The sequence below is a fragment of the Elaeis guineensis genome, chromosome 11, assembly GCF_000442705.2.
Source record: "Elaeis guineensis isolate ETL-2024a chromosome 11, EG11, whole genome shotgun sequence".
In the NCBI taxonomy this organism is placed as follows: Eukaryota; Viridiplantae; Streptophyta; class Magnoliopsida; order Arecales; family Arecaceae; genus Elaeis; species Elaeis guineensis.
In genome coordinates this window covers 98,295,904-98,367,992 of record NC_026003.2, presented here as the reverse complement: position 1 = coordinate 98,367,992, position 72,089 = coordinate 98,295,904, and the positions used below count along the sequence as shown (strand labels likewise).

The following is a 72,089-nucleotide window of genomic DNA, read 5'->3' as shown; positions in this document are numbered from 1 at the left end:
GTTCTACATCTCTCTCATCGGGTGGTAAGCTCTAACACTTAATTTATATATTTTTATTTATATTATTTTATTATTTGTTAACTAATATCACATTTTTTGTATTAGATGTTTTGTGCTCAGATTCAGAAGATAGGGGGTCACTAGTGATCCCACAGTCACATGCAGTAGCAACCGCTGGCTCTCAGACACAGCACCGTGATCGAGCTCATGGCTGTTAGAAAATCAAAAAGACAAGCATGCATAGATTTCAAAATACTTGAAATAACAGTGAAAATAGATTTAGGTTAAATCCTTTAACCCCACATACTACAAATCTAATCTACATCTATCCGGACCTTGAATCTAAGACAAGCATATAATCTGAAAAATAAAAATTAAATTGAGATCGGATCTTAATACTTTGCGTGGGTTGAAATACACCGCAACTGATGATCTTGGATCTGAAGATTTTTAAGCCGCACACGTGTCCGATCTCCATAAGAATCCATCGAGATCAATCTTGAACATTTCTTCTCATTGTAGATCCTTCTTCTCCAAATAGGATCTCCGTCTTTTGAATCTTTGATCAACCTTTGATCTTTGATCGTAAACTTAATACTTGAATAGTAGCCTTTCTTCTCATTTTTGATGTAGAAGTAATTACTCTTTTCAACTTGGGCATGTGAGAAGATAGGATGCTCAACTCTTGGGCATTGGAAAGAGAGGAAGAAGGGGAGATGGCATAAAGAAGGAGAGGGAGAATTGAAATCTCAAAATTCAATTACATAAAATCCTAGGAGACTATCTCCTTAAATAGATCTTTTCTTGATTTCAAATCATTATCCAATCAGACTAAAAATGTTAGTTTTTATCTCATAAGGTTACTTACCTTTTAATCTGATTTTTTTTCAAGAAAACTAGATCCAATTGGAAAGGCCCTTGCCTCAAATGTCAAGTGGATGTGGCGCCCTCATCTTATAAGGCAAGATAAAGGATGCCACTTGATTTATAAAGTAGGTAGCTGGGGCGCCAAGTCTTTGCGCCCCCTTAGGGTTTTAAGTGCTCAAGAGAGGGGGCATGGCCCCTCTCTCTCGCCTTTCATGCCTAAACAAAAGAGGGGTGGGCCCCTCTTTCTTTCATCCACCCACTCCAAGGGATTGTGCCCCTTGGACTTTCCAAAAGGGGAGGCTTGCGCCTCCTCTCTTCTCTCCAATAATTCCACGCCGCAAAAAAAAAATCAAGGGAGAAGATAAGGAGATTTATTTGCCAACTAATTAGTTTGATCCAATCCTTTTGAGCCTACAAATAGGTGTCCAACTAAACTTAAATCAAAATAGATTTAGATTAGGTTCAAGGCTATAGACTTGATCCAATCCTTATCTAATAAAGAATTGAAGTCCAGAGAAGAATTATGTTTAACCATCTGCTAGCATGGTTCTCTCAAATCCAATAAGATTTCACTAAATCGTAATCTAATTAGAACTTTATAAGCCCAATTGGATAATTCAAGATTAAACCCTTAATGTATGACCCCATAGATTCTATTCTATCTGGTAGTGAGATATATTGTGATCTCCATCACAATATCATCGAAACTCCTTTCGATGGATTGGAATAATTTCAGCTCTATCCTTCAAGGATCATCGATCATCAAGATGATGCCTGATGAGTCCCACAATCCATCAATGATATCTAGCAGTATGTAGTGGCAATCCAGTAGAATGAAAATATGAACCCCTAAGTGCAGTTATCGTATGATTCAATCCTTCTATCATGAGTCCTAACTTGAGGAGGTCATGGAAAACTTGTCAGATCCCATCGTCAGTCATATGTTAGCTTGGCTCGACTCGAATTCACTTGTGAATCTCATGAAAACTCTTTTTCAGTATTCATACTTGCTTTGGCTAAAGATTTTGTGAACTCAGTCTCGCAAATCGCATAGGAGTTCTTCTTTTTTATCAAGATCGATAGATTTCTTCTAAATACATCCTACTTCTAACAGCAAATCTGAATCTACTATAGCCAACATATATAGCAAAAATTTGAATGGCTAGGGATCAAGAAAATATGCAGTCAAACTCAGTAGCCTCATTGCGAATAGCCGATGACACCGTAGGTCAAAGGACCACTCATACTACTACAGCATCGAGATAACCACTGATGAGTGAGTAGACATTCAAGTTGTTTCTCGTGTTAGTCATGATCAATGCAAGTTATTCTCTAACAACCACCCACACTCTCACCCCAGTGTCCCTACATTGCAGATCTGAGACTTATCTGTCCATAAGAGAGATGAACAGTGTACTGATCTTAAATAAATTGATCACTGTCATTCATGATGATCTTTTGATCGGGAGTATTTAGAAACTAGCCACTTATAATATATGTTTCAAATTCTCAATACCTTTGAAAATATACAAAATCATATTTATTAATTTTTAGGATAAATCATGGATACATAAATATGATTGAAATAAAAAAACTCTTTATTTATATAAAAATATTACAAGTACAAAGGTAAGTCCTGAAAATACAAAATGTGTCAGCCAATAATTGGCTTCTAGGGCACTGGAGGTGTCGATTGTGAGACTATGCGGTTATTCTTGAGATAGATCCAAAATGCTTCACTAAGATATTTTTCTCCTTGATTTGATCAAAGAATCTTTATGGATTTTTTGATCTATTTTTCTACTTCATGTCTGAATTCTATGAACTTTTCAAAGGCTTCAAACTTACGATGCATCAAATATATAAAACCATATCGCAAATAATCATCAGTAAAAGTTGTAAAGTAGACATAGCCACCCCTGGCTTGTACATCAAATGGACCACACCTGTCAGTGTATACCAGGGCTAATATCTCAGTGGCCCTTTCTCCTTGTTCCATAAAGGATAGCTTAGTCATTTTTTCTTGAAGACAGGACTCACAAACCGTATAAGACTCGAAAGTCAATGACCTGAGAAGATCATCTTTTTTCAATTTGTTGAGTCTGTCCTCTCCTATATGGCCTAGCCTAAGGTGCCATAGATACTTTTGGCTAATCCTATCTCTAAGTCTCTGAAACCATATGGCGTTCACAGTTTGCTCGTTAATGTTAACACTCGCATCCATATGCAAATAATAAAGATCATCAATCAAGAAAGTATATGCAATAACTTTATTTTCAAAATAAATTATACATATATCTTTATTGAAATAAAAATTATAGTTATCCTATGCCAGTATAGATATGAAAATTAAATTTCTACTAGCTACAGGTACATAATAGCAGTCTTTCAAAATTAAACTAATTTCTAATGGTAATCACAGAGGATAGGTCTCAACTGCAACAGCAGCATCCCTTGCTCCATTATCGATCTAGAGAGTGATCTCACCTTCTCTCAGTCTTCTAACTTCTTCAAGATCCTGCATAGAAATGCACAAATGAGCACTTGAATTAGAATTTAGAACCCAACTAGAAGAAGAAAAAATCATTAGATTAGTTTTAATTATGAGTAAGTCAGATGTACCTTCAGAAGGCCCATCCTTCTTCCTGTTCTTCATAATCGCCAGCTATATCAGATAGTTCCTTCTCCAGTGGCCTTCAATATTGTAATAGAAATATTTTTTCTTGTCGTCAATCTTCTTCGAAACCTACTTCTTGGACTTGACCTCATTCTTTTGCTTCTTCGCAAGCTTCTTCTTTTTCTTGAAAAAAGACTTTTTCTTAAAGGAAGCCCACTCCACAGTCAGAACCATACCCCTTGAATCTTTTAAGGTGCCTTCAGCTATTACCAACATATTCAGTAATTCAGACAAAGTACTATCAATATTATTCATATGATAGTTCATAATGAATTGCCTATATGAATTAGGAAGAGACTGGAGGATCAAATCCACCTGCAATTCTTTGTCCATGTTCATCCCGAGCTTCTAAAGCTCTTCGATGTCCTTGATCATTGTTAAACAATGATCATTGATGGACTGTCCATCATATATTTTCATTCTGAATAGTCTTTAAGAGATCTTAAAGTGAGTTGCATGATTCTGCTCACCATACAACTCTTGCAGATGAGTTAACATCTCCTTAGCAGTCCTCATATCTTCATGCTATCGCTGAAGATCATTGGACACTAAAATATAACACTTCACCTTATTATCCTTATCCACCCACTTTTCAAGTGTGGCTCATTGATCAAAGGATGGATGAGCTGGTAACACACGCGCATCCTGATCTAAGACATGGGTTAATTTTTCAGAATTGAGAATAATTCTTAAATTCTAGAGCCAGTCTTTGTAGTTCATTCCGGTCAACTTATTTGTCTCAAGAATACAAGCTAAAGGATTGAAACTTGACATGGTTATCTATGGAGAGAATAGTTTCTAGTTAAATATTTATACTTATTAAATATTTATTTTAAAAATTTTAAAAAATAAATAATTTTTTTTTATTTTTTTGAATCTTTCACACTCTTCGAATGGAGAAATAAAAATCTATATGCGATCAATTTTTAGTGGATACTACAGTTTCACTGATCCATATGCACCTCACCTCATAGTTATTGATGAGCATAGACCAATGAGCAGATAACATCTTGTCCATTACTTCACTAAGCAAGATGCAGCCATTTTGATCTCTAAGTCCTGTGGCTCACCTAACAGTTATTGGCACATTTCTTAGTTAAGTCAGACTCATCGTTCACCAGCAGATGCAAAGCCATCATTGAGATCCTCACCTAATAGTTATTAGGCCCAACTCTATCTCTATCTCGAGGCATCAAATACCAATAGAGTGATTGTACCTTCTCAATATAATTGAACTACTATAACCAGTCGAGAATGATCAATGCCAAGAAGGCATCCGTATCTCTACAATGATAGAAGACCTTTAGACTTAATATTTAGTAAGGAGATTTAGGTTTAGGTCTCTTTTAAATCAGTAAATATGATATCCGACTAATCAAGTTTAGATCAGCACATCCATATGTCTGACCATCCTAGTTGGTATGGGTAAACTCGAATCAACAAGTAATCTAGTATGAAATAAAATCTTTCAAAATGACCAGATAAGTTAAGATGAGTGGGGGTTCTTCCGTTGCTTTCTTTAGATATCAATAAATTGGTCAGGTCAGACAACAGAACCAAGTAAATAACCACCATCTAGATATTTATCTTAGACACCAAATTGGTCATTAGAATCAATCAGGTTAACCTATTGAAACGGGCCCTAACCACTGAGCCAAATTAGATCTTAAATTAATCAATTCATATCAAAATATGAATCGATGCAATCAATTATAACTAAAATTGACTTTGAGCCCCTTTATCCTAATCCTAACCAATAATTGATTAGGTTCAATCAACTGCTCAAAATCGACAATGGATTCTAGTCTGATCTAATCAATTGACCCTCATTGCAGTTTGATCACTAAACCTAATTTACTCAACCCATACCCACATGCAATAACATAATTTTTAGATTCTAAAAATTTTTTTAGATTATGTTTCATTGCATGCATTAGTGACTTATGATCTTGAAATAATTTCAGATCTAAACCTAATATCATATATCATATATATGAAGTTTTAGATCTAAATTATAAACATATATCACATATATATTAATTTTTAGATCAAAAATTAAATTTATACATATCAAATATATATATAATCAAATCTAAAATAATGATTAAAATACTTTAAAAATACTTTTCAAAAAATCGATTCGTATCAAATTAGGATAATTTTTTCAATATAGGAGGTAAACCCTATCCAGGATAACCTTATACCAGTCTGATGCAAACATTTAATCACTCTAATTTCAGATCTAACATGAATAAAGACATATCATACACATCAATTTTTAGATCTAAAAGATTAATTTAAATATTTTAAAAATAGTTCTCAAAATTGATCAATCTTGTGTTAGGACAATATTTTCAATAGAGGAAGAAAATCTTATATCAGGACAATATTATACCAGCACAAAATCAATATTAAATCATCTAAACTTTTAGATCTAACATGAAAATCAGATTATACATGTCTTAAATAACTGAGCTCTGATACCACTGTTAGAAAATCGGATAGACTAGCATGTGTAGATTTCAAAGTATTTTGAAATAGCAGCGAAGACAGATCTAGGTTAAACCCTTTAACCCCACATACCATAGATCTAATCTATATCTATCCGAGCTCTAGATCTAAGACATGTATATAATTTAAAAATTAAAAATTAAATTAAAATCGGATCTCAATACCTTACGTGGGTTGAAATACACTGTAACCGATGATCTTGGATTGAAGATTCTTGAGCCACACACATGTCTGACCTCAGGTATCCATCGGGATCAATCTTGAACCTTTCTTCTCATTATAGATCCTTCTTCTTTAAGTAGGATCTCAGCTTTTTGAACCTTTGATCAATCTTTGATCTTAGACCGCAAACTCAACACTTGAACAATAGTGTTTCTCCTCGTTCTTGATATAGAAGCAATCATCCTCTTCAACTTGGGTGTATGAGAAGATGGGATGCCCAACTCTTGGGCGTTGGAAAGAGAGGAACAAGGAGAGATGGCATAGAGAAGGGGAGAGAGATTTGAAATCTCAAAATTCAATTACATAAAATCTTAGGAGACTATCTCCTTAAATAGGTTTTTTCTTGATTCCAAATCATTATCCAATCATACTAAAAACGTTAGTCCTTATCTCATAAGGTCATTTATCTTTTAATCTGATTTTCTTTTCAAAAAAATCAGACTCAATTGGAAAGGCTCTTACCTCAAATGTCAAGTGGATGTGGCACCCTTATCTTATAAAGTAAGATGAGGGGCGCCACTTGATTTATACGATAGGTAGTTGGGGCACCAACTCTTGGCGCCCCTTAGGGTTTTAAGTGCTCAAGAGAGGGGGTGTGGCCCCTCTCTCTCCTTCCATGCCGAGTTAGCACCCCCTTAGGGTTTTTAGTGCTCAAGAGAGGGGACGTGGCCCCTCTCTCTCTCTCCTTCCATGCCTAAATAAAAGAGGGGTGGGTCCCACTTTCTTTCATTTGCCCACTCCAAGGGATTGCACCCTTTGGACTTTTCAGAAGGGGAGGCTTGCGCCTCCTCTCTTCTTTCCAATAATTTCACACCACAAAAAAAAATCAAGGGAGAAGATAAGGAGATTTATTTGCCAACTAATTGGTCTGATCCAATCTTTTTGGGCCCACAAATAGATGCCCAACTAAACCCAAATTAAAATGGATTTAGATTAGGTTTAAGGCTGTGGACTTGATCCAATCTTTATCTAATAAAAAATTGAAGTCCAAAAAAAAATTGAATTTAACTATGTGCCAGTATGGTTCTCTTAAACCCAATAGGATTTCACTAAATCTTAATCCAATTAGAACTTCATAAGCCTAATTGGATAATTCAAGATTAAATCTCTTAATGTATGACCCCATAGGTTTCATTCTATCTGGTAGTGAGATATATTATGATCTCCATTACAATATCATTGAAACTCCTTTCGATGGATTGGAATAATTCTAGCTCTACCCTTCGAGGGTCATCGATCATCAAGATGACGTCCGATAAGTCTCACAATCCACCAATGACACCTCGCAGTATGTAGTGACAATCTAATAGAATGAAAGTGTGAATCTTTAGATACAATTATCATATGATTCAATCCTTCTATCATGAGTTCTGACTTGACGGAGATCATGAAAACTCGTCAGATCCCATTATCAGTCATATGCTAGATTGGCTTGACTCGAGTTCACTTGTGAATCCCATGGAAACCCTTTTTCAGTATTCATACTTACTTTGACTAAAGACTTTCTGAACTCAGTTTCACAAATCATATAGGACTTCTTCTTTTCTATCAAGATCGATAGATTCTTTCTAAGTACATCCTACTCTTAAAAGCGAACTTGAATCTACTGTAGCCAATATACACAGGAAGGATCCGAATGGTTAGAGACCAAAGGAACGTGCAGTTAAACTCAGTAGTCTCACTGTGAATAGCCAATGACACTGCATATTAAAAGATCACTCATACCACTGCAGCATAGAGATAACCACTGACGAATAAGTAGACATCCAAGTAATTTTTCATATTGATCATACTCAGTGCAAGTTGTTCTCCAACAACCTCCGCACTTTCACCCTAGTGTCCCTACACTACAGATCTGAGATTCATCTACCCATAAGAGTTGTGAACAATACACCAATCTTAAATGGATTGATCACTATTTTTTGTGACGATCTTTTAATCAGAAGCATTTAGAAACTAACCGTTAATAATGTATGTCTTAAATTTTTAACACCTTTGAGAATATACAAAATCATCTTTGTTAATTTTTAGGACAAATCATGGACACATAAACATGATTAAAATAAAAAACTTTTTATTTATATAAAAATATTATGAGTACAAAGATAAGTCCTAAAAATATAAAATATGTCAGCCAACAATTGGCTTTTAAGGCACTCATCTGACAGTGGCACCTCTGACTCGATAGGAGGATAGAGAGATCATCCATATCCATAGCTGCTTGTAAGTACTACATGCTCAATTAATATGTTTAGAATTTAGTAATTTTAGAGTTAATATTTATTCTTCGAAATCAATTTTGCAGCACATTCAGAGAGCCTTCTACATCTCATGTCGTTATCGGGATCATACGTCGATTGATGTCGAGATCGATGAACAAGTTCTCGAGTTGGCCGTCGGGAGCTCGTCATACAGCCTGAGAGATATTTCTGATAAATCAAAATATTTAATTTTTAATTTTTTGATATGTTGATATTTTATTATATATTAATACATGCTTACTTCTATCTTGCAAAGGTACTATCGATTTGAAACTCCCAAGGATGAGGAGGTTGGCCATTGGATCTTTGAGGTGGTGGCCACACGGAGGTTTTGAGATGGTCTCTCTAGTCTCTGACAGTCTGCCATCTAGCACATCAATTCTTAGTCACCATCAAACTGGAGGTCCTTCATAGATCACTGGATGTGAGCAGACATATGGCAAGCCTTCTGGACCAGTGGAGCAGCGAGGAGTACTCCGATAGGCAGTAGAGGGCTCGATAGAAGTGGACCACCTAGCAAGATCCGATCAGGCACATGGGTAGCTGGTTGGCACACATATTATGGCCAACAGACTGATAAGAAATCTATACCAAAATTTTTCACTAAAACTGTAAAAACTCTTATATGCATGCTTTAATTAATTTAATTTTACTATTTACTTATTGTAGACACGGTAGCTGGGTCGTCCACTAGACCAGCTACAGTTGTGAGAGGCCACACACCAATTTAGAAGGATTGATGACAATTTAGATTCTATGTCGCGACAGATCGTGGTAAGAACTTCAAATTTTATTTACTAATTAAGTTGTTACAGAATCTAATTTTTATATGATAACTAATATATTTCTAAACTATATTGATGCATTATGTGGAGTACGTTGCTGAGAGGTATGGTGATGACCCTCTTCTCAGCCCACCTTGACCTTGAGGGATGGCTCAATGCCCCAAGGGGGGAGTAGGAGTCGGGTTATAGGATTCGGCCACAGCTTCGACCCTCTACTGGCTTGATATCCTTCGGTGTCCTCACAGACCTCAACATCCCGAATCTGGAGTGATGCACATATGGAGGAGGTCATGCAGAAGCTTCTGAGCCAGCGACCTCAGAGCCTTGTGGATGCCATCTGCAATACAGTCATGGAACTTCTTTCGGATCCATAGTTATACGATCAATTGGGCTCGTTGTCCCAACTATCACATTAGGTAATTATATTACTAAATCTTTTACTTGTTTTAAGTTTTTATATTTAGAAGCTTCATATATTTAGGTTTGAATCTGGGAATGAGATTTAGAGGCTAAAAATTCAATCTAACCATCCAATAGATGGGTCAAAGGTGTCTATAGCTTCTTATCATCGAATAAAATGTGTAGGAATAACCTGTTTGAGAATTGAAGGAATGTATCGAAAGATACGCCTCCATATCAAAACTTATTAATATTATTTTATTTTTTCATTATAGGATACTAAGACAACCAGCTCTCATCTACCAGCAGTTGGAGAGGAGTAGGAGGAAGAGGAGGCAGACGATGATGAGGATCGGATCTGATTTTTTTTTTGATGTATTATATTTTTTTGATACTAACTGTAAAAAAATTATATAATTTATATTTTTAATATAATATAATTAATTTTTAATTTTTGATTATCATATTATCTTTGAAGTTTAATTATAACAGATATTAAGAATTATAATTTATTATGATTAATTAAAATAAAATTTTAAAAATATTTTTATTAAATTTTTTTAAAAAATAAAATTAATTATTAATGACGGTATTAGCGACGATAAATATCGTGGCTAATACTTATTAGCAACGATATTAACGACGATATCACCATCTCTAATATTTTTTTAAAAAAATTATTTAAGTTAAAAATTAAAAAAATTAGAGACAGCATTAGCGAGGGCATTATTTGTCGCTAATAACTATTAGCAACGGCATTAGCCATGAAAATGCCATCGCTAATATTTTTTAATTTTTTTTTTAAAATTTAATTCAAAAATTTAAAATAATTAGCGATGGAGTTCTTCTGTTGCTAACGCCATCGCTAATAGTCATAGTTATATTGGTGATGATGATATTTTTCATCGTTAATACAAATTTTAGCGATAAAATTTTTTTAGATTGACCGTTACGATGGAATTAACAATGGCGACATTATTAGCGACAGCTAGTGAACTATTAGCAATGGCAAATGGCCTTTGCTAATAGTCCGGATTCTTGTGGTGGTACCTCCAAATCTTGGTAAATCCAACAATGTTCTCTTGCATGCTCCCACTATCACTGTGTGCCCAAACAGCCCCTTGTGTAAATATCACCACCGTCAATCCTCTTCAGCTGCTATGCACCCTTGGAGACCTTTGGGATGACCACCTCCATAATTGAAGACCTTGGCTTACTCCTCGACATCATCCTAAAATTATAGACTCCCTTCTGCTTGGCAGCTACATCATTTTCTCTAGACTTTTTTAGAGAAACCGCAGCGTTCCTATACTGGCACTCGCTGCATATCCTGACACGGTCTTCTTAAAACACTCCACTCTGAACTCGTGCCAAATCCCTATCCACCTGTGAAGCCACCTCTGTCCGGTGCTCCACCTGAATCTAATATCCACCTAATGCCGCAGAAGCCGACTTTGTACCGGAGTCATCCGAGGCCAATCACTCAACACTGCATTGTTGAGCCTGTCATTGTACCTCGATCACCGTCGCTGCCCCTTCGGATACTCCATACCCCACGGGCACCTCCGAAGCTATCTTGGATACCTCTGCACCCCACGAGCATCTTCAAAATTCAAGAGCTCATCCAACTCTTCTTAATCCAGTGACTGAACCAAAAAAATTCCATCCTAGCACTTTATCCTCTTCTGTCCTTACACCAACCATCGCTTTAGCTTCTCCTAGAGGAACTGCAGCTCCAACCCTGACCTGGGCTCAGACCCACCTATCTCATCCTGAGGCTTGCCACTGCCTCCTCATAGGTATCTGAGTCCTCTCTTGCTGCAACCAACCCGTCTAACACAATCTCTCTAAAGTTTCGATCCACGGTGCCCGCGACCCCACATATCTATGCAATACATCACTACCGCTAGTGCTAGAATTAGACACATATCCTTGCACCCTTAGCTCTAAACCTATGCCAACCATCCTCCACATATGGAGGCACCTCTGGCTAGTGTTCCATCTAAATTGTGACTCCTCTTGATGCCCCTACAGAAGATAAAACCTGATCTGAGGTCAGCTGCCAAGCACTACCCAGCTGAACCTCCTGCTGAACCTCCACCATCACTGCTACCATTTTGGACCTTTCGCACTCCACGGACACCTACGAAACCACCAAAGGACCTTCTCCTCTTTGAACCAGCTATCATCCATCTCCATTATCCCAAGGCTCTGTAAATCTATACTTTGGTTGAACCGTTGAATGCACTCCGACTACTTCTTCACCTTCCAACATCCAAAGGCTGTATAGTCACTTCTTCAGCTCCATCTTGACCATTACCTCTTGGAGAACCTCTTCTCTAGCACACCAAATATGTCAAACACTCCTCATCCACTAAACAGCCCCTGTGCCCATCTTCCCCAGAGAACCCTATCGCTTAACCATCACACCCGCCAACCTTTCTTTTTCCAAGGTCAGATCCAATCGAAGTTGGATCAGAAAATCTACCACCCAAAGCTTCCAATTCAGAAAACTTTCCTTTCCATCAAGCTTTTCAACCTCCACTTTCAACCTACTGCTCTTGGTTGGCCAAACTACAGCAAAAACAAAGATGGATCCAAGATATACCGTGGAATAGGTGTGCAGATTTCAGCAAATAGCCTCCTGTTGATGCCCCCTTCTCCTAATCCCTAGATCGGCCCACAATTAAAACAATAGATACATGGTTAACCCAAGAACATATTATTTTAATGCCAAAAATATGTGGAACTTGGCGTTAAGAAACAACTCCATGAATACAAGGTGTTCAGGATCCTCTGCAGTAGATTTTTGATTTCATCCTGTGTGACTTCTCCTTTGTTTCATGCTCTAATAAGCTCCGATACCAATTGTTAGGACTATCATGCACCTGTGTGGACTTGAGAAGACCTACAATAGAGCCCTCTGCAAGAGTCTATGGTGATCCAGATTCTCTAAGGGCAGCAAATGCCATGTTCAAGATCACTGCACACCAAGAATCCTGCAGCAGTGATCTAGTCCACGTCCCCTCACTTCTAGAGACCTGAGATGCACCTCCAAATCTGATCTTCCACTTCTAACACCCTTGGGACAGGGCTAGGCACATGGTACCTTGGGGCTAGCAGATCTGGAATGAAACCATTGATTTAAGGAGAGTCCTTGTTGGACCAGAACTCCTTGGCAATATTTCAGCCTGCGTGCATCTTCCTTGTGCATCTAATCTCCCACCTTTCTAGATCTCATCTAGGCAAACCATTAAGACAATAAGATCTTCTTTTCATGCCCTCCCTATTGTTTTAATCCCAGCAAAAATTGAGATCCTGGTGAAGAGAAACTCCCAGTCCAATAGGGACTCCTAGCATAGAAATCTGCAGCATGTCGCACGCAACCTTGATTTCTTTTCTCTTGAACATGCCTTCCTAACTTCTCTCCATGAGAAATTGAGAGAAATATCTCCCACCCCCTTCTCCCTCTTCCATAGATGATCTGGCATGGAGATCTTGCTAGGAGAGAGACTCCCAGGCAGATGGGAGTCTCTTTTCTTACTAGCATGCGCTGCCTTGTCCCACACGTATCAAGAGATGTGATGAGGGGGTGTGCCTCCTTTCTCTTTCTAGGAGGCATACTCCCATAGGACTTCTTGGTGGCTGGAAAATCAAAGAGAGAGGAAGAGATGTAGAAGAAAAGGGTTCAATTCATTTCACACAAATTAGGGCTTACAAGTTACATGTATATATATACTAGTATATATGACCTAAACCCTAGTCCAAAAAACTCCTAGGCTAACCCAATACTTGAAAGCACTCAATCCAAATCTGAGTACATGATGTGCTCTTACCCTCATAGATCCAAACCTGGTCTAAACCTGGATTAGCCCCCCTTAAGACCCAAATCCCCTGGGTCTCGAGCCTATGGAGATCGAACCTCCACCATAGGACCATCGATCCTAGCCCTAGGATGCAAACTGATCTTAGAATCCTGGAGCCAAGCCCATGGCTCGTCTCATAATCTCCCTAGGCTTGGGAGCACTACACATGTGCCTATAGAACTTATATAGTAGCACGTCCGAGGCTACTTACAGCATCATAAGGAAGTTGAAGCTCTCCAAGTGGTCATAGGGATCTATTGTGCCATCATACACTCCCATGGATAATGCCTTAAAGCAATGAGCGATTAGTTCCTCCATGATCTACTCTGAGAAAGGAGGATGAGTAGTGAACATAGTCTCTCCTCCCAAGGCAAGTTGGTGCTATCTGAGGATCTTAAAATAACAGTCTACCTCCAGGATCTTTCAATCCAACTCATCGTGCCTACCGATTCTCTTTCAGAGTCGACGGCTTGTAGATCCACTTGCAGATGAATCCTATGAGAAAAAAAAAGTCAAAGAGAAAATGGAGGAGCAGGTTCATGCCCTTACCTCGCTCGTTGCATGAGGGATGAGGCCAATGATAGAGTGAAACTCATTTGGGGCTCCAATGGGTAGATCGGATGGCTCGAGGGACTCCTTCTAGGCTAACAGGGTGAGATTGGCCACTCCATCACAAGCTTTTGGAGGGAGGAGTAGGTTCTTGATGTGTCAGCACCAGGTGATTGCTCGACACAGAAGCAGGTGGGTGAGTTGATTGCTGCAAATGTTGCACTATGGTAGTGAGTGCTTGGATTTGTAGTAGGAGTTGCTGGAACTGTTCGAACCTGATAGTTAGGGTTGTCGATGCCTCCAAGATGCTAAGATCTTGGTGACCCTAATCAGAGACAGTGGGTTCCACTAGTAGTTCTGAAAGAGTGGCGAAAGAGGTTGCTATAGCCTTTCTATTCCTCATATTCGATCAATGGAAGAAAGAAAGCTCAAGACCTCAGAAATAAGTTGGGCCCTTCCTCTAGCACCAATCAGTTGTCGTCGGAAAGGTGATCTGGCTTAGACTGCTAAACTGGAGTCAGGGAGAAGGGATGGAGTGGTCTCTAGAGGGTTGGTCGAGGCCTCTGAGAAATGCATGAGTTGGGGCAGTGTCGACCCTTCGAGAAAGTTCTCACGCCAGAGGGATTCCCGATAGTTAATCCTTCGATGTCAAAGTCAGTCTCCCATAAAGCAAATAGAAGAGGTCTGAGCTTTCAGGATGAGTTTAGTAAGGGGCAATGTCGAGTATGAGGTAGAACGGAGTGCGGAGAGAGAGGTAGAGTATGGAGGTTCGATGGACCCTGAATAGCACACGGGGTGTTTTGATGGATTTTGAGATGCTTGGAGCTTGGTGGGAGAGATGAATCCAATTTGTGTGGAGTCCATCTCCGAGAGATGGCATACAAAATAAGTGTTCACTTATTGGAGGGTCCTGATGAATTTGTGTTGGGCAAGATCCGGTATCACTCATTGCAGTAGCAAGAAAGAAAAAATAAAATAAGAATACAATTAAATACATAGATCAGCCAAAAAGCTCGCCTCCACAGGTATGCAAGCTTCACTATGAGAAAAGAGAAAAATTTACAAGAGGAGTCACACCCTCAACTCTTGTATACCAATCCTTCTCTCTCAACAAGAAGCACTCCCTCACAAAGCTCTCTTTAGGAGTTCCCTCTGAAACGATCACTGACCAGTGTCTGATAATCTACCAAAAGTCACTTGCTTTTGCTCTCTGTCGGCACCTATCTTCAGGATCTGTTGCCTGCTGCCGAACTTTGCTCTCGACTACTACTTCTTTGGGTTCTTTGCCGATCACGCTATCATGGTATGCTCTATGTTGCCACAGTGCCCTTTAAAGGCCTCAATCTAGATCTGTATCAGAAATAGGGTTGAATCAGGACTCCAACAATATCTCTATCGTCCAACCAAGCACCTAGACCATGCTGATCAAGCCTGCTCGCATTGCCAGCCATTTGATCGTGCAGTTACCTCAAAGAACACCTAGAAATGGCCTTCGATCCATGATGGACCGTGAGAATCGATGGGGAAATGATCTGCTGGTCCACATGGCCACCTGTGGACCATCGGCTCATGGTGAGCTGCATGAAATCTACCACGGGCCGTGCACTGGGCCACACCAACATGCTCCCATTGGCCGCACGCCCGCAGCCGGCTCGCACACACCCGCGCATGCCTGGGTTGGCCCACGTGCTAGCTTGGGCCGCACACCCTACGCATGTGTGGGTTGAACCCGCATGCCGGGTTGTAGCCTACTGGACACCAGGCCCTCTTGCAAAACTTTCTCAATGGGGTTTCTCTTCCTGGGCTTTCTTCACGTCATGGTTTCACCTGTGGGCTCCTTATAGGTTGAATTTTGAGATATTTTTCTCAACAATCTTCATCTCGACTCAACATTCGCCTCCATCTAATCTTGAAAGCTTTCTAGATGATCTGCCCCCATACCTTGGGACAAATGCCGGCTAGTCATGGATGGGCAAACATGAAAACTGAGCCAGATCATTCGATTCCATCTCTATCGTAGGCTGTACTCTATCTAATCTGAGATCTTCTCGGAGTAGCCTCCCACGATAATAAAAATTTTATCTTGCAATATCGTCTGTCATCCTTCTGAATCTTTCATCTCATACCTGATCACCTGCACCTAGAGCTCCACCTCGCACTGGACTCTCACTGGCTTCTAAAGCTCCACCTTGCACTGGACTTTCTGCCAAGAGGTAATATCTTCATACTTTCTTTCCCTCAATACAATCCTACTGCCGTGCAAAACCTTTAGGATTCCTCCATCAGCTCTCCACTTGTAGTTGGTCGAATCCAGTCTACTCAGTGAGATCAGATTCTTTCTGAAACTGGGTATATATCAAACCTCACCTAATTTTCTCACTGCCCCATCATGTATCTTCACACTGACAGTCTCAGTGCCCTCGATTGCACAGCTTGATCTATTTGATAAACGAATAATTTCCTCACTGCTCTTCAGGAAGTCAAACAGCTCCTCTCTGTAATATACAGGATGCAAACATGCAGAATCCATAATCCATTGGTGGGAAGAAATAGATACCTCATTTGTCATTAGAAAAACATCATCGCTATCTTCTGTATCGCTACCTACCATCACCACGATAGCCTTCGTCTGATCTTTTTATTATGGCAATCTCTGACACGATGTCCAACTTATCGCATCGATAACATCTGATCTTGCTCAAGTCCCTCTCCACGGACTTGGACCACCCATCTCACGATCTCTTGTCACTTCGTCTTCTACCACCACCACCTCCAATCACCACCAAAGCTGAGTCACCGTCTGAACTCGAAGTCCGATTCTCCCACCTGAAAATCTCACTCTGAAGTAGTGCAGAAGTTATCTCTTCCATCTTGATGGTGTTCTTTTTCACTAAAAGAGTAGTCACTAAAACTCAAAAGAAGGGGGAAGCAATGAAAGTAAGACCAATACTCTGATCTTCTCTTCAACTTTCTTGTCAATGCAGAGAAGGACGGTGAGGATCTTCTGAAAATTGCTAAGATACTCCTGCATGCTTTTGATAGATGTATGTCCTAAAAGTCAGATTGGCTGACACTTGTAATATTTTTTAGGATATATTTTATAATATTGACTTATAATTAATAAATTAGATTTGTTTCCATTCAATTTGTATTGTTAAGTATCTCTGAATCATCTATTGAATTAATGGATATAATGACACATATTCTCAAGAGTTGAGAATTTGAAACATGTGTCATTATAATTAATTCATAAATTACTCTTGATTATAGGATCATCATGAGAACTGTATTTGATCCAGAGAGATTGGTGCACAATCACTCTCTTAGGAGAGATAATCTTGAATCTACGGTGTGAAGACACCATAGCAAGAGTATAAGTGCTTGTTAGGAACAAGGATACTGAGCATAACGAAATACAAGTAGTCACTAAGATATCTACCTACTGGTTAGTGACTAACTCGATACTGTGATAGTGTGACTTGTTCTTTGACCTACAGTACCTCGACTGTTCACAGTGAGATTACTGTAGTTTAACTACACAATAACTCAATTTTCTGACAATATAGAGGTTTGAGATATAATTGACTACAATTGACTCACTGTAGGAATAGGATATACATCAAGATAGGATCTGTCGATCTCGATAGATAAGGAGTAGTCCCATATAGATTATAAGACTGAGTCTTAAAGTCCATGGCCATGGCAGTGTAAAAAATAGAAAGATATTTCTATTAGATTTCACATCGGACTTGAGTTGATTGATTATAACATATAATAAGAATCAAATTTGATGAGTTATCCTTAACCTATGTCTTGTCGGAACTCACGATAGAGAAATCAAATCACATGATAACTGCACTAAAAAATTTATCATTCAATTTGCTAGGTTGCCACCATATACTGTTAGGTGTCACTAGTAGATTGTGGGACCATTTAGAATCATTTTGATGATCAATGATTCCTAATTGACTGAATTGAAAAGAGTTTCAATCTTTAAAAAAGTGTTTCGATGATATTGCTAATCAAAATCATAACATATCTCACTATTAGATAGAATTAGACCTATGGGATTGCACAAACAAGGATATTAGTTTAGGATTGCACAATTGAGCTAAGTGTAGTATGATTGGGTTAGGATCAATTGAGTCCTAGCTTTAGATTTAAGGAAGCCATGCTAGCACATAGTTAAACTCATTTTCTCCAACCTAATTTGGGTTTTCTATTAGATAGGGTTAAACCAAATTGTAGCAAGCTCATTTTGGACACCAAAAGTTGGAGTCCCTGAAGCAAGCATTCCATGTAAGAATTAAGAGATAGGGACGGGGCACCAACTGTTGGCACCCAACATTTTTCATCATGTGTTTTGTTCGCAGATGGAGTGACACCACATATGGATAAGATCCAAGGGGTGGTGCCACTTATGGATAAGGTGAGAGGATAAGAGCTTCATCCCCATTTGAATTTGTAGAGTTCAAATTTGATTAGACAATAAAAGATAAATCTCTATCTGAATTTGAATTTGGATTCAAACTGAAACTGTTCGAATTTGAAACTAAGGAGATTGAATGGGATGACAACCATCTTATCTTATCTCCACACCATCTGATGTTTCTTGATGATTTTGTGTGACAAAATGAGAGAAAATTTGTAGTGAATGGTGCCCTAGCAGAGTCCTTCTGCTTTAAGGCATCTGATCTGATTAGATGCCTATATAATGGGTCCCCTTTTGATGGACAAAATAGATTTTCATGAGATAAAAATTTTCATGCCTCCTCCTCTCCTCTCCATGCCTCCTCCCTCTTCTCTCTCTGATCTCAGACCCTCTTCCATGTCCAAGAGTGTTGGGTGTGCCATCTGATGGGTTCGAAGCATCAAAAGCCATCAGATCTGCATGAAGAAGCGAGAAGACTGTGATTGAAGGCTGATTAGAGCTCCGTCGAAGATCAAATTGAAAGCAAATCAAGGACTTGCTGATCCATCTAGGAGTAGGTGGATTGATTAAGAAGAAAGCATCCTAGTTTGAGTCAGAGTAGATATCTATAGAGATCGGACACGTATGCGGCTCAACAGCGAATCTCGAAAATCTATGGATCATCGGATTGTAGAGTTTGTCTACCCGCATAAGGTGATATGGTTACCATCTAATTTAAAGTAGTTTAAATCTCTAATTTTATATTTTTAATGTTAGATGCATGATCGATCTGGCCATGATTGAGATCTAATCTAGATCTGATCGCACATCGGATCGAGAAAAAATTTTTGAAGTCCGCTGCATCTTAATCTAATCGATCAAGCGTGCAGTCATTCCTTCATCTCTGTCCTCGATCATTCATAGTCAGTAGAACTATCTCTAGAGAAAGAGAGTATTGGTGAGGACTTCGTCATGTACAACTTCTCAAACTTCAACCATATTATCATCAAAAAAGTCTCACCAAGATATAGATCACCACATCATCCGTTAGGTACAAGCAGATCTACTCATTGTCTGCATCTGGAGCTATCTCTAATCCATCACCTCATAGTAGCCAGCATCTCCTCGTATAAGAGAGCATCGATCAACCCTTGCTGGATGAACATATTTTTCACCCTCACTTGCCATAAAGATTGCTCTTTCCATCAAATCAATTGATCTCCACCTTGATTATGCTTGTCATCTTCATCTCCTTTAATCTTGATCACCACTGCCGCAACCTACACTGTGGCACAGTCTAGCTCTGATACCATTTGTTGGACAAGATTTGGTACCACTTGTTGTAGTAGAAGAAAAAAAAAATAAAATAAAAAAATAATCAAATATGTGGATCAGCCAAAAGGCTCGCCTCCACGAGGCATGCAAGCTTCACTATGAGAAAAAAAAATTTACAAAGAAGATCATACCCTCAATCCTCATATACCAATCTTCCTCTCTCAATAAGAAGCACTCTCTCACAAAGCTCTCTCTCTCTCTAGGAGACCTTCCTGAAACAACCATTGTCCGCTGTCTAACAGCCTACCCAAAGCCCCTTGCTTCTGCTCTCTATCGGTGCCTATCTTCAAGGTCTGCTGCTTGCTACCGAATGCTACTTTTGGCTGCTGCTCCTCTGGGTTCTTTGCCGATTGTGCTACCACAGTATGCACTCTATTGCCATAGAGCCCTTTAAAGGCCTCAATTCGGGGCCGTATCGAAAATAAGGTTGAATTAGAACTCCAACAACACCTCTACCATCCGATCAAGCACCTAGACCATGCTGATTAAGCTCGCTCATACCGCCAGCCATTCGATCGTGCAATTACCTCAAAAAACACCCAAAAATGGCCTTTGGTCCAAAGGGGACCGCGAGATTTGGTGGGGAAATGATCTGCTAGTCCATGCGGCCTCCTATGGACCGTCGGCTAATGGTGAGCTATGCAAAATCTGCCACGGGCCACGTGCTTGCAGCCGGGCCATGCATGCCCACGCTGGGCCAAGGCCACATGCTGGGCCGCGCTCGTGCGCACCCATATTGGGCCTGGGCCATGTGCGCCCATGATCGGCTCTCGCGTGCCCACACCACCTGGGCTGGCCGCGCGCTAGCTGTTGGATGTATATCCTAGAAGTCAATCTTGGCTGACATATTTTATATCTCTAGGACATGATTTTATACTTATTAGACAGTTATATTACCATTTATGTTTATATGTCCATGAATCATCCAAGGGATTAACAAGATGATGACACATATTCTCAAAGAGTTGAGAATTTGAAGTATGTGTCATTAATGGTTGATTCCTAAATTGCTCCTGGTTATAGAATCATCATGGGGATGGTGATTGATCTAGATAGATCAGTGCATGGATCGCTTCCTTCGAACAGATGGATCTCAAGTCTGCAGTGTAGAGACACTGGAGCGAGAGTACAGATGGTTGTTAGAGAACAACTAGTACTGAGCGTGACCAACACGAGAAGTCACATGAATGTCTACTCACTCGTTAGTGACTTTCTCGATTCTGTAGTTGCATGGCTAGTCCTTTGACCTGAGATGACACTACGACTCGCAGTGAGGCTGCTGGAGTTTGACTGATACATCAATATGGATCTCAAGGAGCTTTTATAGTGGATGTTGGTGACAGTTGGTCCACTGTAGGAGTGGGGTGTGCATCAAGATGAGATTTATCGATCCTAGCAGAAGGGAGTAGTCCTATGAGATTTAAGAGGCTGAGTCTTTAAGTTTTTGGCCATAGCATTATGATTGATGGAAAAGAGTTTTCATAGAGTCACATATGGACTCGAGCTAATTGAATCTATCATATGATCGATATTGAGGTTTGACGATTCATTCATAACCTGCCATTTGATCGGACTCACGATAGAGGGACTGTATCATGTGCAAACTACACCTAGAGGTTCATATTTTATTTTTTTGGGTTGCCACTATATACTGCTAGGTGTCACTAGTGGATTGTGAGACTCACAAGGATCATCTTGATGATCAATGATTCTTGGTGGGTAGAGTTAAAATTATTCTAATCTATTGAAAAGTATTTCAATGATATTGCGATAGAGATCATAATATATCTCACTATCAGATAGAATAGAACCTATGGGACCACACACAAAAGAGACTTTTGACTGATCAGAATGTTGAATTATGATTATGAATCGTAAAAAAAATTTAATTATCAATTTAATTGATAATTGATCTAATACAAATATTACATTATGTAACTCGTTAAAGAGTTAGTGAGTTATAAGAGGATTAATTAGCAATAGGATTGCTAATTGACTCAATTTGATTGAGCATTGAGGCTTATATCAAGTTTAATTTGATTGAATTTAATTTGACTCATTTTGGATTTGATTTGATCAACCCTATGGGGTTATAGGACAACCCCAAAAGGATTGGATGATTAGTCTAAGTTGAATTAGGATTTGAATTTGATCTAATTTTTAATTAGACTAGGATATATGTATTCTTAATTAGACTAAAAATCTTCATTTCATGGTGCACCAAATCCTAATTGGATTAGGATTAAAATTCAACACCAAGAAAGAATCCAACAGAACTAGGACTCCTCTTCCAAATAGGAGACATCCAATCTAAATTAATTGAGCTCCAAATCAGATTTGGATTTTTATTTATTTGAGTCTAATATGGTTCTAATATGATTAGAACTAATTGATATTTTAATTGGGTTTAAAATAGCCATTAAACAAGAGTCCCATGATCATGAAACTCTTCCCTATCCATGCGCCATATAAGCCTCACGCCAACTATTTGTGTGCACCACCTACCAACCAGGTTTTAACATGATTTCTCCCTTCCTTTAACATGTAAGAAAGAAGGATTTTCTCCCTTGAATTACCATGTAAAATTTTGGTATTGGCGGCATCCAAAAATTGCAAGAGTCCATGAATTCTTGGACTCTATTTCCTAACCAAACTCTAACTCATCTTATGCCTATAAATTCACCACCTCTTGGGATGTTGAAGTGGGGATTAGCATCAGGTTTTGATGCCCAAAACCAGAGAAGAAGGTGTGGAGAAAAATAAGGAGAGAGGGGACGGCATCTTGGTGCAAGACGTGAGGTTTGTTACAACTATCTCTTCTTTCTTGCAACAACCAAGGGTTGGTTGTTTAGACATCTCTATCTCTCCCTCTTGTCCATATTTAGACATAAATGTATCCTCCTCCTTTTGTCTCAAAGTTGGATAAAATTTTTACATCTCTATTATAGAGACTTGGTGCATGAATTTTAGGAAGAAAAGAGAAGAAAAGATTCTTCTCATGATCTCTAGTGTAGAGATCAAGATCCTCCTACATCTTCTTGTTCTCTAAGAGTGTCTTAGAAGAAAAGAAGATTTTCAACCATCAAGATGCGATCTATATAAGGGAGCTAGCACCCCGATGAGATTAAAAAGTTTCTGATCAGATCAAATTTTGTGTGGATACCCGTAGAGGTCGGATGCTTGTATGGCTATAAGGGACCTTCAAAGGACATCCATGATCATCTGTTCGCGTTGAAGATTGATCCATATCCAGGTATATTTTATATTTATTTTTTTTATTTAATTTTTATATCTGAATCTTATATCACATATGATGATTCTGGTTATGGTTTGAAGATATGATCTTATGCATACTTAGATTAAATTAGATTTAATCTAAAAAATTTTAAAATTCTGTTGCGTACTCTTTTTGTAAAACATACATGCATGAAACCATAAAACTCCAACAGTGATATCAGAGCCATATCATATGCATGAGATTTAGAATTAGATTTGAAATCTGTAGAGAAAAATTTTAGATCTGAAAGATTTTGATGTCGTTCTGACATAAGATTGTCCTGGTATAATTTATTATGCTGTATGGTTGTCTTGGAACGATATTAAAATTTTTAATTAGATTGAATTTTTAGATCTAATTTTTAAAGTATATATGTGATATATGTTTTGTTATTTAGATCTGAAAATAGTTTCAAGATCTGTTTTGATTTATATATATGATATATCAAAGTATGTTTAGGGTTGAAATTATTTCAACGACTTGAACTAGTTTAATTATATGGTACATATTTGTATGCATGATCAGAAATTATTTCGAGATCAAAATTTACTTTTCATGCAAAGAATTTAAATCTAAAAAATTTGATTTAAGATCTGAAATTAGTGTTCGTGCATGAAGGATTGGTCATGGATAGATCAAATTAGGTATGTAATTGGATTACATAAAACGGGTTTTGATTTGATCATTATGGGTCTAAATTGATTTAGCAGTTGATCTTGAGTCAAGTGTTGATTAGGGTGAGGCCAATAGAGCCTTAGATTATATAATTATTGTTGATCGAATCGATTGACACCCATATGTAGAATCAATTAACCTATGGATCTAATTCGATTTCGTGGCTCGAGTTTGATTCACCTAAGCTAACCTATTCGGATCAATTGTCCAATTAGTGTCTAAGGTAAATAATTGAAAGGTGGTTATTTAATTGGTTCCATTCGCTTATCTGACCAATTTATTGGTATCTAAGAAAAGCAATAGAGGGACCCCCACCAATCTTCACTTACCTAGCCAATTTGGAAGATTCAGTCTCAAATATGGTTACTTGGTGGTTTGATTTAGTCCATGCCAATTACATCAGTCATGTGATGACTAATTAGATGAGATCTAAACTCAAATCTCTTCACAAAATATTAAGTCCAAGGTCTTCCAACATTGTAGATGTGCGGACGTGCTACCGACGTTGATTGTTCTCAGCTGGTTACAGTGGTTCAGTTGCATCAAAAACACGCAATCATTCTATTAGCAAAGAGTTGTTATGGGATAAAGATGGGGTTGGGCCCAATAACTGTTAGGTGAGAGACCCAATGATGGCTTTGCATCCGCTTGTGAATGATGGGTCTGGCTTAACTAAGGAGTGTGGACAATAACTGTTAGGTGAGCCCACATAACTTAGAGACCAAGTGGCTGCAACATGCTTAGAGAAATATTTAGATAAAAAATTATCCATACATCGGTGTTTATTCGTATTACCAATAACTGTTAGGTGAAGTGCACAGCTTCAGTGGGACCGCAGCACCCACTGAAAATTCAATTATCGCGTCAGAATTTTCGTTTTCCTACCCAGAGAGTGTGGGAGATCTGATAAAATAGTGATAGTCTCTTTTTGCATCTAAAAATTTTTAGAGTAAATCATAAAATAAGTACAAACATCCAATTAGAATCTTTGCTCTCTGCTGTCCATTGTGTAGCTTCCAACTCTCTAGCTTGAGTCCTAGATATCAACCAATTAACTAAAACTGAGTACATAGACTGGCTCACAAATCTAAAAATTATTCTTAATTTTAAAAAATATTATATTCTCTACCAGATTATTCTAATGTTGACAATCCATTCAACCCATAGTCAACGAGCTATACTTGATGAGTAGATGGACAATGACAATTAAGATAAGTACTATGTATGAGCACATGTTCACTGCCTACGACATGTTGATTCATCTACAAGTGTTGTGAGATCATCAGAGTCACACAGTGTATGTGATTCATGATGGACAGTCAATTAATGATCGTTATTCGATAATGATGAAGGATATTAAAGAGCTCAAAAGGCTTGATATGATCATGCACAAGGAATTGCTTGTGGATTTGATCCTGCGATCTCTGATTAGTTTATATAGATAGTTTATGATAAATTGTCATATAAAAGACCATCAAGAGACCTTATCTAAATTGGTCAATATGTTGCTAACAAAGAAACCTTGAAATAGTTCAGAGATAAATACCTGGAGAGCCTAAAAAAATAGAGACGCACCTAGAGTAGGTATATCAAAATTGCTCAATGTTATCCTTATGATTTTCTCTTCTCTCAATTGAGTTATAGACTCTAGTGTAGAGTCTATGGGAAGGTAAAGGGTGGAGGAAGTAACCCTTGAATTGGCTATAGGGCAACAGTTGCTGTTGCAGCCATGGATATCTGTCCTTTGCGATCATCGTTTGGATTAAGTTCTAAGAGACAGTCTCTATCATTTATATGGTAATGCATATGTGAACTTAATTGAGCAATCAATGAATACCATTGAATCGGAGAGATCTAAAATTGGGATAAGCTTAAAGTATATGTGGATCCTTAAGCTAGATCGTATTGGAGAAGAAATGATTAACAAACTAGAGAAATATGGGCTTGGACTCATTGACTATTGAGTCAAATCTAGTTTGTATATCATCTCTTTGAGAAAATATGACCAAACTATTCTTGTGGGACAAGAGAAAAAGTACCATTGAGATACTTATCCTAGTACACATTTGATGTGTATAGCCCATGTAATGTGCTAACGAAAGAGTTGTCTCTACTTTGTATTTGAGATACAAAATCTAAAATTTTTGAAAGGTTCAAAGAATTCAGATGTGAGTAGAGAAGTAAATCGAAAAATTTTTAAATGTACTTCGATCAGATCGAAGATGCAATACCAATAAAAAAAATTTATCGATTATCTCATAAAATGGCATAATTATATATTAGACTGCTTTTAGTACATCTCAGCTCAACGAGATAAAAAGAGTTAAGAGACTATATGAGATATGGTCCGATCCATAATGGACTTCACTGATTTATGTTTCTTTAGGGACATGCTTTATTTCTATGAAATTAGGTTCTCTCTAAACCTGTTCGTACCACACCATATGAGATATGGCATATGGTGAGAACTGAATCTTGATTATTTTAAAATTCAAGGATATCCAGCTTGTGTCTAGGATAGTAGGTGGATATGTTAGAAAATAGATCTATAAAGCTCATTCTAAAAGAGTTTGAGATATTACTTTCTGAAAGTATTGCAATATGATTGTGACCTGACATGCTATCTTCTTAAAAAATTATTTAATTAAGATAAAGCAGTAGGAGGAAAGTTAAGCTCAAAGAGAGTGTCTCTGAAAAGCAATGAGTCTTGGGACCTTAAGAACCTATTCATCATGAGTCAGTAGATGTATATTCCTCTTTCACCTCGTATACTTAGTAGGATCTCCTATCCTCTCGAAAGGTACTTGAGTATGCTTAACAGAGGATGTAAAGAAAGTGATTTTCTCATGGGAGATGGAGAGCATAAAGATGATCCCAAAGCCTACAACGAGACGATGTGAAATATCGACTCCAAAGAAGGATGTGAAATAGCTTTCTGAGAAGAGATCTTTTGAAGATTTTTATATAGAATAGTCTATGGATTTCACTTCTTGTGATAGGAGATCACAAAGTCTATAATAATTTTAGAGTTGGAACAAGTTATTTTGATGATATGATCAAATTATTCGATCAGATATGAAAATTATGGGTTTCAAAAGGGACAGTGGGAGTGTCCAAAACTGACATCAATTAAAATATGGTTGAATATAGATTTCTCCATGAAAGACATAAAGTAGGCATCCTAAAGATCTATAGAGATAGATGTAACTAGATATTTGTGTTTTCACAGATAAAGTACGGAGATTGAATGCTGAAAGAGTTCGGTATTGAAATCTCAAAGAGGGGTCTGCTACCCTCTCGGGTATAGTCGTATGCCATAATGTACTTGAACTGATATAAATAATACCGTGAATATCACGAGTAGATATCAGTTGAATCCAAGCTGTAAGCGCTGGATTACTGTGAAAATGACCTTAAGCTCTTGAGAAGAATTAAGGATATATTCTTAATTTGGAGAAGGATCAAAGCTAAGAGTGGGAGGATACACCAATTTAAATTTTATGACTGATATTGATTGTAGAATGTCTACATTATGAGGTGTGTTCCTATGTCAATATTTTGAAAGTGTTTCAAATAATCGATCAATGAAAATTGAGTACACTGTAGATGTGTAGGATGCATTCTGATTTTAATATTAGTTGCAGAATTGATTGTCATGTCATTAGATGCCGTGACACTATACTGCAAAGACAATGGTATCATAGCTCTTGCTAAGGAGCCTAGGTCTTACCAGATATCCAAGCACATAGAATAGTAGAACACGTGACAACCTCGAATAGAAATACATAGAGGTGCAGAGAGCAAACTTCACATGTGATGTGGATGATCCACTGGTAAGTCACTTAGCCAGCCTAAGACTAAAAGCTTGTCTTGTGAAGATAGGGCTTGGTACATGACAGATTGGCTTTAGTATAAATGAAAGATTATTGGATATATGTCCTAGAAGCTAATCTTGGCTGACACATTTTATATCTCTAGGACATGATTTTATACTTATTGGGCAGTTATATTATCATTCATGTTTATGTATCCATGAATCATCCAAGGGATTAACAAGATGATGACACATATTCTCAAAGAGTTGAGAATTTGAGGCATGTGTCATTAATGGTTGATTCCTAAATTGCTCCTGATCATAAGATCATCATGGGGATAGTAATTAATCCAGATAAATCAGTGTACGAATCGCTTTCTTCAGACAGATGGATCTCGAATCTGCAGTATAGAGACACTGGAGCAAAAGTGCAGGTGGTTGTTAGAGAATAACTAGCACTAAGCGTGACCAACATGAGAAGTCACATGGATGTCTGCTCACTCGTTCATGATTTTTTTGATGTTGCAGTTGCATGAGTAGTCCTTTAACTTGAGATGACACTATTACTCGCAGTGAGGCTGCTGGAGTTTGACTGACACATCAACATGGGTCTCAAGGAGCTCTTGCAGTGGATGTTGACGACAGTTGGTCCACTATAGGAGTGGGATGTTCATCAAGATGGGATCTATCAACCGTAATAGAAGAGAGTAGTCCTATGAGATTTAAGAGGCTGAGTCCTTAAGTCTATGGCCATAGCATTGTAATTGATGGAAAAGAGTTTTCATAGAGTCACATATGGACTCGAGCTGATTGAATCTATCATATAACTGATGTTAAGGTTTGACGATTCATTCATGACCTGCCATCTGGTCGGGACTCGTGATAGAGAGATGTATCATGTGCTAATCGTACCTAAAAATTCATATTTTATTCTGCTGGATTGCCACTACATACTGTTAGATGTCACTAGTGGATTGTGAGACTCATAAGGATCATCTTGATGATTAATGATCCTTGGTGGGCAGAGGTGAAACTGTTTCAATTCATTAAAAAGTGTTTCAATGATATTGTGATAGAGATCATAATATATCTCACTATCAGACAGAATAGAACCTATGGGGTCACACACAAAAGAGGCTTTTGACTGATCAGATGGTTGAATTACGATTATGAATCGTAAAAAAGATTTGATTATCAATTTGATTGATAACTGATCTAATGCAAATATTGTATTATGTAACTCGCTAAAGAGTTAGTGAGTTATAGGAGGATTAATTAATAATAAAATTACTAATTGGTTCAATTTGATTGAGCATTGGGACTTGTATCAAGTCCAATTTGATTGAATTTAATTTGACTCATTTTGGATTTGATTTGATCAACCCTATGGGGTTATAAGATAATCCTAAAAAGATTGGATGATTCATCCCAGTTGAATTAGGATTTGAATTTGATCTAATTTTTAATTAGACTAGGATGTATGTATTCTTAATTGGACTGAAAATCTTTATTTCATGGTGCACCAAATCTTAATTGGATTAGGATTAAAATTCAGCACCAAGAAAGAATCCAACAGGACTAGAACTCCTCCAATTAGGAGACATCCAATCTAAATTAATAAGGCTCCAAATCAGATTTGGACTCCTATTTATTTGAGTCTAATATGGTCCTAAAATGATTAGGACTAATTGGTATTTGAATTGGGTTTAAAACAGCCATTAAACAAGAGTTCCATGATCTTGAAACTCTTCCCTATCCATGCGCCATATAAGCCTCACGCCAACTATTTTGTGCACCACCTACCAACCAGCTTTTAACGTAATTTTTCCCTTCCTTTAACGTGTAAGAAAGAAGAATTTTCTCCCTTGAATTATCGTGTAAAATCTGGGTATGGGCGGCATCCAAAAATTGCAAGAGTCCATGAATTCTTGGACTCTATTTTCTAACCAAACTCTAACTCATCTTATGCCTATAAATTCACCACCTCTTGGGATGTTGAAGTGGGGATTAGCAACAGGTTTTGATGCCCAAAATTAGAGAAGAAGGCATGGAGAAAAATAAGGAGAGAGGGGATGGCATCTTGGTGCAAGGTGTGAGGTTTGTTACAACTATCTCTTCTTTCTTGCAACAACCAAGGGTTGGTTGTTTAGACATCTCTATCTCTCTCTTTTATCCATGTTTAGACATGAATGCCTCCTCCTCCTTTTATCTAAAAGTTGGATAAAATTATTACATCTCTATTGTAGAGACTTGGTGTATGGATTTTAGGAAGAAAAGAGAAGAAAGGATTCTTCTCATGATCTCTAGTGTAGAGATCAAGATCCTCTTATATCTTCTTGTTCTCTAAGAGTATCTTAGGAGAAAAAAAAAATTCAACCAAGATGCGATCTCTGCAAGGGAGCTAGCACTCTGGTGAGATCAAAAGGCTTCTGACCAGATCAGAGTCTCGTGTGGATACCCATAGAGGTCGGATGCTTGTGCGGCTACAAGGAACCTTCGAAGGACATCCTTGATCATCTATTCGCATTAAAGATTGACTATATTCAGGTATGTTTTATATTTATTTTTTTCTATTTGATTTCTGTATCTGAATTTTATCTCACATATGATGATTCTGATTATGGTTTGAAGATATGATCTTATGCATGCTTAGATTAAATTAGATTTAATACAAAAAATTTTAAAATTTCGCTGCGTATTCTTTTTGTAAAACATGCATGCATCAAACCATAAAACTTCAATAGTGGTATCAGAGTCATATCATATGCATAAGATTTAGATTTAGATTTAAAATCTGTAGAGAAAAATTTCAGATCTGAAAGATTTTGATATCGTTCTGACATAAGGTTGCCTTGACATAATTTGTTATACTATATGGTTGTCCTAGAACGATGTTAAAATTTTCAATTAGATTGAACATTTAGATCTGATTTTTAAAGCATATATGTGATATATATTTTGTTATTTAGATCTGAAAAGAATTTCGAGATCTATTTTGATTTATATATATGATATATGAAAGTTTGTTTAGGGCTGAAATTATTTCAATGATCTGAACTAGTTTATGTATATGATACATATTTGTATGCATAATCTAAAATTATTTCAAAATAAAAATATACTCTTCATGCAAAAAATTTAGATCTGAAAATTTGATTTAAGATCTGAAATTAGTGATTGTGCATGAGGGATTGATTATAGGTAAATCAAATTAGGTCATGTAATTGGATTACATAAAAAGGGTTTCTGATTTGATCATATTGGATCTAAATCAATTTAGCAGTTAATCTCGAGTCAAGTATTGATTAGGGTGAGATCAATAGAACCTTAGATCATACAATTATTGTTGATCGAATCGATTGACATCCATATGTAGAATCAATTAATCTAAGGACCTAATTCGGCTCTGTGGTTCGAGTCTGATTCACCTAAGCTAACCTATTCGGATCAATTATCCAACTGGTGTCTAAGGCAAGTGATTGAAAGGTGGTTATTTAATTGATTTCGTTCGTTACCTGATCAATTTATTGGTATCTAAGAAAAGCAATGGAGGGAACCCCCATCAATCTCCACTTACCTGGCCAATTTGAAGATTCAGTCTCAAATATGGTTGCTTGGTGGTTTGATTTAGCCCATGCCAATTACATCAATCATGTGATGACTGATTAGATGAGATCTAAATCCAAATCTCTCCACAAAATATTAAGTCTAAGGTCTTCCACCGTTGTAAATATGCGGACGTGCTACCGGCGTTGATTGTTCTCGACTGGTTATAGTGGTTCAGTTACATCGAGAACACGCAATCACTCTATTAGCAAAGAGTTGCTGTGGGGTAAAGATGGGGTTGGACCCAATAACTGTTAGGTGAGGGATCTAATGATGATTTTGTACCTGCTTGTGAATGGTGGATCAGACTTAATTAAGAAGTGTGGGCAATAACTATTAGGTGAGCCCACATGACTTAGAGATCAAGTGGCTGTAATATGCTTAGAGAAGCATCTGAGCAAAAAGTTATCCATACATCGGTATTTATTCGTGTTACCAATAACTGTTAGGTGAGATGCACAGCATCAGTGGGACTGCAGCACTCACTAGAAATCTAATTGTCACATCAGAATTTTATTTCTCCACCCGAAGAGTGTGGAAGATCTGATAAAATAGTTGGAGTCTCTTTTTGCATTTAAAAATTTTTAGTACAAATAAAAATAAGTACAAACATCCAATTAGAATCTTTGCTCTCTGCTATTCATTGTGTCAGCTTCCAACCTCTAGCTTGAGTCCTAGATATCAACCGATTAACTGAAACTGAGTACATAGACTGGCTCACAAATCTAAAAATTATTCTTAATTTTAAAAAATTAAGCTATGTTCTCTATCAGATTATTCTAATGTTAACAATCATCTAACCCATAATCAATGAGCTATACTTGATGAGTGGATGGACAATGATAATTAAGATAAGTGCTATGCATGAGCACATGTTCACTGCCTACGACATGTTGATTCATTTACAAGTATTGTGAGATCATCAGAGTCATACAGCATATGTGATGCGTGATGAGCAGTCAGTTAATGATCGTTATTTGATAATGATAAGGACATTAAGGAGCTCAAAAGGCTCGATATGATCATACACAAGGAATTGCTTGTGGATTTGATCCTGCGATCCCTGATTAGTTTATATGGATAGTTTATGGTAAATTACCATATAAAAACCATTAAGGCATCTTATCTAAATTGGTCAATATGTTGCTAACAAAGAAACCTTGAAAAGTTTAGAGATAAATACCTGGAGAGCCTAAAAAATAAAGATGCACTTAGAGTAAGTATGTCAAAATTGTCAATGTTATCCTTACAATTTTTTTTTCTTCCAGTTGAGTTATAGACTCTAGTGTAGAGTCGATGGGAAGGTAGAGGGCAGAGGAACTAACCCTTGAATTCGATATAAGGCAACAGTTGCTACTGCAGCCATGGGTATCTGTCCTTTGTGATCATCGTTTGGATTAAGTTCTAAGAGACAGTCTCTATCATTTGCATGGTGATGCATATGTAAACTTAATTGAGCAATCAGTGAATGCCATTAGATCTGAGAGATCCAAAATTAGATAAGCTTAAAGTATATGTGGACCTTTAAGCTAGATCGTATTGGAGAAGAAATGATTAACAAACTAAAGAAATATGAGCTTGGGCTCATTGACTGTTGAGTCAAATCTAGTTTGTGTATCATCTCTTTGAGGAAATATGATCAAGCTACTCTTTAGGACAAGAGATAAAGGACCACTGAGATACTTATCTAGTACATATTTGATGTGTGTAGCCATGTAATGTGCTAACAAGGAGCTGTCTTACTTTGTATATGAGATACAAAATCTAAATTTTTGAAAAGTTCAAAGAATTCAGATATGAGAAGAGAAGCAAATCAAAAAATTTTAAAGATACTTCGATCAGATCGAAGATGTAATACCAATAAAAAAAATTTATCGGTTATCTCATAAAATGCATAATTTCATATTGGACTGCTCTTAGTATATCTCAACTCAACGAGATAAGAAGAGTTAAGGGACTATATGAGATATGGTCTGGTTCATAATGGACTTCACTGATTTATGTTTCTTTAGGGACATACTTTATTTCTATGAAATTAGATTCTCTCTAAACTTGTTCTTACCACATCGTATGAGATATGGCATATGGTGAGAACTGAATCTTGATTATTTTGATATTCAAGGATGTCCAGTCTGTATCTAAGACAGCAGATAGATATATTAGAGAATAGATCTATAAAGCTCATCCTAAAAGAGTTTGGGATATTACTTTCTGAAAAGATTGCAATATTATTGTGACCCGACATGCTATCTTCTTGGAAAATTGTTTAACCAAGATAAAGTAGTGGGAGGAAAGTTAAGCTCAAAGAGAGTATCTCTGAAAAGCAATGAGCCTTGGGACCTTAAGAACCTATTCATCATGAGCCAATAGACGTATATTCTTTTCCACCTCGTACACTTGGTAGGATCTTCTATCCTCTCGAAAGGTACTTGGGTATGCTTAACAGAGGATGTAGAAAAAGTTATTTTCTAATGAGAGATGGGGAGCATAGAGATGATCCCAAAGCCTACAATGAGGCGATGTGAGACATCGACTCTAAGGAAGGATGTGAAATAGCTTTCTTGAGAAGAGATCTTTTGAAGATTTTTATATAGAATAACTTATGGATTTCACTTCTTATGATAGGAGATCACAAAGTCTATAATAATCTTGGAGTTGGAACAAGTCATTTTGATGATATGATCAAATTGTTTAATCAGATATGAGAAATTATGAATTTCAAAAAAGACAGTAGGAGTGTCCAAAACTGACATCGATTAAAATATGATTGAATATAGATTTCTCCATGAAAGACATAAAGCAGGCATCTTAAAAATCTATAGAGATAGATGCAACTAGATGCTTGTTTTTTACAGATAAAGTACAGAGACTGGATGCTGAAAGAGTTCAGCATAGAAATCTCAGAAAGCTACTGGAGTTTGACTGACACATCAACATGGGTCTCAAGGAGCCCTTGTAGTGGATGTCGGTGATAGTTGGTCCACTGTAGGAATGGGGTGTGCATCAAATGGGATCTATCAATCCTAGCAGAAAAGAGTAGTCTATAAAATTTAAGAGGCTGAGTCCTTAAGTCTATGGCCATAGCATTGTGATTGATGGAAAAGAGTTTTCATAAAGTCATATATGGACTCGAGCTGATTGAATCTATCATATGATCGATGTTGAGATTTGACGATTCATCCATAACCTACCATCTGGTCGAGACTCACGATAGAGAGATTGTATCATATACTAACTGCACCTAGAGGTTCATATTTTATTCTGCTGGATTGCCACTACATACTGCTAGGTGTCACTGGTGGATTGTGAAACTCACAAGGATCATCTTGATGATCAATGATTCTTGATGGACAGAGTTGGAATTATTGCAATCCATTGAAAAGTGTTTCAATGATATTGTGATAGAGATCACAATATATTTCACTATCATACATAATAGAACCTATGAGGTCACACACAAAAGGGGCTTTTGACTGGTCAGATTGTTGAATTACGATTATGAAATCGTAAAAAGGATTTGATTATCAATTTGATTGATAATTGATCTAATGTAAATATTGTATTATATAACTCGCTAAAGAGTTAGTGAGTTATAGGAGGATTAATTAACAATAGGATTGCTAATTGACTCAATTTGATTGAGCATTGGGACTTGTATCAAGTCCAATTTGATTGGATTTAATTTGACTCATTTTGGATTTGATTTGATCAACCCTATGGGGTTATAGGATAACCCCAAAAAGATTGGATGATTAGTCCCAGTTGAATTAGGATTTGGATTTGATCCAATTTTTAATTAGACTAGGATGCATGTATTCTTAATTGGACTAGAAATCTTCATTTCATGATGTACCAAATCCTAATTTGATTAGGATTAAAATTCAGCACCAAGAAAGAATCCAACAGGACTAGGACTTCTCCTCCAATTAGGAGACATCCAATCTAAATTAATTGGGCTCCAAATCAGATTTGAATTTCTATTTATTTGAGTCTAATATGGTCCTAATATGATTAGGACTAATTGATATTTTAATTGGATTTAAAATAGCCATTAAACAAGAGTTCCATGATCACGAAACTCTTCCCTATCCATGCGCCATATAAGCCTCACGCCAACTATTTTTTTGTGCGCGACCTACCAACCAGGTTTTAACATGATTTCTCCCTTCCTTTAATGTGTAAGAAAGAAGGATTTTCTCTCTTGAATTATCGTGTAAAATCTGGGTATGGGCGGCATCCAAAAATTGCAAGAGTTCATGAATTCTTGGACTCTATTTCCTAACCAAACTCTAACTCATGTTATGCCTATAAATTCCCCACCTCTTAGGATGTTGAAGTGGGGATTAGCATCAGGTTTTGATGCCCAAAATCAGAGAAGAAGGCATGAAGAAAAATAAGGAGAGAGGGGACGGCATCTTGGTACAAGGTGTGAGGTTTGTTACAACTATCTCTTCTTTCTTGCAAAACCAAGGGTTGGTTGTTTAGACATCTTTATCTCTCCCTCTTGTCCATATTTAGACATGAATGTCTCCTCCTCTCTTTGTCCAAAAGTTAGACAAAGTTATTACATCTCTATTGTAGAGTTTTGGTGTATGAATTTTAAGAAGAAAAGAAAAGAAAGGGTTCTTCTCATAATCTCTAGTGTAGAGATCAAAATCCTCCTACATCTTCTTGTTCTCTAAGAATGTCTTAGGAGAAAAGAAAATTTTAAACATCAATATGCGATCTCTGCAAGGGAGCTAGTATCCCGATGAGATCAAAAGACTTCTGATCAGATCAGAATCTCGTGTGGATACCCGTAGAGGCCGGATACTTATGCGGCTATAAGGGACCTTCGAAGGATATCCATGATCATCTGTTCACGTTGAAGATTGATCAATGTCCAGGTATGTTTTATATTTATTTTTCTCTATTTGATTTCTGTATCTGAATCTTATCTCATATTGATGATTCTGGTTATGGTTTGAAGATATGATCTTATGCATATTTAAATTAAATTAGATTTAATCTGAAAAATTTTAAAATTCTACTGCATACTCCTTTTGTAAAACATACATGCATGAAACCATAAAACTCCAACACTAGCCTGGGCCACACGCCCTACGCATGCCTGGGCCGAGCCCGCATGCTGCGCCATAGCCTGCCGCACACCAAGCCTCCTGCGAGCCTTTCTCAATGGGGTTTCTCTTCCTGGGCTTTCTTCACGCTATGGTTTCACCTGTGGGCTCCCTGTGGATCGAATTTCAAGATATTTTTCTTAATAATTTAAAATTTATAGATGAAGGTGAGAGCCTGTCTTCTAGAGAGTGCACACCATTTCTTTCTCCTAAGGGCCATAAGGGTGCACCTAAATTGTAGGGAATAACAGCTTGCACATCCTAAGATTGCATTTGATGCATCACCAAGCAATCTTGGAAGGTAATCTAGATTGTCTTCAAGATTGAATGCTACCATTAAATTGTCAGTAATGTTGATTATTGTGTTTGGTATATGTAAGTAATATTATAGTAAAATTATTGAAAATCTTAATTGACATGTTTGGTATGACAATTAGATTACCAATAATATAAATCAAATTTCTAATATACCCCATTAACCTTATAATAATAATAATAATAATAATAATAATAATAATAATAATAATATATTATATTAGATTATTATATATAATGATATTTTTATAATTATTATAATATAATATAATATATTTTAATATAGTATATTATATTATGATATTATAATAAACATTATAATATATATATTATATTATTTTAATAATATGGTAATATAATATATTATACTATATTATTATATAATAATATTATATTATTTATTATGTTATATTAATAAAATATTTATTATAATATATTATAATATTAATATATTAATATATTATAATATATTATAATATAATCTTATAATAATATAATTAATATATTGTTATATAGAATAATATTTATGTAATATATATTAGAATATATTTATATAATATGTAATATTATATGATAATATAATAATAAATTATTATAATATAATATAATATACTATATTATTATTATAATAATATTATATTATATACTATATTATATTAATATAAGATATTAATATAATATAACATATATTATTATAATATATTATAATATATAGTAATGTAATATTAATAATATTTATATAATTAATATAATATAATATATTTTAATATAGTATATTATAATATTAAATTATGATAATTATATTATATTATATTATTTTAAAATTATAATAAGGTAATATATTATACTATATTATTATATATAATAATATTATATGATATATTATGATATATTAATAAAAGATATTATTATAATATATTATAATATAATAATATAACAATATAATTAATATATTGTTATATAGAATAATATTTATATAATATATATTACAATATATTAATATAATACATAATATTATATGATAATATAATAATAAATTATTATAAGATAATATAATATACTATTTTGTTATATATAATAATATTATATTATATACTATGTTATATTAATATAATATGACATATATTATTGTAATATATTATAATAATAATATAATAATATATAGTAATATAATAATATTATATAATATAACAATATAATATAATATAATTTATTGTTATATATAATAGGATTTATATAATATATATTATAATATATTATTATATGCTATATTATTGTAATATAATATAGTTACTATAAAAATATAATAATAATATAATAATAGCATATTATATTATAATATATTATATCATCTTATTATATATAATAAGGGGAGAGTGAGAACCATCGGGGGAGGGGGTGGAGGGATAGATTTTGTGTAATTTTTTTTTTAACAATAATTTTATTCAAAAATTATTTTGCAACATTATCAAACAAGTGGTAATCTGGATTGCCATCTAAGGTAATCTAGATTGTCAAGACAATCTAAATTGTCATCCAAAAACATACTAAACACAGTAATCTAATGAATCCATTTTAATTGTCAGCAATCTGGATAGATTGTCGGCTACCAAACGCAACCTAAGTTCGTTAGAATTACATGGTAAAGAGCGGAGTTGGGAATTTATCGCCTAGCGAATGGAAGGCTTTGGAATTTCTTCGGCGTGGTCACGGGAGTTCACATGGTAGTCGCTTGTTGGTTGTTCTAGCACCTCTCAACTGGACATGTGGAGGGCCGTCATTGGGATGCTAGCATCACGATGGATAGTAATCTAAATTTATCAATATGTAAAGATTTGGATCGGCAAATGCAAATCAAAATACTTGAAATTGACAGTTTTTCTAGCTAATTACTCCACCGGTTGGTTCCTTCCAAGTGGATGTATCACAGGCATGCTGGAGGAGTAGATAAATAATACCCCATATCGAATGCACCATATGAGCGTATATCATACTAATCATCTTATCTTCTTTCTGCGATTTCCATCTATCGTAGGCTCATCTCGAGCGATTGGCCAGAGAAAAGAGACAAATTGACCGGTATGGTGCACTAATATGTCCCAGGAAGTGACCATCAAATGCTGGCAAAAAAAAAAAAAAAAAATCCATTAATCTCGGGACAAGCTGGATTTTCTTATCTTCGCCTATGAACCACGTGCCTCTCATCAGCAATTCTCCCTCATCGTTGCATTAACGACGACATTAAAAAAGAAATAATCCATCTCAACGATAGCATTAACTAATTACAAACTTAATTTCGCGAAAACCTAACCTCCAAAATAAAAATCAAGAGAGTGGGGAGGGTGGGGTGTGTGTGGAGTTAAAAAGAGAAGTTCGAACTGCACAAAACGATTAATGATTAGATGCCACGTTACGATACCCGTGAGTCCAGTCACGTGCAGTGCGGCACGACGAAGGCCGGCTCGTTTCCGGGTACCGGCTCGTAGTAGAACGGTGCCGCCGGATGCTGCCACGCCATCCACCGGCGGGTCCCTTCCTCCGCGTCCTTCTTCTCACCGTTAGGTGACCGGACCTCCTCTGGGGGCGGCGCCGCCTCGGCCTCAGTCCGGTCCCTGATCCGGGGGATCGTCGAGATGTCCAGCGGCGAGAGGAGCGGGATCGCCACCTTCCACTCCGCGACGTTCGCCGGCGCGGGCTCCACCTGGATCGAGCTCGGTGCGTGCATCTGGAGCCGGCTCCTCTGCCGGCACAACTTACCGCTCGCCCTCCTTGGCGCCTCTGTCGACATATAGATTCGCCGGGGAATAAGAATAGCTTTATTCGGGATTTATAGGCTTGGAATAAGAATAGAGAGGAATGAAATATAAAGGAGGAGGGGAGCGGAGGAGGGGTCCTTTTATAGGTCTAGCGAGAGAAGGGGAGGGGAGGATTGGAGGAGGAGAGGAGAAGGTAACAGAAGGAAGGAGGAATAAGTGTGGAAAGCATTGGCCGAGTGGAGGTCCCCATCTTCCTTTGTCTTTTTCTCTGCCACATCCTCCTCCTTTGTCGTTTATCAAAGGAAAAAGAAAATGTTGAAGAATTTTATGGGCACGCATCTGAAAACTCTCCCCTCGAAAATAAACATCACGTGCTTGACAATCTCCACACATTCGCATTCCAATTTCTATTTTACAAGTAGGCTGCGTACAAAGATCGGAGTGAAATAAGGATTGGACTTCTCCTGCTAATGAAGTTCTTTAATTTCATAGCTGAAAAAATATATAAATAAAAAAAAAATAAAATTACACATCCAAATGAGACCCTTTATGAATAAAGACCGTCTACATCCTCATTCTTCCTCATCAAGCTTTTTTATTCATCCTCTTTCTCATTAAGCTATTTTTTTCATCTATAAAGTCTTCGTTTTGAGTCTTTTTCTCATCTTTCAGATTTCATGCACCAACTTTTATATCTGTGAGATTTTCCTCGAGTTTCTTAATGATATATATTATAAATTTCACTGATACACAGTACATGATTAAATGATATATACTATATGGCTTACTAATATATACTATAAACTTTCTTGATACAGATCCAACAACGATCAAATACATATTTACAACTAAATCGATATATAATATTTCGAATATGATGTTCACCAATACATTATATATGGCTAGTTGATACATATCTAGCAACATATTCATCTAACATCCGAATATACACCTCTAGATAAAGTGTAATATATAGTTTCTATAGTATAGTGCTCACCAATACACAGTACATGATCAAATGACACATACTACATATCTTATTGATACACATTATAAGTTTTTCTGATTTACTCCCAGCAGCGGCCCAATAACATATACAGGTAAATTGATATATAGTTTACAGAATTTAGTATTCATCAATATACAATATATAAATGGTTGATACACAAATGACAAAACATTCATCCGACGTCCCAATACATACCTTTAGATAAATTGATATACAGTTTGTAAAATATAGTACTCACAAATAAGTCATTTAATATATATCATTTATAGTATGTATTAGTAAGAGGCTCGAAGAAGATCTCATAGATAGAAGAGATGATACGTGAAATTTGGATAGGAGAAAGAGACTCGGAAGGAAAACCTTACGGATGGAACAAATGGCTTGATGAGGAAGAGGATGGATAGAAAAAATTAATAAGAAAAAAGAGGATATAGACATTCTTTCCTCATGAAGGGTCTCTCTTGGATGTGTAACTTTATTTTCTTTTTTTTTTTTTTTTTTTTAGTTATGAAATTAATGGATTTCATTAGTAAAAAAAAAATTTTATTTCTATTTGACTTCTAATTTTCTCTTTGAGATATGAGAAAAAAGAAATGAGGCAAGAAAATAGACTTGTCATGTATGATGGTCTATAGTGCCCACCCCATATGATTTATGTCCGAGTCATAGGATAGTATTTTATGGTGATAGAAATTATACCATGATTTTATACCTTACTGCACTGTTTGCACCAGCATGATCGTGCACCATACCAATTATCGCGTCCCCTCTCTCCTGCACGAGATTGTTGGGATGTCTTTGGTGCATAGTTAAGTCCATCGGGTTATGGCCAGGGGGCAGGATGGACTACATGTTGAAGTCGTTTTTAGTGTAATATTTGTGAGGTTCAGTTTTCAACTAACCATCAATTTAATAGTAGGTGATTGACGTAGGTGATATGTTATTTATATTGTTCAATCATTCACTCTGTATGGGCAATGGTGGATGAATAATTGAACTCATGAATTGTTTGAGAATTATTATGCATGATAAAAAAAGAAGAGAGAAAAAAAAAAAAAAAAAAAAAAGGAAAATGAGGAAGAAAAGAAAGATAGGTAAAAAGAGCAATTCAATATTTTATATTCTCAAATCTCAGTAATACAAATAATGTCTCAATTAATATAGCAATAAATTTATATAGACAATCTAAAATCCTAATAAGAATCCACATAAAAATAAAATATCAAAATTTTTATAAAATTTTAATGTTAAAGTCTATAAAATCTCAGAGTCCACAAAAAAAAAATTTATAGTTCCCAGATAAAACAAAATTTTCTAATTTTCATGTTTACGCCTTCTGTCAAACTAATATATTGAAATAAAGGGGATTTAAACTAGAGGAGGATCTTCAATTGTCATGCATCAAACATGCCATTTGCCAGACCATGCGATGGAACTAGTTGCAATCAAGAGTTCTTAATGGATTCCATTGCAGTTTCTTTCCATTCCAATGGGACATTTACTGGAAAGAATGTGAAGAAAGTCCAATAGGAGGCAGCAATGCTTGCTAACACACACATATTAATGCAATAATTTTGGTAAGTTGGCAATATATTGCATCACCAGATTTTGCCAATATATTAGATTTTGTGCATCTTGAAACATCAAGGCTGGCACATGTGCTGCTGCAGTGCGACTGCTAAAGGATGCTTAGCTAAAACCAGGTGTTGTTGCATTGCATGGAAGTGAGATCAAGTTAGAGTACTTCCCAAGGGACCGTTGGGAAAAGTACCCAAAGAATTATTAACTAAAACTGATATTGTTCTCAGTATCAGTTCTGAAGCTCAATGATTGAACTAGAACAATTGACTGGATTTATTTGTGATAAAAAGTGATTATAATTACCATGCTGCCAATGAGTGTATTGTGAAGCAGCTCGGAAAGTATCAAAGCAATCGCGTGGGAGAGCATGAAGTTGAGATATCTCAAGGTATAAGGGGAAAAGAGGGAACATGATCAAAGAAATGTTATAGAAAATTCTCAAGTCAATGAAGTGGTAAAGGTCAACTTAATATTGGATATGCAATGAAAAACAATATTTTTTGGCAAAAAACAGCTCAATTTAGATTTTTTTTTTTTTGGGGATCATTATATCTCAGCTGCACTGACTATTTACTGAAAATGTGTCTAGTTATACACAATATTGTTTTATACTTGAATCCATTGACAATATGCATTTATTAAGATAGGTGCATACATTTAGGTGAAGGTAAGTGCATCAAGGTCCAACAAATTCAAAAGTGATTTTTTTTTTTTTTGTTTGTTTGTTTGTCACAACAAATGTTGCTTTTCTTTTGAAGTCATAAAGTTACCCCACTTTCTTTATCTGGTAATATCAACAAGAGCATAATCCAGTAATGCCAATCAGTAGACCAAAATCCAGTTGGTAATCCATCTTCTAATCTTTTAATTTGAAAAACCTGTTCCATCGTCGCTTTCACGACCTTCATACAGACTCATGTTTTTATTAAATTAACCTCAGTTCGTTTTTATTGTAATAGAAGGAAGCAATAATAGAAGTGCATAAATGCAATTATTAAGTCATGCAAATGATAAACGTATAAAACCATTCTTTGACTAGACTGACTTGGAGCTGAATACTAAAATTATTTCCATAGAGATAAACTGTCCTTCTATGAGAGCTCTATCATGAGCTGCTTATAGACCTCTAACTATGAACCATTCCATGCCCTGGAAGAAGGCGGCATCTTGTTTACCTTTTTGTATTACATGAAGAATCCTTCAAACAGTCCGTTGGAACATTGTCTGTTTCAATTGGCTGATACGATCGTTAGTTCAGTTAAGCTAAGTCTAAAATGTTTAATTCATTAATTGTTTCCCAATTCTGTAATCAATTTCAAGACAATAAACATAGTTGTTATATATTGCAGACTTCTTTTTACTCCGTCACCAGTGAAAAATTATATACTCTGTTACGACACTATCAATCACAATCACCCATTGATATATAGGTTTTATTCATACGTAAGTTTTCATCTTTTAGGTTAATCCCCATGGAGAAACTGTGCTCAGAGATAATAATTTTAATAGATCCATCGGAATATCTGGTTTGATTTGAATAAAATAGATTTTATCTAATTTAATTAAAATTTGAGATATAATATATAAATTTTAAAAAAATAATTAAAATAAATACAGATCAAATATAAATAATAATATATTTAATTTGGAACAAGTGATCCATTGCCATTCGTAGATGTGCTCTCTCTCGGCAAATTACCGTCGGTGTTCCACCACAAACTGACGGCTCCGTCTTGCCATTAAAAATACTGACGTGGGCGTTCCCATGTGGCGACGCGTGTCTTTGGACGCCGGAGATTCCACGGAAGAGGGTTGTCGAGTTTGGAGCCCTTGCGTCGCGGTTCGCCATCATCCCACCCCAGATGTTGACCACGTGGAAGCGCTTAAATCGCGCCCTGGTGCCGGCCGCTGTCGTTTGACCGGTTGTAGCCAAAATAACGGCATTAAGTTAGGCCCCGCTGTCGGCCGCCGTCGCTTCGACGAGGTGGCAAAAAAATAAAAGGCGCCGGTTCGTCCGCATGCGACGGTATTCAACAGAGCCCAGAGCCTTGGGAGAAGCCGGTGAAGGCTGCAAAGAATTACCGGAAGGATAGGAATTCTAGCTACTTTCTTTTGTCATGCACCGCGTTCTTGTACAATTTGGATGGGATCAGTGTCCCAAAAGGAGCCACTAGTTTACATATTGGTACTTGAAATTGAAGACCACCACATTTTTTTTGGTACATATGACCGAGCAATTTGTTTTGAGAAAGATTCTGATGTTATGATCCATCTACATATACCAGTTTCAGCAGATTGCAGATGTCTCTGGGCATATGAGCCAAAGTTGTTGGTTTCTAATGGTCTGCAGGTAACGACGAATGGCGCATTGGATTTTAGTGCCGCATGCAGTTAAGATTGTCTTCGAGACTTGTCGGACCAAGAAGCATCATCAGGCACGAGATAAAGATATGATTGATTTTTTCCATATTGTTTGGGAAAACTGGGCATTTCATACTAATTTGTGGACCTTACGTAACAAGAACATAATAGAGACTTTGGATTTAATTTGATGGTCAGATCTCCTACACTTTGATTTATGTAAGCATTAAATCTAATTCTTGTGTGGCTGTTCATGCATGAGACTCTAGACTGTCCATCTTCCTACTACTCTATGTATTCTCATGTTCAATGATATGCCTTATATATTTCAATCTTTATTCTAAAAGGAGAAAATTAGAGGAGTGCATCGTTCAAAGTTGAGCATTTGTCAATTTTAGTAACGAGTGTATTGAAGAATTTAGTTGTATGATGAAAACATTTTAGAACCTGCTTATATGATACCTATACTATCTAATATGTCATGATATCAACCAACCTCATTCTTTTAGCCATTAATAAAATTTATAATAGATAGTTCTGTTTAAGATGAGAGAGGTGTCGAGGAAGGATGTAGCACCTCATAATTTTTTGCTGTCGGTTTACTATGAAGCATAAATTGAAAGAAGAATAAATAGATGAAGAAGGATGGACAAGAGAGAATGGATGAATCTTCTATCCATCCTTTTATGTATGGTGAAATATGAAAGACTTAATAGAAATAATTTCTTTCTCTATTTGATATAAGAAGAATAAAAGAATGGATGATATTTATATGACATTTCTACTAAATTATTCTTTGATAAAAAATATTATTATTATCAATTTGTAATACTTATTTATATTAAAGAATGAGGACAATATATAAACTTATAAGCTTTATAATTTATAATTATATAAAATATAAATAAATATTTAATTTAATTTAATTAATAATTTTATATGAATTAATTTATTTATATACATTAATTATATAAATAACTATTAATTTATAATTTAATTTAAATAATTATTTATTTTATACAAATAGTTAGCCAAAAATAGTAAATAAAAATAAAAATAAAAAATAATTCTAATTATTTATTTATAAATACTGAAATTATGTACTAAAATTAAGGTAATTAGTAATAAAATGTGATAGTATGAGATTAATAATATAGATAGAATAAATATATATATATATATATATATATATATATATAAAGTGAATGAAAAAATAAAAAAAAATTATAATTTTATCAAAAAATAACAATGGATAAGTTTGTTAATATAAAAACTCGCCCACCAAATGTTCAACCCATCTTTTCTTGCATCCTCCCATTTTAGGATGTAAATTAGAATAGATAAACATTCCCTTCTTTTTATCCATCTTTTCTAAAATTTTTTAAACCAAACAAAGGACGAAGATTCATCCTTTCAATCTTATCTATCCTCTTTTTTATGATAATGTTCTAGGTATGACAGACATTTCACCATGATTTTAGTTACATCAAGAAAAAAAAAAGGTTTTGGGAGCTGAACAGTTTCCCAATTTGGAGAAAAACCACTTTTTAACCTGAAAAGCTGTTCTCACTACCAAAGAAAGGATTTTTTTTTTTTTTTTTTGGGTAGTTCTAACTGAAAAGCTGTTCTCACTGTTAACCCAGGGAGAATCAACAACCTCAATGGTGAGAAAGACGAAGTCATTTTTGGAATTAAATCAACCTTTAAAATCAGATCTAAGAAATAGATATCAATGGACACATGGAATTGCATTGAGCCACTTTGTAATGCATCGACTTGCACGTGTGCACAATGCGCGCTCACACAAACGCGCAATAACAATGCAATTTAAGTGTTCTGTGTTATAATCCACTGGAGCAAATATGAATATACCTCATCTGTTTATTCGTTTATACAGGACAACCTAATCACCATAAATGGCAATAAGAAGCACTCCGACCAAACGTTTTGAATACATTCTGAAATATGATGACTAGGTATATAACCAACAATATTTCTTTTTTTTTTTCCTTTGTATCACTAGTACATTTATAGCAATGCAAATGTAACAGATGGGTAGTCTCAGCATTTTAAGAAAAACACATGAGAAGGTAACAGAATATACCATCTGCAGTCAATCATGAATGAGCTAAACCTTTTTGTCTTCAACAGGAAAAAAAAAAAAAAGAAAGAAAGAGAGTCAAAAATCCATCAATTCTGGAAGAAAAAGATGGCCATAAAGCCAGTTCCTAGGGCTCCACATGGTCTCTGATAAACTGCTTTACCTGAGAGACCTCACCAGTCAAACCAGATGCTTCTGCTATTGTCACCTTGTTTCGGCATTGAGAAAAAGTGAATGCCTCTCCAGGCACACCGAGGGTATATTCATTGGCAATATCAGCGCTAGATATGACATTTCTTGATGTACGGAGCTTGTCTCTGCAAGATATTGAAGCCAAAATCATTAACACTATGGAATCATAGTAGAGGGATATTCTTGCTCTATATGTTCCAAGAGATGAACAGGAATATGAAGAGGATGTGGTAGCTGTGTTAGAGGCATGACTATTCAGCAAGAGAACTGCTAACTAGGCAAAAAGCGTAAGCATGTGAGATGGATATTGATATAATTATAGCAGAGGATAGTCTTACTACTGAAAAAAAGCAGAAGATCAGACAGACTGCATCATCGCTATAAAAAGAAGGGAACCCCTTCATGATGAGTGACCATATCAATTTTTTCATCAGCTGTGTGGTCATGCTCTCCAGCATTTAGCAAGCACTGATTTTTGTATATTATGCCTGTCAAATTAGTTCACAACTTTTCACCAAAAAAAAAAAAAAACTCACATCTTCTCACGTTTGCATAACACAACATTCTGTCTGTATATAGCTTTGCAAGCCTGAAGGCTAAATGGGAAGAGTCAGTAAGCCAGTGCTTCTGTATCTGATAACCTAATAGTATGAAAAAATCTATTAGGGCCCCTCATTCAAGGTCCAATCTCGCCTGATCAGCAGAGAGGGTCATCACTTAATGAACTAAGAGTAGCACAATGCTTTATGCTTGATAGACAGTTGTGATTACTTTGCTTACTTATTTTCCTCTCAATAACTCTCCATAGAGCATGTTATTGGGGGAAGAAGCAACTCTGGGGAAAATGGATAGTTTATGCAAGGATTCCAATAGAAGAAAGGATGATAAATGACCATGGAACATTTACTAGAGGCAATGAATAGAGTGGGTGCATGGAAGGCAAATATAATTTTTGAAATAAGAAGAAGAAAGGTTATTTACTGATTTTCAAGGATGGGTCAAACATTTTAAGAAATTGATAAAGAGCTCTAGCGAAGATAGCAGTTATTAACATAAAAATTTTGTGAAATGTTATCATGGGAAGGTCCAGCCAAACATCATAAGCTAGTCAAAATGGAAGCAAGAGGATGAACAATCTTAATATCCAAATTCTGATCAAAGAGATGGCCTCACAAGCCCTTGAAGAAATCCTCACCACCCCTTTATCTTTCTCTTTTGTCATTCCAAGCAATTCAGTCAAATCCTTCTCTTCCTCCTCATCTTCTACTTCTTGAAGCTCACGTTTTTTCAGTTTTCATTAATAGCAACATGTAAAAGGTCCTGCCTTAAACTAATTGTCAAAACACAATAATGTTTCACATATGCTGAATATTTTTCCATATTGGTAGCCTGGGTAAGCTATCCTGGGAATAAACCGATATACAGCGGAAGTTGAGGGAACATGCAATGGTAGGAAGAGAGGAGTTTTAATTTATCACGGATGTCCCCAGATCGTGCAAGCCCCAAAATAGAGGATACATGTTCCTCTGAAATGGTGATTTACAGTGTTCCCAAAGTTGAGGGAAGATGCAGTGGTTGGAAGAGAGGAGTTTTAATTTATCACGGATGTTCCCAGATCGTGCAAGCCCCAAAATAGAGGATGCCACATTCCTCTGAAATGGTGATTTACAGTGTTCCCATGCATGACTTAAAAGTTTCCCGTTTCATTAAAAATCTCCCTCCCAATTGCATATTTGCTTCTCAAACTCTCAACTTTTTATCTATATATGGTTTATTCCATGGAAAATTAGTGAAGAATCCAACCAGGCCCCCTAAGGTTTTAGGTGTTTAGCAGACAATGTTATATAACATAATATAGGACAGCACAGATACTATGGTTCAGCTAGGAAAGGTTTGAGAAAAAAAACATGCATTATAAAATAATGCAGTACTTTGTAAACTTCTGCGAAGAACTTATAGCATTGACCAAAAAGTTGGGATAATGCTTGTTGTTTGTGGTTTGCATTGCACGGTGATACACATGCATTCCGAGGCACTTGTTAACATCCTCATTAATGATAAGGAGATCCATAAAGTAAAGCCAAAATCTACATTAAAATATTGCTGCAATCTATACAACTATTTTTCGAAGAATGCAGGAGGAAGATCTAAACCTCACTCCACTGATTATTGTGGTTTCATAAGACATCAGTGAGATACCATTCGGAAGAGCTAGAATTCTAGCATTGTGTCAGGATCTACGGGCTAAGGGTAGGGCTGGAACTGGGCTCGGGCCGGCCGGAAGCCCATCGGGACGAGTTGATTTCGGATCAGGCTTTGGGCCAGACTCAAAACAGTTCAGGTTGGGCTTGGGCCTAAATTTAGAGCCCATTTATCTTTTTGGACAAGATCGGGTATACCTTTAGCCCGGCCCGGGTCCAGTCCGAAGTTCAACCCATTATTTTCGACCCGAACCCAGCCCGAATTCCAGCCCGAGTTAGCCCAAGCCCAATTCCATGCCACTGCCACCCTTCTTAATATTTGAGTTAGCCAGAGCCAATTCAGCTGAATAGGATTATAGGAATAGCCCCTGGCCTTTCATCTTCACTCTTCTCAAATTTTCATTCGATGCCCTAGCCCCTGGCCATGGATCGTGATCCTTGTCCGTCCACCGGCCATCGCCATCTTTGTCTTCTCCCATCGCCGACGAGGGTGCCTTGTTCGTCAGACTTTCGGGCGACCTTCATCGTCTTCCGACTTCCGTCTTCTACTAAAAAATAAAGACCGACGGCGACGCTCAGACGGAGAGATCCCTCATCTTTCGTCTTTCGGTTTTTTTCCATCACCGACTCCAATATTCTGTGTTCCCCCATCTGCCATCATCGACGCGGCCACATCGGTCTTCCATCTTCCCTCATTGGCCATCACCGATGCCAGTCTTCCCATCTTCACCCATCACCATCGTCGTTCGCCGTTTCAAGTTTGGCCACTACATAATCTCCCTCCCTCAATGCCTTACATCTTGATTCTTGAACAAATTAAGACTCTGAATCCCTCCTATTGAATCTCCAGTTCAGTGCATATCAAATGTAGTTTATTCACTTCATCTATTTTCTGTATGTCTATTCTATGGAATAGATATATTACTCTCACGAGTGCAATGGATATCCTCCCTCTGGAATAAAATATTAATGTAGTATCTCTTTGTACCTATGCATGTGGTGCACAAAATATCATCTTAAGCACAGGAGAACATCCAGGATGCTAATAGTGGCTGCAGATAATCTTTTCAATATATGTTACTTCTTTAGCAGTGGAAGAACACATACCCGTATTACTTTGTTCCCATGGCACTTTAAGAGAACAACCTACTTATTGGAAAGACTAATTTTTATCCGAGAAATTGCAATTGATCTGGGCCGGTCCGATTAGGTTCGGGCCGGCCCGATTAGGCCCTGGTTGGGCTCGGGCCTCATATTTTAAAAAATTTTCGAGCCGGGCTTAATCAGGCCAGGCTTATCGGGTCAGCCCAGCGCGAAATCCATAAAAAAATTGCGGGCCGTGCTATGGCCTGTTCCAGCCCTAGCCAAAGGACAGTCTTAGGTAGACAGTTTTTATTGGACGTAGGCCTCCCAAAAACTAACGAAGGCATACAAAAGTTTCTTCGGGTCGGACAGAGATTAGCCCTCGAGTGCAAAAGGCAGGAGAGAGTCTGACTGTAAGACCCACCCATCAAGTAGGGATGAAAGTCGGCCTTAGTGATCCCATGGTGCCGAGTGGAAGGGCCGTCGCTTAACGGATAAAAGTTCCTTTAGGGATAACAGGCTGATCTTCCCCAACATGCATTAAAATGCTCATTGAAGAAATCGAGAAGTTTATTATACATCAAAACCTGGTGCTACCATTCATCTGGGCCAAAAGAATGTCCTACTTATTGCCATCTTGAGCTGGCTGGAGCTCAGCTCATAATAAGCACAAATCAAGGTCATTTTATAGGATGAAAATTCATTTCAAGCTAAGAGAAAAATAAATCCAGCTAGATCAGATCCAAAATACGTTTAGTAATAATATATCAAATAGATCGAATGCTTTATATTTGTCGGCATATTTGATTATTTTTATCTGAATATGCATTTTAAGATTAAAGATTTGATTAGCGGGCTTTTTGAACTTATCAATCAGTTAAGCATTAAGCTTAAACCAGGCCTCAATTCAATTTTGAACCAAAATTGACCCAAGCCTGAACTGATTTCAGCTTGGTTTAAGATTATCAAGCTGATTGAAACAGGTTCATGTTCAGCTAGGTTCAACCTAGTATCTAGAAGCTCAAAAATAATTTCAATCCAAGCTTGACCAAACCCAGGCTCAATCAAGCTCAGCCCCATTATGCCTTGACTATCATGCATCTCATCTTTTCTTTAGCTTGTGTTACAGTCATCCATTAAAGTTTAAAAGTTATGGTGGGCGTGCACAAAGGAATCGACGTCCAGAAATATAAAAAGAAAAACAACTTTTCTTTTACATCTTAGCAAACACCACAAACTTAGTGAGAAACCCCTACAAAAATTATTGATATTGATAAAGGTGCTAGCAGTTTAACCACAAAAGCTTTTCTCGAACATAACGCACTTTGTAAAGTTAATATGTTAAAGGACAGCTTTCAAACTGAGGAAAGTTTAGGATCTTACATTTCCTTCTCTAATTGTTTCCTGATGAATTCCTTTGAGTGTGCTGTCACTTTATCTGTCTTGTTGCACACTATCAAAATGGGCATTTTCCGCTTCACTATACTTGCCTTAGTCAGAATATCATACAGATACCTTCAACACAAAAATAATAACATATGAGGAAGTAAATATTTAGTTAATAGAGTGAACAATCCAATGACAAGTAGTGCTTAAACTAGTGCAATGGCCACCAGCATATAAAGATTGAATGCAAACCACCAAAGAACCCTCCTGTCGCCAGCTAGAACTATAGCACATCTTAAGCAGGAAATGACTAGTCAACATGAATTTAAGATGCATATAGCTATCTGCTTAAATAAAATCAAAGCAAATAGAACTTAACCAATAGAAAGTTAGTAAAACTTACTCAGCTGCTGCTCGACAGTTTGGTAAGAAATCTAGAGAATCCACAACAAAAATGAGACCAGCTGCATGAGGCAAGAATTCATCAAGTTTGGGTCTAAGCCGTGAATGCCCAGGAACATCAATCAAATGGACAGGTTTCAGTTTGCCCTTCTGCACACAGGAGATGGAAGTGTGATCAGCATTATACTGTACCAGCACCAGCATAGCAGTCTCTCTTCATTTTTCACTAAAACAATATAGAGCAGCAATATTCTTAGGTTATGGCTTTATTTACGTATCTAGGTGCTTATATAATTAGTTAGATTGCTACCTTTTCCAATTCAGAATGCAGCACAAATGTTCCCTCATTTGGGTCCATTGATGCAATGGTTCCTTGATGTGGAGAACCATCACGAAGCTAGCATATAAAGAACAACAAAGAAAATGGTAGTCAGAATGTAAATTGAAGAATAAAATGATAGGTTTCGTTAAACCAAAGATTCGAAGATGATAAATAAAATTATATAATTATATAAATGTCAGCAAGAAAAAACATGCAATCATATTTCATTCCCCTAATAATGAAATTATAAGTATATAACTCAGTTTTACATCTACAACTGAAGTACTGATGCATATTTTCTTCAAATCATATTATATGCATCATTTTCAAGCTTTAATAATGTGGCTGTGGAGAAATACAACAAAAGTATGGAATGACATTGGTTTTATACCAATTCCAGTAAAAAAATGGGACATTACTCAATCTTGATCTTGCTCCAATAACTGCCCTATAATTATTTCTCAAGCATTTTTAATCTATAATCTAAAACCAAAAATTCAAAACTAATGATCCCAAAGGTATTAAAAATTGAAAAAACAGCATTTTGAGGATAAAATCTATGTTTGAATGCAGGCTCATATTTTTAGGTTCTCTAATTAATAAATAACACTGAATTCCTTCCCTTGTGAAGCCAAGCGGGGACTGATGTCTGGTTACAACTCCGATGAAGATAAGGATCACGCTGATGGTACACATGATATGGGGCTGATAAAGTGGGAATGGTAGAGTTTAGGGCTGGAAATGGGCATAAGCCAACACAGGCCTGTTAGTCCATGCTAGCTTTAACCAAGTCTTCAGGCGTAATTTTTTTTCAGTTTTGGGTCGGATCTGGGCTTTAAATTGAGGCCCAACTGATTTTTGAGCCAGGCTCAACCTTGACCAAGGCTGAACTGAAAGTTATCAAATATATTATATATTGAGCTAATTATTTTTACAACATAACTATTCATCAATCAAAAATCTTCTGGATGGCCAGATCAATTTACTTTTTAGTTAATCCAAAACCAAAACCTAACTCTCATTCCAAATCTCCAATCATACAAGCGCCTCTGGCCCCTTTGAGCCTTTGTTCCTCCTGTAGGTCCCTGCAATGATGAGGAGACCTAATGTTGGCTACTCATGTCCTAGAGCATCCCCAACTCACTACCACAATCCACCTGTTCGATTATTGCTCCTCTTGTATGATGCCCTCCTTCCCATCATCTTCAAAAGCCAAGGGCGGCATCAACTCCTCTCTTCCTCCTATAGACTTCATTCATGGTGGTAGTCCTCAGCCTCCTTTTATGTTTCACAGATGTCAACACTCTTCCCCTCTACCTATGTCACCAAAAGGACCGTTCATTGTCATCGCCACCCCTACATGCCCCAAGTGTACACCCTCAGAACTCCACCCAATGCCAAGGCTTCTAGCTAAACCTAAAACTGTTCATTGTTCAAGTACCGCCAAACATCTAAACCCATCCAAACATGCCCACGTAGGCCAAGCTCGAGTGCAAGCATGAGCTTGATCCTTTCAAGAATCTTTAGGCTTACGCTCACCACAAAGTCCAAATAAAATTCTATGTTCCAAATGATGCTAGAGAGTCTCGTGCACTTAACGACAACATGGGTCGTGGATCCTAACTGCACGGGTAGTGGATCCTGGCTGCATGGGTCGCGGATCGCGGCCACATGGGTCGCAGATCCCGACTGCACGGGTCGTGGATCCCATACGCATGGGTCTCAAGACATTACTAGTTTTTAATAACTAATTATTTCCTATTTCAGTTAGGAAAGTTTGATATTAGTCAATTCTAGGAAGATTTGATTTCTTGTGAACTTTCTTTTTTAGAACTTTTGATGTTATTGAAAAATTTAATAGTTAAGATTCTTAGAGTTAGAATAGGATTTGCAATCCCACATTGAAAAGTTGAAGAAAAAAGTCCCTGTATACTAGTTATAAATACCCATATTGGGGTTGGTATAGTAATCAATACTGAAGACCCTTGAGTAATGGAAATTCTCTTGTGGGAATTATTCTCCTCTTGTTTTCTCTCTATTCTCTCCTCCCTTGTGGTGGGTGTCTAGGGTTTACAAGTGGGTATTGTAAGAGATGTATCTTTGGAGAGGCCAGCCCAGACGATGCTTTTGGCCTTGGAAGAGAGTGATCTACCCCTACTCCTCTTTCAACTACCATCTTCCTTATGTCATACGTCTCATAATGGGGTTTCTACCTTGCCATAATCAGTTGTGTTAACATATCCTTCCTCCTTCGAGTTTTCAGCCGAAGTTCAATACCTCCCCATTGTCACCAGACTTGGCCCAAAGTTGGCCTAGCCCAAGCTTGGCCCATGTCCAGTCAATCCAAAGTTAATGGCAATAGTTATATTAATATTGGTTGTATTGTCAAGATTAATTACTCATATAATCACCAAGGTCTTACAGATTATTTAGAATACAATTGTCATTATGATAGTGGGGAAAGGGTCTCAAAGGCTATCAAGTACATGTAGATGATATATTGCCCTCCATTCAAGGCCAATCCATATCAGTCATCTATTTTACAAATTCATTGCATTGTATCTTGAGCCCACAAACATGTCTACAAAACATATGGGCACAAGCATGCATGTAATTCAAAATATAAGCATTGGCATTATCATATTTAAAGGTGGTGTCGACAGCCAAGATATGTAATCTGTGGCCTTAATGTCAATTCTTTAATAATTAATAGACTTATAATTTGAGCTACACATTATTGATTATTTAATATGTAATAAGACCATGCTTGCTTCTAGATTCTGCAATATGATTTCTCAATTTTTAGACAATCAAAATGGGTCGCATTGCTTATAAGTTGATAATATTTCTTGTGAATTTCCTCTTGGTTTGTCCAAAAAACAACAAAACCTATCAATTCTGGTTAAAATGTTTCAGTTTCTACCTTGCTAAAGGATAGCGATCCATATTCTCACAAATGCACTTTCTCTTGGTTAACCTTGCACATCCATTTCCTTCTATCCAACTCACAATTTTCAATGGTTACCATAGCATCTAGTACTTAAACTCATGCTATTTAGCTATGACGCTTACCCATGATATTTAGTTATGAACCTCCCCTTCAAACTAAATTTTCTGCTACCCTTGTTGGCTCAATCCATTAGGTGAGGTTTGGCATACCAATCAATATGACACATATCCACCGATATGTACCTCTCACCAATACAAGGGGTTATTGCTTGAACAAGACCCAACCTGAGTGGTTTAAGGTGGACAAAATTGCTTCATCCAAGATCAAGCCCAAATTGACCCTAAACCAAGTGATTTCATCCCTTGCAGCTCAAGATAACTAAAATAGACTCTTTTGCAATATTCACCACCATGTGATAATGGAATGAAGTGAAGGAGAAGGGAAAACTATTGACAGACATTGGCCTGTGAGATCAAAGCTTGGCGTTTGATTTTTGGGGCTAGAAAATTATCCTAGCTATGTAAATCTTCTCTCTCCTCTCATTTTATCCTTATGTCTTCAAAACCTGAGTGGAATTTTGCATTTAACTGAAGAAAGACATGAGGGATTTTGTCAAATGAGGATTGGATGTTGTTTGATCATGTGATTTATACCTCACAGCATGAATCCAGAATCAAAATCAATGATTTTTCAGATTCAAAGTTAAACCCCAAAATCCACACACCAAAAAAAAAAAAAAAAGTAAATCCAAAAATAACCCAAAAATGTCACACTCGACTGTATCCACACATATCTGTCAATATCCTTCAATTGAATGATCTTCAAAATGACACATTGTACCCACCCCTAGTTAATATGCCCTTGTACCTTGAAATTTTGAAACTTACTTTTATGTATTCAAAATAATGAACAATGTTTAGTGCTGAACTTTATGGGAAAATCCATCATCAAACAATCCTAAGAGTTGGCATGAACCTACAGAGCACCAGACAAGCAAATTAGCAAACTAACATTCCTTTCTTCTTCTACTCATTGTTTATCAACTTTTACCAAGTCCCAAGATATAGGTCCACATTAAGCCACTAAATTGATCCTTGACTTCAATTTGTTAATCCTTGTTCCTTTCTTTTTTATAAGCTGTAGTACATCTTTTTTCATGTATGTAATCATCTTAAGATGCTCAGCATAATGCATGAAATTATGGAATTCAGTACCAATAATCACTTTCAATTGCAAAAGAAGGTTATATGCATAAATGTTTTATCATTGGCTTACGTTCATCCAATTTGTTCATAATTTTTTTCTTTAATCTCCCCTCCCTGTTCTCACCACCTGCAAAAGGGAACCAGAAGATACAAACCAGTACCTGGAAAAACAGAGTAGTTTTCCCACTACCACTTAGTCCGGCAAGCACTATGGTAGTAGACTTGGAGGGCTTCAATAAACGGACTGTGAGATTAAAGCAAAAAATATGAGATCAGTGCTGAATATCACCAATTACTGCAAGAAAGAATTAGATACTCTAACAGGTTTTTTCACGCTTCACCTCCCTCAAACCATCAGAAAACTTAGGCCTCTTCTTTATCAAGATTCAAGACCTATTTGCAACAAATCTTAAGAAGCATTACTTGCAATGTGTACCTCTACTTTTTAATATTTTCTTCATCAATTAAACATTGATATTCTATTATTTATGTTGACCGTACTCTCTCTCTCTCTCTCTCTCTCTCTCTCTCTCTCTCTCGCATGCGCGCATGCGTAGAAACTTCATGGGTCAAAGTTTGCCACTTTGCTTGCTTTGCAGTCTTATCAGTCATCCCTAATCTTTAGTCTCAAATTTATTACAGACCATTGGAAGTCGAGGCTAACGAAATTGGAGATTATAGATTATAAAGGTGTTGCAGTTGAAATTTAGGCAGGATTCAGTCAGGCTTGAGCTAAGTTAGCCAAGTACAAACTGCAGAAAGCTACATTTAATAGTATTTGATAGAAACCAGGCCAAGGTTGAAATTTGAAACATCTCATTAATCTGAAACATCTTAGTGTTCAAATAAACCCTACGGATTGGTATCCAGAAGCTAGCAAGTATGAGCTAGGAGAAAGTTGTCCTCTTTCAAATAAAGTAGGCCCGCCCAAACTTTTCAAACAAGTGGTTGCGGGCTAATAAAAAAATATTTCAATGACTCGTTATTGAAACCCAACTGTTGTTAAATCCCAATATTGATTTGTAAGTCCTTTTACCGAACGCCTTTTGCCGCATAAAGAACATGTGAAGAACGGTTAAGCTTGAGATGCACTGCTACATCCTTAAGCTGTTTATCTTGACGCTTAAAATACAGATAAAATCATAGTTTTAATCACCTACCTCACTTTGTTTACCCAAAGACTGTATGCCAATATACCCACGTTTTCTTTTTCCTTTTTTTGCAACAAGTTGTCGAATTTCGGGGGAAAAAAGCTAAAGACGATCGAATTGGCGAGTTTAGGATGACACTTACGGATGCCAAAGAAAGCAAGAGTCACGATGAGAACAGCAAGAGCAGCATAGAGCTGCTCCACTGGCTGCTGACGAACCCATTGTTCAATCTGATGCATCCACTGCTCCATTGCTTACCTTACCTGCAGGATATTAACAGTGAACAAGAACATTACGGATTGAACGAGAACAACAGGAGAAACTCAACGATGAGTCGGATACCTTTTTTTCTTTTGATTTCTTTTAAATTTACTTCATTCTCCAAGGGGATCTGTCCGAGAGGGGAAGAGAGGAGACAGGGGTTTGGGCAGAGGCTGTACCTGAAGGAAAGGCGACGGTCGAGAGGATGGGGAGCCCTAGATACGAGACGACAGGGAGAAGGGCAAACCGTCGACGCGGGAGGGGCGAGACTACCTGGAATTTATAGCTTTTTTTCCTTTTTCTTTTTCGTTTTCGCTAGAAACAACCCGGTAGCCTGTAAAGAAAAGCGAGGAAGGGTAAGAGATTCTTGTTTATCTCCGGGATCAAAAGATCAAAAAGGTTTCTGGCATCAAGAAGGAAAGGAGCTTAATATAACCATGGGTCGAAATGGATCGAATAATCCATCCATATTGAGGATAGAAATTTCAGCATTCACTTAATATCCTCATCCATATTCATTAAAAAAAAAATACATATAAATATAGATGAGTAACTATTTAATTTATATCTAAATATCTAATTCTATTTATAATTCTATTTAATTTTATATAATATTTATAAATTTAAAAAAATAAATAATCACATCAATATATTATTAACTTGATTTATTATCTACTAAATAATATCTTTAATTTTATGTTCATAAAGTTTAACTATCCAATTTATATTCATATTCATATTTTCAGTATTCGATTTGTATCTATATCTACATAAAATAAATATGGATATGAATTTTCACATCCAACTAACATCTATATTTGTATCTATATTTGTTAAATTAAATAAATATGGATATAGATATGCTGATATCCAATCCACATCTGATTCGTTTCTAGTCCTAATAATAACCATTCGACTCCTCCATGATAACTCAAAAGAGCCTATATCATAGTAAAAGTGGTAGGTCAAAAAAAACCCATTCATATGTCAGTCGATCTATCGTACCTTCTCTAGCTTGAAGCATTTTGGATAGGATGGCATTAAACATTTTACCCAACGGCTTAAGCTAAAATGCAAAATATATCCATTTAATAAACATGCCTAACAAGATGAGGCTACTTTTCAATTTTTAATTTTTTTATATTATTTATTTATTGATTTATGTTTGTTGTATTTTTAAATTTAATTGTTATTCATATATCAATCTTTGAAATAATAGACATACAGGTTATTGATAATATTTAATTATTTATATTTAATATTTTTTAAAATATTTTTAGTATTACACTATTTTTGTCATTAAAATACTAAAATTTAAAGATACAAAAAAAAAATAAAAGCAAGCAAAGATAAAAAGAAATATAGTGACAGTAAAGAGAAAGAGGGATAGAGGTAAATTTGAATAATTTTTCAATTCATATAGAAGTAAAAATGGTATACATTATTATTGGACATCTAGTTCTCTCCCAAAATACAAATCATATTAGAGTAACAATCCCTAACCATCCATTCCTCCTATACAAACATCCTTCCCGCTTATTTTCAAAGGAAAGCATCAAAAATGATAATTATAAAATAACAAACTATATATCATGGAGAAAGATCCTAAAGAAATTAAACAATAATACAAATTTGACCACTAGTTGAACATTCCATCCGTGCACCATCTCACTTGCAAGCCAGGAGCTAGGCTCCATAGAGGCACTTGTTGTAGAAGTAGAAGTATCAGTCAAGTTGGTTGGTCATCAGTCCTATCAAGATCTTCCTATAGAGCTAGTTGTAGCTCACATTGAACTGCACCATTAGATCCATCAGGTGGTTGACCTAGGTCAGGAACCTTCTATGGATCTTATTGTGGCTTAAGTCCAAAGTTGTGAGGTTATTCGAGAAGATCATGTGGCGGAGATCAAAGATCTGCATGTTCCTTAAGAGATTGATGATAAGCCAAGGGATGAAGTTGTCGCATCGATGGAGGAAGAAGCCAGATCGGATCAGCTAGCATCAGAGAAATATGGAAAGGAAAAAGTTCCATTCATCAACTGGGAGGAGATTAGGATTTCAGAAGCACTGCAGGAAGAATACTTACAGCACATGAGAGTCGACCAATACATCAGCTTAGGTATTCGGTGGGCGTGGTTTGTGGGTTAGCACTTGGCTGTTGCTGATTCTCACTATCAAAAGGATCAAAATTATAGAGCCTTCTGATCCAAGGAGAGGTTTTTGTCAAATGTAATATGGCATAAAGTGAAAACAAATGACAGCTCTTGAGCGATCAGTTAGTAGCATAATATATGACTGAGATATCAAACCTCAGAGAGTAAATATGTGGTGATTGACGTTAGAGGCTCTACCACTCTTACTGAACTGCCCAAGAGTGAGTGTACATCATTAATGAGTTGATTCATCGATATGTTGATGATGCTCCAGTCTGGATTGCTAAAGGACACCAAGAGGGAACCAAAAAAGGAGTTGTGGAATAGGTTAAGCTCGAGGTATGGAATGATGTAGAAGGAGCCAAAGGAGTCGAGAATGGAGCTTGTGAGTTGGTCATGATCAAGGCAGAGATATTGAAAGTCAGGTGGGTTGGAGAGGGTGGCCGAGATTGAGCAAGTGAGTCGGTTGGAAAAGAGATCAAGGAGGATGAGATTGGAGAGCTGGCCAACCAAGGAAGGGGGGGATTGTTGCTATTGGTGCCCAATGTGGCATCTAAATCGATAACTCTGAGGTAGCTGAATGTCAGCACCGAACTGATCAAAAGAAGATGGCTGAACCTACAAGTCAAATCCCTTGCTAGAATTAGTTCTAATGGGAACACTCCGATGCTCAAGTCAGTCATCAAAGAACAACGAAAAAGAAGAAGAGAGAGGAGCTTAAGAGCAGACCTAGGGATCCCCGTTGTCCCTTATTTATAGATGGGGGCGGCTAGCCATCTTTATAAAGGAGGTAGGAGTTGTTAAGAAAATTATGCTACTTTTGCCATATCTAGTCAGAGTGAGCTGTCACTTGATGGTTTTGGGATGTATCCCAAATGTGAGCTGAATATGGTAACAATATGATGTGTAATGGCTGCTAGAAATCTCGATCTAGTACTTCAACTCAGCATGCATCGAGGCAAATAGATCGATTGCTAATCAATGCATGGTGAAGATTGGTCATACCCAAGGTCAATTTATATTCTGGATTAGATGCCCTCTACTCTCGAGTCTGAGCTAAAATGTAGCTTGCATGAAGAGAGTAAAAAGTTGACCAAAGTATCTATTAGATTGGGTCGGACCTATTTTGCTCATTTATTATAGGGACATGGTGGGGCTCAATTGCACAAAATGAACTATTGTCTAGCTCAACATGCTGTCAGTAAATTGACACTAGATCTAGACTGCTTCTATTTTCTATAAATAGGGGTATGCCCGCTTTTGCTCTTACTTTTTTCTTTATGCTGAGACTAGCAATTTTCGACTAGGATACGGCTAGAGTTGTCAAAATGGACCGGCCTAGCCGAGCCCGGCCCAGCCCACAAGGGCCTAAAATTTGATAGGCTGGGCTGGGTTGGGCTTAGCCAAAAAATGGGACAGCATATAGCTGGCCCAACCCAACTCTTTAAGGACCGTGGGCTGGGCCAAGCTTGCCCACTAAAATCTGAAAGAAAATATAACCTGATAAAAAAAATTAACATACACTATATGCTAACAAATCTGCATATCCTTAATTGAAACATCATCAATTCAAATATCTAAAATTTAAAAATTCAACCCAAATATTAATAAAGTATAAATACAAAGTTTCAAATATCATAAATTCAATAATTCATCACACTAAACCATGTAATATTCAATGTCCACAATAAATCGTATTTCATTATCTTTATTTGCCTCTTCCTCAAGCTACATAATATTTGAATCTGCTTTTGACACATATGTCTCAAGGTTATGCTCTTCATCTAAAATTAACAAAAATAAAAGAATTAGACAATCAATCTCATTAGAAATCAATCATTAGTCAAGATAGTAAAATAAATCCAAAGAATATAAAAAAAAGAATTATCATTTAGAACAAAGCCATGCAACCAATTTCATTGCAAGTAAGAGTTTGGACCTTTTTAGGAAGGAGAGAACTTCTATACTTGTTCAGAACACGACCTTTAATACTAAAAATAAATTCAAATCTACTATAGTAATTGAAATGTTTAGCACATCACGTGTCATAACTAAAAGATCAAAATATTATGTAGCATCCCTCCAATACTTGAGTATATCCAAATCACTAAAGTGGTCATAATCAAGTGTTCGCTCTTCCAAATAAAAATCCAATTCAGATTTGCCAGCATTAGATTTAGTTACACTCCCATATTTCTTGAACTCCAAAAGAATTTTAAATACATTCACAATAAAAAAATAAGATATTAAATAACATATAGTTGAAAAGAAAGTAAAATTTCAAAATAATAAATTTTAAAGAATATTCAAAACTTACACTAAAAATTTTTGTATCCTTGGTTTTAGCTCCTCCACTTGTCCTAGGCAAAATATTGGATTGAGAAGCATTTACACTTACATTTGATGATGCGTTGGACTATTTGTATATTGTTTATAGAGCTTGTATAATTTTATCTTCATAAATTTTTTTTTCTCTTCAGCAATAGAAGGATCAATCTTTGAGTAACAAAATTCTAAAAATTCAAGCTTCATATATGGATCAAGAATAGCTCCAAATGCAAGTACTATACTATACTCCTTTCAATATTTGTCAAATTTTTCTTTCATTCTTTGAGCCATGTCCTTGATAACCTCATCTTCACAATATAAATTATCATTCAACATATATTCAATTTTTCAAACTTACAAAAAATATAAGTTGGAAGTCGGGTAAGATGAGCCAAAAATCTTATTAGTAGTCTTATAAAATGGTTTCAAAAATTCATATATTTTCTATCCTCTCCTCCATTCATCATCTGTTGGATAAAATTTAAAATTTCTATCAACCAACTGGAAACTAGCAAAAGCCTTTTCATATTTAAGTATACTATTAAGAATCAAATATGTTGAATTCCATCTGGCTAATACATCTAATCTTAAACCAATCCCTATACCAAAATCCACTTGCCTAACATATTCTTGAAATTTTTTCATCCTTCTATCTAATCCCCTCACATATTTGATATTCTCTCTAATTTTATACGGGCATTCACTAGCTACCTTCAAGTCTTCTTGAACAATAAATTCAGTATGTGAGCAGAATAATGTACATGAATAAATTCTCCATCACACAATAAGTTATTTTGCAAATGAAGACAATCTTTCAAATTATCTACCATGTTGTCATTGGATGAAGCATTATCTAAGGTAATAGAAAAATCTTTTTTCTCCATGCCCCATTCTTTCAAACAATCCAATATAGTTGAAGCCAATTCAACTCTAGTGTGGAGAGGTTTCATACGAGCATAATTAAAAAATTTACTATTTAATTTTTAATTTTTATCAACAAAATGAGCAATTAAATAAATATAATTCTCAATAGTACATGCTGTCCATACATCAAAGTCAAACATACTCTATTAGAAACCTTAGCAATGGCTTGTTTAAGCTCTCTTTCTCTCTTAAATGAATTTTTTGAATATCAGCTACAATAGTGTTTCTAAAATTCATCACTATATTTGGATTCACATACTTTGCCCAAGCTCTAATCTTATCATATTCAACAAAATTATAAGACAAGTCACGCTTAATGATAGCTTCTGTAAGTATTTCGCAAGAAACCATTTGATCTATTTTTTTAGATCTTATTTTTTCTATTTGATCAATGATCATTTCCCCCATATTATGATATTCAACCATTTTACAACTTTGCAAATGACGATACAAATGTGAAGTTCATAATTTGAACCATCAAATTTAGGACCAACTTTATACTCATGCTTACAACCATTACATGCTGCTCTTTCTATTCCACCTTTTGCTTTACCAATTTTTATAAAAAATTTCCAAACATCTGAGGTTTCTATTTTTTGCTTCTTATTTATTGATCTAGAAACATTAGATTTAATTTCAGTTTCAATTGGAATTTCTGACTCATCATCCAGATTAATACACTTATCCATGGATTGAGACTCCATGGTTTTTCAAAAATCCAACATTAACATCATAAATCACAGTGAATGCATGCCAAAGTACATATTACAAAGATGATACTAGTACAAAATATCAAGATACAATGCTACCAGTAGAGAGCCAGAGATAGAGAAAGATAAAGTCATATATAAATTAGAAGACAGTTTATGTCGAGAGAGAATAAGAGAGAGAGAGATTGAGAGCTCAAACTGAGAGTACGATTTATCAATGATACAGGAGGAGTTTGGTTGAGAGATTAAGAGAGAGAGCCCGAGAGAGAGAGAGAGCTCAGACCAGACGATCCAGACTAGATCGAGAACGTGAGAGAGAGAGAGATTTCAGATGAAATTTGGGTGAGATAAAAGAAAGAGATGAGACAAAGGTGCCCAGCACAGCGAGACAGTTTTCTACCATAGTCTTGTTGAGATACTCTCTCATCAAAATAAAAAGAATGCCCAACAAAAAGGGGAGGAAGAATGACTTTTCTATTCGTTTGAAGGCAGAAAGTGCATCCAAGACCAAGACCTCATAAGGTTTAGGGAAGATCTATCACAAAAAGTTTTCCATCATTTTATCCTCTATCCAAGAAAGCTACTGTAAAACAAAAAAGAAAAAAGATACCTTCTAGCACTTTATTTTTCATTGAATCAACTCCCTACTGGGAGATTTTAGAGAGTGGTCTCATGGCTTTTAATATCTCGTCACGACGATGATAGTGGTCTTATGGCCAAATTCGAAGAACGAGCACATGCTGCCTATCGCTTGGAGGTGAGGCATTGATGGTGGTGCCGTGGAGGCATAGACCGTGGAGGCTAATAAGGACTGTAGGTAGAGGGTGCACAGCTGATGGTGGTGTGGCTCAGTATGCGTAGGCATGGAGAATGAAAAATTTGCCCTATAGCTACTTCTCTTCAGAATTCAGATGATTTTTTTTAAAAAAATTAATTTTTTATTGGTCCAACCGAGCTAGCCTGGCCCAACCCACCTCAGTCCTTATGCTGAAGTGTGGTGGGCCAAAAAGCCCAAGTGTTATTTGGGCTAGTAACATGTGAAGGAACCAGATCTAGGATTTCAGGGTTAGATCTTGAAACTTTTTCAAGATCAAGCAGCGAAAGACTAAAATAAATCAACATTTATTTTATAAAATCAGAGAATCTCTAGATCTAAGATCCTATTATATGATTATTATATGGTATTAAATCAAAAATTAAAATATAAAGAGCAAGAACTACATGTTGATCACATCAATATGTTTCTATACTACATCTAATGTATGTAAAATATAATAGATCAGATCTATTACCTTGCAAGTTAGATATTCTAACTTTGTTGATCCGAGCTTGAGGATGATGTTGCGATCTGCACACGCATCCGGTCTCTAGGAGTTGTCCACACGAGCCCACGAATCACGATCAGAAGTCCTGATCCAGAAAATTAGCACAGCATGCTAGTACTATGCTGATCCTTCTTCGATGATCGATCAGATGCCTCCTTCTTCTTGATTTGGACTCTTCAAAAGATGAAAAATAGAAGGAGTTTTAGATATGAGACACTCTCAGAAAACTAACAAATGGAGAAAGGAAAGAGGTGAACTCAGCAACCCTAGAAGAAGACCCTCTTCTTCTTCTCTTTGCTCTAACCCAAATACTTAGTTTTGTGTCTATTATATCTCCACACCCTAATACTCTTTCTCTCAGAAAACTCACAGATGGAGGAAGGAAAGAGGTGAACTCAGCAACCCTAGAAGAAGACCCTCTTTTTCTTCTCTTTGCTCTAACCCAGACACTTAGTTTTGTGTCTATTATATCTCCACGCCCTAATACTCTTTCTCCCTAATTTTCACACGTCCCAAAGGTATCTCAATGCTCTATAATCCATAAAAATTTTAAAAAAAAATTATCTTAAATCAAGAGATATCAAGAATCCTTGTCTAGGTCAAATACCTAGTCAAAAAAAATCCAAACAGGGCATGACAAGGGATGCCCAACTCTTGGGCGCCCCCTCCTCCTTCTTTTACCATGGACCACCAGCAAGAGCACACAATATGTGCCATAAAACCCACAAAAATCTTAAAAAAAATCTAAATAAAATCAGTGCTATAAGGAAAGAGCTTTGGTTTCTTAAAATTCTATCTCATAGAATTTGAAATCTAAACTAATTCCTACTTTGACTTGGTCCACAACCACATTCCATGTAAGAGAGAAAGAGTGGAAAGCTTTGGGCATGCGTGAAGGCCTGGGTGAAAAGATTTTATCGTACAAAATAAGAGAGAGTGGGCGTGGGGGGCTAAAGTGGCGCAAGGTGGAATCCTAGTCTTACTAGGGTTCAATCTATGACTTGTTCAAATTTAGTTTCTCAAACCAAAATCAAATCAACCCAATTCAAATAAGTCTTAACCCAATTAAGAATCTAATTTAATCAGATTAAATTAGATTTAAATCTGATTTAATTTTTTAATCAAATTAAAAATTAGGTTGACCCAAGTCCTAATTAAATTAGGACTAGTTTTTTCTTGCACTTGGCTTATCCAATAAACCAATTGAACTTGATCCAATCAAATCCAAACCAAATCTAATTAAATCATATTCAATTAAACTTAATCTCAGCATATTGGCTTAATCAAATTAAGTCAATTAGCAATCAAATTGCTAATCGATCCTCCTACAATACTTGCACTAGGTTAAATGTCAATCATATTGATCGTTTAACCCTAGAACGATTCTTAATCATTGATCAACCATCCGATCGGATCATGAACTCTAATGTGTGTGACCTCATAGGTCTGAACCTAAATTGATAGTATAAAAATAAATTTTTGTACCAATCAAAGTGACCATCTAGCAATGGTACCCGACGGTCGGATAGATCGAATGTGTAGAACAACATCCTTAGAACCCATGCGGATATAGTTTCCATATAATTCATCCCCTTGACCAAAATGCTCATAGGACACCTCAGAGTTTAACTATCAACTCTGATCAGGTTGTCCACATTGTATTTCAAAATATCAAATCCATCTGATGGATTATCCTGGCCAAGGTTTTGCTAAATTGAAATACAGCGACTCATTCTTCTCCAACTCTTGGAGTGGTCAATCCCATCTCGATCACACTCTGACTTTGCAAGTACTTGACTGTGCCCAGAAGCCTTCCGTCACTGAATTAGAAATTTAGTTAGTTCAGTACCAAAGCACAGTGAGTTGCTTGCAAGTCACTGAGGCGATCTCAGGTCTAAGGGACACTTATACCTATATCCCATCAGAGACATTCTCGACAGCAGAATGCTCTGAAATTAGTCACGTTCAATGATGATGTACCCTTATATCTCATCTGTATGCCATACCAGTATCTCTACACTCTTTGGTTAAGAGGACAACCAACCCATATAGCCTACAGTGACCTATGCTCGATAGAAGCTGTCATCCTTATTAACAGCCTATCATTTGGTCATAAATAGTTTTAAGAACTAATCGATAAATCCTCTCTTTATCGAACTTAAATAGTCCTAAGGACTTCATCACAACAATGGAGTTCATTAGAAGATGAAAACTTATGATGAAAATATCAAAAATATATTTTATTTATTAATAAATCAATTACAATACAAGGTTGCTCAATCGTCAACAGGCTGACGATTGACTTTTGAGATATATTTTTCAACAACTCCCACTTGTCCTAAAGCCACTCGGCACAATATCTAATACCCATCTTCGACTTGTGATTGTCAAACTCCTTCATCGTCAGGGCTTTAGTGAAGGGGTCGGCCAGGTTCTCCTTTCCGTCGATCTTCTGAAGGTCGACGTCACCTCAATCCACGATCTTCCAGACCAGGTGGAAGCGGCACAAAATATGCTTCGTCTGCTGGTGTGCTTTGGATTCCTTCGTCTGAGCAATGGCACCAGTGCTGTCGCAGTAGAGCAGGATTGGACCATCGAGGGAGGGTGCTACTCTGAGCTCGGTGATGAATTTTTTCAGCCACACAACTTTCTTTGCGGCATCCGATGCTGCGATGTACTCTGCTTCACAAACAGAGTCTGCCACAGTATGCTGCTTGGAACTCTTCCAGCAGATGGCTCCACCATTCAGAGTAAAGATATAATCCGACACGCTTCTGCTGTCATCATGGTCAGATTGAAAGCTGGAGTCTGTGAACCCCACAAATTTCAAATCTGACTCGCCATAAATTAACCATTGATCTTTAGTATTTCTCAAATACTTAAGGATGGCTTTAATCACTTTTCAGTGATTTTTTCTAGGATCAGATTGGTATCTACTCACTACTCCTAGTGAGTATGCCACATCTGGCCTTGTACATGTCATGGTGTACATGATAGATCCCACAGTCGAAGCATATGGGACTCTACTCATACGCTCTCTCTCTTCAGGAGTTGTTGGACAATCCTTCTTAGAGAGAGAAATTTCATGGCCTATCGGTAGATAGCCCTTCTTGAAATTCTCCATGCTGAACCTCTTCAGCACAGTATCTATGTACGTGGACTGGGATAACCCAAGCATCCTTTTATATCTATCCCTATAGATCTTCATCCCTAGGATGTAAGATGCTTCACCCAAGTCCTTCATGGAGAATGCGATGACAACCAAACTTTTATTCCTTGTAGTGCGGGGATGCCATTCCCAATTAAGAGAGTATCATCCACGTACAAGACAAGGAATACCACAACTAGATTATTTGCCCATTTATAGATGCAGGACTCTTCTCCGTTCTTAATGAAGCCATACTTTTTGATCACCTTATCAAAATGTATGTTCCAACTCCGAGAAGCTTGCTTCAATCCATAAATGGATCTCTGAAGCTTGCACACCTTGGACTCATCTGTGGATGTAAACCTCTCAGGTTGTATCATATACATCTCTTTGGTCAGCTCTCCATTCAGGAAAGCTGTCTTTACATCTATCTGCCAGATCTCATAATCCAGATGGGCAGCTATTATAAGCATTATCCGAATGAATTTGAGTATTACCACAGGGAAGAATATCTCGTTATAGTCAATACCATAATATTGACGATACCCCTGGGCAACCAGATAGGCTTTATAGGTCTCCACCTTTCCGTCTGTGCCCCTTTTCCTTTTGAAGATTCATTTACACCCAAAGGATTTCACCCCTTCAGGTGGGTCAACCAATGTCCATACATCGTTGACCTTCATGGACTCCATTTCGGATTTCATGGCTTCAAGCTATTTTTCAGAATCAGATCTCTGCATTGCATCCATATAGGTGATCGGATCCTCATCGTTCTCATCGAGTTCAATGGGATCACCGTCTCGGACCATGAAATCGTAGTATCGTCCGACTGACACGGTACTCTACCGGATCGCCTTAATGGTGCAGGTACATTGGGCTCCGAATCTGATCTAATCAAATCCGACTCAGGTTCAGCTATTGATGTTGGTACTTCTACCTGTTGAACTTTATCAAGTTCAACCTTAGAGGCAACAGTTCCTTCACCAAGAAACTTCTTTTCTAAAAATATTGCCTTAAGACTGACGAACATCTTTTATTCATCAGCATGGTAGAAAAAATATCCTTTGATCTCTTTGGGGTACCTCATGAATGTGCGTTTGTCAGACCTAGATCCAAGTTTATCTGTAACTAACCATTTGACATAGGCCAAGCACCCCCAGACCCTAAGGTGTGAAAGTGCTGGCTTACGTTTTATCCATATCTTATATGGAGTCTTAATTACAGACTTACTTGGAACCCTATTTAATAGATAATAGGCCGATTCGAGTGCATATCCTCAGAAGGATATCGACAAGCTGGCAAAATCCATCATAGATCGAACAATGTCTAACAGAGTCCGATTTCTCCTTTCAAACACACCATTATGCTGTGGTTTTCTGGAGGAGTCCATTGGGAGAGAATCTCATTCTCTTCGAGATATGTGAAAAACTCATCAAACAGGTATTTTCTTCCTTGGTCAGATCTAAAAGTTTTAATACTTTTTTCAGTTTATTTTTCTACTTCACTTCGAAATCGTTTGAATATTTCAAATGAATCCGACTTATGTTTCATCAGATAGACATATCAATATCTGGATAGATCATCCATGAAAGTGATGAAGTAGAAATATCCACCTCTAGCATTTGTGCTCATGGGCCCGCATACATCAGTATGTATTAGGCCCAAGAACTCAGTAGCTCTCTCACCTTTTTCAGCAAAAGGTGATTTGATCATTTTACCAAGAAGACAGGACTCACAGGTTGGAAGTGATTCACAATCACTGACTTCGAGGATTCTCTCTTGAGTCAACATGTTTATCCTATTCTTGTTTATATGACCTAGCCTACAGTGCCATAAGTAGATATCTGATACACTATCTAATCTAAAATACTTGCCAGTAGAATAGACTACGTTAACAAGTTATGATAACATATACACACCATTGTTCAAATATCCACAAAAAATAGTAACACCATTCATAATGATATTACAAACTTATTTCTTTATTAAAATTTCATAATCATTTTTGGTCAGAAAGCCTACAGAAATAATATTTAAAAAAAACTAGGACAGAAATGACAATCATTAAGAATAACGGTATGAGACTCAAATACAAGTTTCAAGATTCTTAATGCTAGAACTGGAACTGATCTTCCATCTCCAATGTTAAAGAACCTCTCATCTTGCTCGAATCTCCTACTGACCTGCAACCCCTGCAATGAATTACAAATATGGTAAGGGCTACCGGTATCCAATACCTAGTCAGTTATATTATAAATAGAGAAATTATAAGGAGTTATCATATAAATACCTTGCCCAACAATAGCTTGCTTCTTTCTTTGCCTGTTCGGGTCCCAGGAGACAATGTTCTGAGGACAGTTCCTCTTCCAATGCCCCCGCTTCTTGCAAAAGAAGCATTCAGCTTGACTCTTATCGAGCTTGATCTTTCTGATCTGGCCCTACACTGATGTCCCAGCCTGAACTTGCATTTTCTTCACTTTCTTCTTCTTGTTCTTCTTCCCTTTCTCAAAGGATCGAGAACCAGAAGATGAACCTCCCACTAAGTTCACGACTCCTTGTAGAGTTGGTGATCCTTCTCAAAGTTCTGAAGCAACCCTAGTAACCCATGGTAGTTTACTTCAGGCTTTGTCATTCTATAATGAGTGAGGAATGAGAGATAAGACTTGGACAGCGAGTTTAGTATTGCATCTTTCCCAAGCTGCTCATGCAAGAGAAAGTCGAGCTTGCTCAAATGCTCCATCAGTTCGATCATGTACATACATGATTAGCGACGGAGGCACCATCCTGTATTTTGGCGTTGAAGATGGCACAACTAGTCTGGTGCCTCTCCACGTCATCGAGTGTGCCAAAGACATCCTCCAATACTTGAAGTATGTCCTTTGGCTAAGCCATCTCAAATCTGCGATTGAACTTGTTGCTCATGGCAGCCAGCACGATGCAGTGCACCGTGATCCGATCACTGAGCCACTTCTGATAAGTGTCTCTGACTGTTCCACGTGCATTGGCAGCTAGCTCCTTAGGTGCAGGATTTGTTATCACATATAGGATCCGTTCACGATCCAGGACTATCTTCAACTTTCGGTACCAGCTACCGAAATTGGATCCCACCAACTTATCATTGTCCAACAATGATCGGAGCGATAGAAAAGTGGCCATATCTGCATAAAAAAAAAATCATAACCTAATTAGTAATTGATTCATTAAACCTAAAGATTTAGACTTTAATCAAAATATTTCTCTCACTATTTTATTCGAATTGGTAGCATCTACCTCCAATTCGAGAAATTACCCTAATTCCTTAGTGGGTACTAGAATCCACTTAGATTGCACACAAGTCCAACTTTGGTTGGCCAATCCATGTACATCTAAGGGTAGGTTCATAACCAATTATTTCTCTAAATAATTTTTAGTAATTTTAATTTTGCCCCAGTCCCTAATCAGTAGGCTTTGGCCTCCACTGAAAAGGTCTGGTTAGGTCCAACCATTAACATGACCATACTTGGCCCATCTAGTCAATGAATGATTAGGTCCAACTTTGGTTGGCTAACCTAACCACCATTTAGAAAGATGTAGTCAAGAAATCATATTATGAATGACAATTCCATTAGTCGATAAGCACCAAGCCTTTGGGCCTCCAATGATTATCCAACTGATGGATCCATTATCATCCACTTAATGGGAGGTTATGATCTAGTTATCACCATAACTATTTCATTTTAAGAACTTAATAATTTTAGAGAATTTAATTGATTTAGAAGAGGAGGTCAGATGAACCAACTTATCATGATCCTCCCACTGGCTTCACCAAGTCAGCTTAAGGGAGACCATTTAAAAGGGCTGGTCTAGGAGCACC

General features: G+C 36.6%; 1 protein-coding gene and 1 long non-coding RNA gene across 4 annotated transcripts; one reads left to right on the top strand and one right to left on the bottom strand.

Moving 5' to 3' along the window:
- Positions 1 to 29,194: 29,194 nt before the first annotated feature.
- On the top strand, positions 29,195 to 44,818 carry LOC140852595 (uncharacterized). 2 transcript variants are annotated; one of them, XR_012135478.1, is made up of 3 exons: positions 29,195 to 29,746; positions 29,896 to 30,196; positions 43,689 to 44,817. It is a non-coding gene; the product is annotated as an uncharacterized lncRNA (long non-coding RNA). The 2 variants fall into 2 exon arrangements; XR_012135479.1 differs by adding an exon at positions 35,583 to 36,141 and having other exon boundaries at positions 29,220 to 30,196; positions 43,709 to 44,818.
- A 1,397-nt stretch (positions 44,819 to 46,215) lies between these two features.
- On the bottom strand, positions 46,216 to 58,046 carry LOC105031964 (uncharacterized). 2 transcript variants are annotated; one of them, XM_010906267.4, is made up of 7 exons: positions 57,730 to 58,046; positions 57,530 to 57,650; positions 56,398 to 56,480; positions 52,070 to 52,156; positions 51,761 to 51,909; positions 51,355 to 51,486; positions 46,216 to 46,812 (listed from the first exon to the last, which is right to left on the bottom strand). In XM_010906267.4, exons 2-7 carry the CDS (start codon positions 57,636 to 57,638, stop codon positions 46,623 to 46,625), a joined length of 750 nt encoding a protein of 249 aa, XP_010904569.1. In that variant the 5' UTR covers positions 57,639 to 57,650; positions 57,730 to 58,046; the 3' UTR covers positions 46,216 to 46,622. The 2 variants fall into 2 exon arrangements, with proteins under 2 accessions (XP_010904569.1, XP_010904570.1); XM_010906268.4 differs by having other exon boundaries at positions 57,828 to 58,046.
- Between the last annotated feature and the right edge of the window lie 14,043 nt (positions 58,047 to 72,089).

What these genes read in the sequence shown, in the direction of transcription:
- LOC105031964 (XM_010906267.4), bottom strand. Translation starts at nt 57,638, where the DNA reads ATGGAGCAGTGGATGCATCAGATTGAACAATGGGTTCGTCAGCAGCCA. An exon ending in AAACTACTCTGTTTTTCCAG is followed by an intron (nt 52,157 to 56,397) that starts GTACTGGTTTGT and finishes TTTATATGCTAG; the next exon opens with CTTCGTGATGGTTCTCCACA. An exon ending in AACTGTCGAGCAGCAGCTGA is followed by an intron (nt 51,487 to 51,760) that starts GTAAGTTTTACT and finishes TTTGTGTTGAAG; the next exon opens with GTATCTGTATGATATTCTGA.